At 47.0% G+C, this 67814-nt stretch overlaps 1 protein-coding gene across 1 annotated transcript; it reads right to left on the reverse strand.

The window, feature by feature from the left end:
• Positions 1–20823: 20823 nt before the first annotated feature.
• Positions 20824–48089, reverse strand: ZBTB40 (zinc finger and BTB domain containing 40; the record flags this gene model as incomplete). Its single annotated transcript, XM_084300221.1, is given in 19 exon segments — positions 20824–20935; positions 20937–20983; positions 22251–22393; positions 22857–22875; positions 22879–22976; positions 22979–23009; positions 23013–23142; positions 23144–23243; positions 28307–28475; positions 29471–29604; positions 32224–32416; positions 39086–39228; positions 39807–39987; positions 46632–46724; positions 46728–46765; positions 47386–47400; positions 47403–47446; positions 47448–47623; positions 47625–48089. Coding segments are annotated over 19 exon segments (2331 nt in total).
• Between the last annotated feature and the right edge of the window lie 19725 nt (positions 48090–67814).

The raw sequence follows: 67814 nt of genomic DNA on the forward strand, positions 1-67814 counted from the left end.
CTTGGGCCAGTTCGAACAGGACCAGATGTAAAGAATGTGCTCTACACTGCAGCCGGGGAGAACGGCCCCACCTGGAGCCTCTGGCAGAAAGAACCTGGGGAAACTCGAGGTCGGCCTCTGGGGTTTTGGAGTCGGGGATACAGAGGATCTGAGGCCCGCTATACTCCAACTGAAAAGGAGATATTGGCAGCATATGAAGGAGTTCGATCTGCTTCGGAGGTGGTCGGTACTGAAGCGCAGCTCCTCCTAGCACCCCGATTACCGGTACTAGGCTGGATGTTCAAGGGAAGGGTCCCCTCTACGCATCATGCAACTGATGCTACATGGAGCAAGTGGGTTGCACTGATTACTCAGCGGGCTCGAATAGGAAACCCCAGTCGCCCAGGAATATTGGAAGTGATCATGGACTGGCCAGAAGGCAAATACTTTGGGATATCATCAGAGGAGGAGGTGGGTCGTGCTGAAGAAGCCCCACTGTACAACCAGTTGCCAGAGAATGAAAAGAAATATGCCCTGTTCACTGATGGGTCCTGTCGTATTGTGGGGAAGCATCGGAGATGGAAGGCTGCTGTATGGAGTCCTACGCGACGAGTTGCAGAAGCTGCTGAGGGAGAAGGTGAATCGAGTCAGTTTGCAGAAGTGAAAGCCATTCAGCTGGCTTTAGACATTGCTGAACGAGAAAAATGGCCAGTTCTCTATCTCTACACCGATTCATGGATGGTAGCAAATGCCCTGTGGGGATGGTTACAGCAATGGAAGCAAAACAACTGGCAGCGTAGGGGCAAACCTATCTGGGCTGCTGCATTGTGGCAAGATATTGCTGCTCGGGTAGAGAACCTGGCTGTGAAAGTACGCCACGTAGATGCTCATGTGCCCAAGAATCGGGCTACTGAAGAACATCAAAACAACCAGCAGGTGGATCAGGCTGCTAAGATTGAAGTAGCTCAGGTGGACCTGGATTGGCAGCATAAAGGTGAATTATTTATAGCCCGATGGGCCCATGACACCTCAGGCCATCAAGGTAGAGATGCAACATACAGATGGGCTCGTGATCGAGGGGTGGACTTGACCATGGACGCTATAGCACAGGTTATTCATGACTGTGAAACATGTGCGGCAATCAAGCAAGCCAAACGGTCAAAGCCTCTTTGGTATGGAGGACGATGGCTGAAATATAAATATGGAGAGGCCTGGCAGATTGATTACATCACACTCCCTCAAACTCGCAATGGCAAGCGCCACGTACTTACAATGGTGGAAGCAACCACCGGATGGCTGGAAACATATCCTGTGCCTCATGCTACCGCCCGGAACACCATCCTGGGCCTTGAAAAGCAAGTCCTATGGCGACATGGCACCCCAGAAAGAATAGAATCAGATAATGGGACTCACTTCCGAAACAACCTTATAGACACTTGGGCCAAAGAACATGGTATTGAATGGGTGTATCACATCCCCTATCATGCACCAGCCTCCGGGGAAGTTGAACGATACAATGGCCTGTTAAAGACTACCTTGAAAGCAATGGGCGCTGGGACGTTCAAAAACTGGGATACGCATTTGGCAAAGGCCACCTGGTTAGTCAATACCAGGGGATCTACCAACCGAGCTGGACCTGCCCAATCAAACCTGTTACGTACTGTAGATGGGGATAAAGTTCCTGTAGTGCATGTAAAAAATATGCTGGGTAAAACAGTCTGGGCTACTCCTGCCTCAGGAAAAGGCAAACCTATTCGTGGAATTGTTTTCGCTCAGGGACCTGGATATACTTGGTGGGTGATGCAAAAGAACGGAGAGGTCCGGTGTGTACCTCAAGGAGATTTAATACTGGGTGAGAATAGCCCATGAACTGAATTGCACCATGTTAAATAGTATATTATACTGTATGTTATCACTACCATGATTACTATAGGTGACTAATTAGAATGTATGGAAAAGAGTGTAACCTGAGCATGACATAAATGGTATGGAATAAGGGGTGGATAGATGTCCTGGTTTCAGTTAGCACAGAATTAATTTTCTTCCTAGTAGCTGGTGGAATGCTGTGTTTTGGCTTAGAATGAGAAGAGTGCTGATAACACCCCGATGCTTTAATTGTTGCAGAGCAGTGCTTATACTAAGCCAAGGACATCTCAGCCTTTGCTCTGTCCTGCCAACGGGCAGGCTGGGGGGTGCAGTAAGAGCTGGGAGGGGACAGACCCAGGACAGGTGACCCAAACTAGCCAAAGGGGTATTCCATACCATCTGACGTCATGCTAAACAATATATAGGGGTGGCTAGCCGGGGGGAGGGGGCCGGACTGCTCGGGGTTAGGCTGGGCATCGGTCAGCGGGTGGTGAGCAATTGCATTGTGCATCACTTGTTTGTACATACTATTATTACTTTCGTATTATCCCCATTGTATCATCATTATTATTATTGTTATTATTATTTTTGTTATTTTTTTTTCCTGTCTTATTAAACTGTTTTTATCTCAACTCACGGGCTTCACTTTCCATTTCTCTCCCCCGTCCCAGAGAGGGAGGGGGGAGGGTGAGCGAACGGCTGCGTGGTGTTTAGCTGCCGGTCGGGTTAAACCACGACACCAGGAAAGGAGCTATGTCCTCCGGGAGGATTAATGGGAGTGCAGTTCAGCCTGTGCTGGGCAGAGGGAACCATGTGCTCACTTCTCTCTGCTGGGGCTCTGACATTTTGTCTGCACGGGGACGGTTGGGTCTGGCTTGACGGATGGCCTTGCAGCAAGCTCCCAAAGCTGCGTGTCTCCTCGGGCCGGATTCCTGTAACGAAGCCTGACAGCACCACTCAGACCTGCTCCCCTGCTCAGCGTTATGTTAATGAGGGGCAGGTGAAAATCCTACCTATATCTTATTTGCCCATTCCAGAGATAAACACACAGCCCATTAACAGGAGCGAGCAGAGTCTGGAAAGGTGGTGGCAGAGCCTGACGTAGTATATAAAGGACGATGCAGCACATCACGATCTGTCATGGGTATTGGGTAGCTGTTTTTATTCCAGAAGCAGATACAACCATCCAAAAAACAGAATTACCAGTCAGATATTTCCACCAGTGATTGCAGGATCTCTCTACCCATATTTTGCCCCACACTGCCCAAATCTACTACCCTTAGCCAAGTCCTTTTCCCTTGTGCTGGCAGAATGAAGCCCTCCCTCCCCTCCAGCTCCTGCTCCCGCCATCTGTAGGACCATCTTCCCCAGGTGAGCCACAAATGTGGCCTGTAACCACACGTGGCTCGTAACTCTGTCTTTGCCTGGCCAGGCAATCACATTAGTGGGGGTGCAAGGTGCTGTGGTGCCCATCAAAATGCACTGACCCCATAAAAAGATAGAGCAGTCCAGAAGGCAAGTGGACAGTAAAGCTGTAACAAGTAAGCAGCGTGGCCCCAGTGAACAATTCCCAGTCCCCACAAGCACATGAAGAACTGTGAACAAGTTTTTAAACTCCAACTAGCAGAAGAGGAGCCAACACCCACCTGTCAAAACACAGCCCAGCTCTAATGAAGAGATTCTGAGCTTTTGACTTCTGACAACATCCAGAGAGGTCACTTTAGAAATGTTGAGCTTTTTCCAAAGAGGTATTTTTGTCCAAGCCAGCTATTTCGTACTAACAGCTTGGAGAATAGCAAATCAGCATTCTCAATGAAAAAAAAAAAAAAAACAAAAAACAACAACAACAAAAAAAAAAAACCACTGTAGCCCCACTCATGCTTCTGCAGTCTTTATGCCATTGAAGACATCGAGGCCCATCAAACCTGGCAGGCACAGAGCATGAGCTGGAAGGATCCACACGTCTATTGTCCACGGTGAGATGCACTCCTGTCATGAGCACAGACACGCACTGAGCATCTCCTCCTCACCTGAATCCCTGGACACAAGATCATCTTGGTCTTCCCCCCATCCTGCACATCCATAACCCTCAGCCACCTTCATTCCCTGGCTCCCTGGGGCTGGAGGTGTCGCTGCAAGGGGCCCCAAGCCCTGTCCCTGCTGTACCTGCCTAGGAAGGAGGCCTTGGTGGCCTTTGGTGCAGCTGAAGTGTGTGTGAAGCCTGCTAATGCTGGAGTCTCGTCACAAGAGCACATCCCTCAAGCAGTGACAGGGCCGATCAATAAGGGGACTGCTCTTTAGCAGTCCCTGGCAGGGAGCAGCAGCCCTCCCGGTGCTATCTGCCAGGCAGGCAGCCGCTTGTCTGCAGGATGGATGAGGGGACAGGCTGACAACGGGGGGCTCTTCCCCTGCCACCCACACGTACAAATCGCTGCCGTGCTGCACGGCCACAGCAGGGCAGCCTGGAGATGGATGGGGACAAGGCACGGAGAGCAGGTCACGCAGCCTGAATGTGCAGCTCTGTACCCACATCTGTAAAGCTCGTGGATGTGCACGAGGACAGCAGGGCTTTGACAGGGCTCCTCTGACCCTGAGGGCCCTCTCTTGCCCCTGGGTACACTAGTGCTTGGTACCCAGCTCTTTCTTACCCAGCTACTCTGGTCAGGATCCCTGGAGCAAAGGAGAGGAAAGATTTCACATTGCTGCCAGAGGTCCCGCTGGAGTAAAACACTGAGGGCCTGCTGTGGGGCTCGTGGGGCTGGCAGCGTGCTCAGATAACCACTCATGAAGTCAAGACGAGCCAGGGAAGGCAGCCAAGGCGGTCCCAGGAGACCCCATCCCTGCTCAGGAGCAGAAGCACGTCAGAGCCTCTTTGTTGTCTGCTGACAGAGGAGGGAGAGCGCCGGGCCCTGCGGAGGAGCTGCCGCCAGCGCAGAGCCCGCGGGAGGAGGCAGAGCCCTGCAGGACCCCAGGGGTGCTGAGACCTGCCGGGGTCGTGACAGCGATGGGAGCTTGGAGGGCTGCTGTCATCGCCTGTTTAGTGCTCCAAGGACAAGCACGGTGACTGCTCTGTGCTGAGGGAAGGTGCAGCCAGCGGCCAAGTGAAAGCTGGTTCCTCGGTGCAAGAGATGGGGACGAGGTAGAGGCCAAATGAAGCAATGGGACCAGCTCTGGATGCTGGGGGAAATAGTCATGGGTGCTAAATGATAGCACACACCTCTTGTTTCAAGAAAACCTCCAACCAGCACCAAAATGCAGCAGAAAACACACTCCTGCCATAGCTGCCACCTGGTGCAGGCAGGGAGCAGCAGGGACAGCATGAAGAGGTGCCCAGAGCAGGTCCTACCTGAGAAGCAGCCTCAAATAACACCTGGGAGCTCTTTTGTGGCTCTTAACAATGATGAAATTGTTGTTAGTTAAAAAAGGTCCCTGGTCTGGGAACAAAGCACCTTTTCCATGTGTTGCAGAGGGGCCCAAGCCCCTCAAGAGCTCATACGAAGGCCCTGCTGCTGCAAACATTAGGCAGAAAGACATTAAGAGAAACCACTTAGACAGGACAGGTAAAACACATCCACATGGAAAAACCTAAAACGCGCTCTCCCCAGCACCCTCAAGCAGCTGGAAGACAAAATGGGTTGATTCTGGTGGAAAACAACTTAAAGGCAACAGAGGTCCCTGCACAATCCCAGCCAGGTGAGATGCTTTTGGACACCAGGTCCCCAGGTCTGTGCTAGAGAAACACAGTTTTCCTCCAGCCCCAGGGGAGGGACCCGGGGAGCCCTATGCCACAGGCTGCCTGATGTGGGACCCCAACACCTGCAGGGTGTCCGTGAAAGCTGGGAAAACTGAGAGCAAGGTGCAATAAGTAATTAACACTGCACCGGAGCAGAAAAGGCCAGAGCACCAGCTGCCGTGCCAGGGCTCGAGCAGGGAGCCAGACAGACCTCGGTGCCATGCAGCAGGTATCTCCCGGTGCCATGTCACCCCCCTATCATTTCCAAGAGACAAAGAGAGGAGACTGTCGCTTCCTCCTGAAAGATAAATGCCTCCAGATTGTAGCCACTCGACAGGTCCACTGAAATTCATCAGTTCTGACTTGAAATGAAAGCTGTAATAAATCTCCCTGTTGAATAGGAGATCAAAGGCAGATCATTAGAGCTCTTGGATTACCCTGTGAGAGCGCACTTCCATCAGCTGCTACGCTGCCAGGTCCCCCGTGTCCAGAGTGACCCTTTCAGTGGTACAGTTTTGACTCAAAAGAAAAGGACAATTTCCCTCTGAAGAGGCCTGGGCTGTGACCTTCTCCTCTGCTCACCTCTCCCCATCTTGCTTTCAGGGAGGTTGCTCTGCACAGCTCGTGGCCACGTCCCTGGCAGCCCCAGCACTGTGGCCCCGGTGAACACCGTGGCACGGTGCAGAGGGAACAGTGCTCCCACGGGGCAGAGGAGCTCACTGCTGGCCCAGCCCCAAGGGGCACACATTCCCCACACTGTGAGAACCTTCCATGTATTTGTCACAGGCAAGAAAAGTCTTCCCCAGGAGCTGGGGATGGTCGGTTGCCCTCTTTTGATCAAAGATAGAGTTCATGCAGACCCCAGCAATGCGTAGTGGGATTGAGTGTCTATGTTAGCCCTGGCTCTGGAGAGGTCGATAAGGACATCATGCTGATTTCCACTCTGACCAAGGTGAGTCTTAGTGAAGGGTCTGCTGACTTGTGCTCACCAGAGATCAGGAGCAATCCCTATCTATTCCTCTTCAAACATTTGCTGGTAGGGCCACAGCTTTCATGGGCAAGACGAGGAAAGCTGCCCCTCTTTCCCAAACCTGTGTGAGCTAATCCCTTCTCTCTGGGGTCCCCTGGCCTTCCTCCTCCTCTCATTTCAACCTCAGGAGTGGTCTCTGTGGTTCCATATCCAAGCTGGCATCTGCTTGTAGGTGCAGGGGATAATCACGTAGCAGGAGCAAAAGGCAAGCAGGGCGCTGGCAGTGGCATCCTGTCAGACATACAGCTGCTTGTCCATTCTTCCCAGATCCTCAGTCCTGCCAGGAATTATCCTCTCCCAGCCTAACACTGATCTGGTGAGAGTTGTTCCTGAGCCAGCTGGAGGGATGCTGGTCAACCCACCTCCCAGCACCAGGGGTGTAGTGTCCCCGTCCCTGCCTGTTTCTCCTGGCCTGTCAGTGTTTGCACAGCCTCAGCAGGCCGACGTGTGATGGATGTGGCATGAGGGACACCCCCTGTGCTCATCCCAGCCCAGGGAAGTCACGTCTCCATCACCAGGTAGCTGCCTGGAAGGAGGTGTTGAAAAAACAGCACCTGGCTCTGCAGGTGGCTGGAGTCTCAGAACTTACCAAAAGGGGAAAAAAAAATACAGCCTGGTCAGACGTACAGCAAAGGGACCGTGATCCCCAAAAAGCCACCAGCGATGGTGTGATGCTCAGATGTGAGGGGATCCCCATGCACACACACATGTGCTTCTGGGTGTACCACAACATGACAAAACCCGGTGACATTTCCAGAGCTGCGGCTCAACAGCTGGAGATGCAATTTGAAAGATCATGCAAATTATTTTATTTCTCTAATGGTGCAAGGCGAGTTGGTCTTTTCCAAAGCCCAGGGGGGCACTGATGGATTTTTACCATGACAGGCTGACAAAGACCAGCTGAAGCTCCTCACCACATGCAGGTGGGACCCACAGCTTGGCTCCAGGCGTGGGTGCTGCAGAGCCGGGCCGGGCTCACAGAGGGGTGAGGTTTATCTCCCTGCAAAATGCACTGCAGGAGACAGAGTGAATTTTATTCCTGGAGAGAGATTTTTCCGCTGCTAGGGGAACTCAGACCAGGTTTGCTGAGCTTAGCTCTGAATTGAGGGACCATAATAAGTCCATTAGCTTCAGAGGAGTTATCCCGAGCACACGATTCGACCTATGGAACCTAATCTTACAGCGGACTAAACACGGAGAGGATGTAGCTGTGGAAGTGAGCGAGAGCCTCGGTCATATTGCAGACAGGAGGACGTGGCTGTGATGTGAAAATAAGTGCTGAGGGTGGAAGCAGGCTCCCGTGGGATTTGTTTCACCATTTGAAATGCGTGGGGCTGCCAATCGAGCTTCTCACCGTGCAGCTGCCCTTCTGTCCAGGATGAGGCATCCTGCAATATCACCTGAAGGGTGTCCAGAGGCAGGGTAGATGTGACGGGGATGTCACACCGCAGGGAGAGTCCCACAGGTTGGGTTTCCTGTGATGTGGGGTACCCCAAATTTTGGAACTGGCACACCTCTAGGTTTCTTCACAATTCAGGATGCCCCCCAGCATGCAATGTCCTGCATCTGCAAGTGCTGATAGAGGATGCCCTCAGCAGTGTCGCTGATGCTTGCCTTTTATTAGGCTCCAGACCCGCAGAGAAGGGTCGGCAGCTGGAAGGGGCAGGATAGAAAGCAACAAAAAGGGCCCCGGTGCTGGGGTTGTGGTTATGAAGACACAGCCCTGCAGCCTGTAGCTGAGCCATCTCGTGGCTTGGGAAGCACAAATGGGCACAGCACCCCCAGCCCTCGTCTCACCCCGCCTTGGGCTCAGGCGGCTTCCCAGACCTTTGAGCGGAGCCTGACACTCTCACAGCTGAAACTGCTGAGTAAGATCAAACGTGAATCGGTCCCCAGGCTCCTCCAGCTGCCTGGATAATCCCCAGCCTGAAAGGGAACCTGAATCCTGAGCGGTTTCATGCGCCGGGCAGCAGAGCTGAGCCACTGAACCCTCTTTGTGCAGGGATAATGGTCGCGGCGCCTCGCCTCCCTGCACCAGCGTGGCCGAGGAGAGGAGCTCTGGAGCTGTCACCGCTCACAGCTCCAATCCAGCGTAAACCAAACTTTTTGTTTAAGGTAGTAGTTTAAAAAAAAAAAAAAAAAAAGGAAAAAGAATATGTCTTTGATCTTGAATAAAGCTTTTATCACAGAGCCTTCAGTCCCGGTGAGCAAAGGGGATTATCTTTCTTTCCCACAAAAGTTCACCTCTCGGTGCAGGTCACAGGAGGAAGATTTCGCTGGAGCTGGAGGCGTTTCTCTGGGGCATTCACCCCAAGTCCGGTGAGCAGCCGCTCCTGAGGAAAGCTTTTTATGAGCTAACCTACTGCCTCAAATCCTTCCGTCCATTTCCTTTCAGATGCAAAGGGAAAGAAAAATAAAATAAACCCTCTGAAAGAAAGAAGAGGGTGCAAACTCCCTGACAATTGCCTCCAGCCTCATTTAGCAGGAGAGATCTCAGCCCAGCATCCCGCTGCCTATCCTAATTCCCCAGGAACAGCCAGAACTCAAAGACATCACCTAGGAACACATCCTGATCCCGGTGCCAGCTCGCGGGCAGCCAGAGCAGAGGCTGAATTTAGTACTTCACAGGGCTTGGTGTGGATCTGACCAGGGGTTATCACCTTGAGCATCGCCTCTTTCCCTGCCAGGTGAACACAAAACGTGCACAGCGCCCACGCTGCGGGCAGCTGCTCTCATTACGGATGCACAGGGCTGCTTCCCGGCTTCCAAGGCAGAACCGTGTAAAGGGATTTACAGACAGAGCCTGGAAGCTCCCAGGGGCCAGCGGAGGAGGGAGCATCCCCAGCACACTGCCCCTCTGCTCTCCTGCACAGCGCTGCCAGCCTTGGCCAGGGCCATGGTCGGGACAGAAGGGTGCGGGGCCAGGGCCAAGTTCCCGGCTCCCAGGGCATTAATCAAAGTGACAAATACGCCTTGACATCAATTATGTTGCTTTCTTGTTCAGCCAAGAAGTAATTAACTTAAGTGAAGCAATTAGGTAAACTTATCAAGTGAGGTTAGCGGTACTTTAAGCAAACAGCTAATTGGGCTGTGAAGGGACCAGAGGGAGTGACGCTGGCTGTGGAGCAGGGATGAAAGGGGTCGGGGACAGGGATGGGGACAGGGACACCCCACCCAGAGGGGGATCAGGGCTGAGGTTGCCATGGCTGCCAGCTCAAGGGCAGGTCCTGCAGGAAGCACATCCAAAGTGAAGCTTCCCCTCTCCTCCCTACCTCCGAAACACCCTGCACAGCACATGCCAAGAGCGAGTCATGCCCCAGCCCCAGCCCCCTGTCCTTTCTGCTCGTCTCAGGACACAGACAAGAGGAAAAGACACAGCCTCAGGGGCCTCCTAAGAGCTGGTGGAAGGAATAAAGCGATCGATGGGGAACCCCACTGTGTACAAGAGATTCACACAAACAGGCCCTCAGAGCGTTTGCCAATAATAGCGGATGAGGCAGGGGAGGGGGACGGGCACTCAGTGCTTTCGAACTCCCTGCAGTGACAGCAATGCTGCTGGGGCTGGCAAACCTGCCCGGCCCACCTCATTCCTGCCCTCCTGCCCCCAGGGAGAAAGGTTTGGGATGGGATGCTCAGGGGATGCTCCGGGAGCTGGCACATCGTGTTGCACGGGGTGGCGTGGAGAAGAGGGAGAGGGGCTGGGGAAGGAGCTCCCGCAGCCCAGATATGCCCCCCGAGGAGCCCCTCCTCTGAGCGAGGATGAAGGGCCCATGTCATTACCAGAGCTAAAACTCTGCAAAGATGCATCAAGAATGACAGAGGGTCAGCGTGGCTGTGCCAAGCTCCAGCCCCCTGTCATGCGTGGAGATGGATGCCGTCCCCTCCAGGCCCAGTGCCACCACCTCGGGCAGAGGGTGCATCCACGAGCCAGGCTGAGTTAGAGTCACTTTTAGAAGACTTTCATACTTTTTATTTCTTTTCCTTTTTATTTTTTTTATTTTCATGGTGAATCTAGCTCATTTTCCTATCTTTCAAGCCAACGAACTACTACATTTTGAGATTTAATTTCCAGATTTCAGCAGAATACACGGCACAAGCTGCTTTTAAAGTTTGCTAAGGTGTCGAATCAAAACGCAATACTATAAATGATTAATGCACTCCTGTGTCGCAATGAAGCTGGAATATTTTAATTACTGAATAATGAAGTCAACACTCACAAATCTCAGCTGTCATTAAAGAATCTGCGTGGCTCCGTGTGCCCGGTGGGAGAGGAAATCTTGCAAACGGACAGGATTCGCTCACCAGAGGTGCAGCCAGGAGCACCACGGTGGTGGCAGGCATGAAGGTCTGGGCTTTGCAGCCCTGATTTGTGCTGGGCAGTGAGACTGCACCCCGTGTGGGATCTGTTCTTTCAGCAGGGTGACTGCTAAAGGAAATACATTCAAGCTGCCCCAGCTGGGTAGAAATAATGGTGACCTGAGCCCATTACAGATCAGACTTCCACGAACACCCAGATGAATACCATTGCCACCATGACAGCTTTCTCCAGCCCCAGTAAGGACAGACTGGAGCTACCTCGGAGCGGGAACTGCCTGTGTACGAGGCCAGATTGGAGCTGGAGAGACCCTGGAGACAGCAGCGTGGAGCAAATTGGAAAGGGCAACTCTGGAAGACGGTGAACAGAAGGCAGAAGGGTAAAGTTAAAGCAACCTTGTGTGTGCTGGGACGTGCCTGCAGGCAGCAATAGGCACCGTGTCTCCGACACAGATGGAGCATGTGGCTTGGAGTCGCAGTGACAACACCGAGGGAAGGGTGGTTTGCCCTGCTGGGGGAAAGGAGAACAGGCATCAAGCTTTATGGAATATAAATGGCTTCTTTGACGAAAGGAGAGCCTTGCAATGACAGCAGCAGGCTGGCAAACAGCCCCAGAGGAGCTGGAGGCTGCCATGGAAGCTGGACACAAAGAGAGAGGTGCTCTCTTTGTGGGAATCTTATACATGAGGAATAACTAAAAGAGTTGGAGATGCATGGCCAGGACCTCATGGGAACATGCTGGGGTGGCTTCCGTGGCTGGGGTGATGGGATGGGGGAACACAGGCTCATTAGGAAGGACAGGCAGGGGACACAAGGAGCAGGCGTCAACCTCTGTGCCAGGGAGCCCCTGGGGTGCACGGAGCTCTGCCTGGGGATGGGTGAGGGGCTGAGAGTTTTGTGTTTGGTCAGGGTTATGGTGAGAGCAGGGACAGGGGACATTATATTGAGGGTGTGCTGCAGGCCCCCCGATCAAAAAGATGAAGCAGGTGAGGCTGTCTATGGACAGATAGAAGCAGCCCACCTTCACAAGGCCTGGTCCTCATGGGAGACTTCAAGCACCCCAATATCTGACGGAAGAGGAAGTCAGACAAAACCACCATGAGGTCCACAGGGAAGGACAAGATGCTCCTGGACAAACTCAGACAGAAAAAGGAGGCCTACAGACGGTGGAAGCAAAGACACGTAGTCTAGGAGGAACACAGACATTGCCCAAGCAGACAGAGAGCAGGTTAGGAAAGCCAAAGCCCTTTTAGAATTAAATTTGGCCAGAGACATCAAGGTCAAACAGAAAGGTTTCTGTAGGAGCGTCAGTGATGAAAGGAAGACTAGGGAAATTGTGGGCCCTCTCTGGAAGGAAACGAGAGACCAGGTCACCTGGATGAGTTGAAGGCAAAGGCAGGGAAACATTCACCTAAATGCTGAGGGGGGTGCAGTGCCCTGAGAGGAATTCTTTCCCCATCAGGCTGTTACAAGAAATATTTGAGTGCCTACCACAGGATTATCACCTTTGGAGCACGAGACTAGCTGCTTCTGAAGAGAAGACCCTAGGCGAGCCAGACCAGCATGGCAAATCCTGTTTCCTCATTGATTTTCTTGAAGGACGCCCGGGAAAAAGCTGGATGTATGTATTCATTTGAGCAAGGGATATTAGAGACTCGTGCAGTGAGATTATAAGTGACACTAAAGGTTGTTCTCTCCTAAACCTCTCTTTTCAGGCGTTCACAACTTCAAAAAAAATAAAAAAAAATATTTGTGCTGGAGATGTCTTGGGCTTCAACACACGCTAAAGGTTTTGGGGGAAAACTAAACCTGAGACAAAATCTCTGTGGATATGTTCTGCATTATTTGAGCTTACCAAAAAAATAAAACAAAACAACAACAACAACAAAAAAAAAGCAGAAAAGCAGGGAGAAAGCACTCCCTGGTAATCGTTTGTCATAATCCTCTTCTTCTATCGTGCTGCCCACCTTGAGGACACCTCATCTGCAGCACGAAAGGAAGCAGAAAGGCAATGGTAGGGAGTGAAACCAGACAAATTCAAGCACTTGGACATGCAGGGAGAGATCATTGCCGGGGGAAAGGCAGGGAGAAAAAAGGGCTCTTCAACTCCTGGCATTCACGGGCCCACACAGATGCCCCTGGACTGGCCACGCAGGCTGCACAAAGGGCCAACCCCACAGAGGGGCTCTGGAGGAGGCACAGAGGCTCCTGGAGGTCTCAGAACACTGCAGAGGACAACACCTGAGTCCTAAGGGCCCAGCCAACGTCTCCCTGGGCTCAGGTCCTACAGCCCCTGCTGACGCCCATCCCCAAGTGGGTGTTCAGCTCCCCGACCTGCAGCCACTGATCCCAGCTGCTTACAGCTTCTTCCTGCTTCCCATCCAGGAGATGGGCTGCTTTCGCGTTTAAACCAACACCAATTTGTCCCTCCAGCCTCCAGGACTGAGTGACCTGCCTCGGGGGAAGTGATTATGGCCTGATAGGAGCCCGGCCTGCTGCTCCTCACCGGGCTCCGCTGCCCGCTCCCCGTGAGCAGTGTGAGCAGATCCATAGGAAATGGCTGAGGACATGGAAAAGGAAACCGTGTTGGATCACTTTGGCAAGGTGAGCTCGTGTCTGTAATGAGGGGCAGAGCCATGGTGGGGGAAAACAGCCAAGAAGCCACCAGGAAGGCGGCAGCCCCGTGGCTGCATCCTGCACCTACCTGGCCACGCAGGGACACGACTGCCAAATGGGAGAGTGCAGGACCCTCATCCACCTTGTTGCTTCCCAGAGCTGCTCCAAGATGCTCAAAATAATATCTCAGGCGTCTGCAATCCTCCAGGTGCTGAATCATCTGTCTGCAGTGCTTGCATTAGGCATGCAGGAGAGGTAGAGTTGTTTGCGGCGAGAAGTGGGGAGGGCGGCAGGGGTGGGAGGCGAGTGCCGACACACGACCAACAAGAAGTGTCAGCAGCAAGGCTCTCGTTGTGAGACTGCCCCGCTGGCCTTTCAAGGACTGAGGGGAGAAGGGGACAGAGCCTGCCAAAGCTTGGCAGTCGTGTGCGTATCCTAAAGGGATACGGGCAAAAGAAAGCTTGGATGCTCAGCAGGGCTGACAGTTTGGTTTCTTCAGCCTGTAAGGAAGTCAGTGTGAACCCCAAAAACAAGTCCTACCTGTCCTCATCCTTCTGTACTGCTGAAGCAGACCCAAGCCAATTACACAAAGCTGCTGGTATCCTACAACCCATCACCCGGTCCCCAGTGCCATCAGCTGCACTGCGCTGCTGTTCTCTGCTAAAAAGGAAAAGCCCTCTCCTACCACTGAGGAGAAATGGATGAGTGAGAATGGTTTATTTATTTGGACTTCCAATAAGATTTTGACAGCATCCTGCACCGGGGGATATGAAATCATACAACCCACTCTGGTTATGCACAAGGACACCAGAACTTTTGTGTGTTTAATAGGTCTACTGAGATGTGGCAGATAGCAGAGGATTATCTGGGTTAGTCGATGAGAGAGGCTGTGAGGAGCTGCAGAGGGATTTCACTGCTAACAGAAACCGGTTTCACTGCAAGGGAAACGTGGTGTTGATAAATGGAAGTTCATGCATGCCACAGGGATCGTCTGACCTACTCCTGTGTATCACCGAACTCTCTATAATCCATAACCATGCTGGAAGAAGCCCTACCTGTCACTGGACAGCTCAGTCACAGCAGCTGCTGAATGCTCAGGGACAAAACAAACACCATAAGGTTTGATGTGCAATGGGATAAATGAATGTAGTATTATTACTGCATTAAGTATCAGCTGATGGAGCCCCTCTCCAAATTCTCTCTTGATGTGGCCTCCGGACTGGAAAAAAGAGCAAGCAGCACAAATTGGGTCCAGAGAACTGTCCGCACATTTTTAATTGTCAAAGGGTCCTTCCAGATATCCCACCTACCTTCCACCTGGCACACAGCCTTCCCTCCAACCCTTCCAGAAGGCCAGAACAGGAGTTATTTACCAGCAACCAGAGACCTTCCAGCTGTGCACCTGGGTGTAGTCTCTCCAGACAGCAAAACCCTGCATGGGGCTGAGTGTGTACCACAGACCCACCCCAACCAACCCTCCCCAGTCACAAGAGACTCTGGGCTCAGTGGGAAAAGGTCAGGGAAGCACAGAGCACACATCCTGCCTGGACTAGGCTTCCCATATGCTGCAGGGCTCTAGGTATTCCTGACCCAGCCGATGACACAAATACTGTCCAGTAAACTTGACCCCCAGCTCCCCAAAAACAAGATAGGGGATAGGGATCGACTGCTCCTGTTAGACTTGAAAAGGTCACTGCCTAGGTTGCCCTCGGTGCTGGGCATCTCAAGGATGTTCAAGAGGGGAAGGGACATAACACAAACCCAAGCACCTGTGCCCTGTGCAGATGTACCTTTACTGACACTGATGCCCCTCAGTGCTTTTGCTGGGCTACAGGTCATGTTCCCCTGGCACAGGGAGGTGAAGGCTTCCGCCTGGTCACTCCTCAGCCATGCCCAGCAGCTAGAGCTCCTTTGCTCTCAGACAATAAGGCAGCCCTTGATTTCTGCTTGTTGTTGTTGTCTGCACCGTCTCCAGTTTGTTGTTTGCTTGTCATACGCTGCTGTGGGTGAGCAGCTGTACAGGAATGACATCCAGTCGCAGCGCTGCTCAGAGCAGGGGGCAGGAGTAAACACCTCCGTCTTCTGCCAAAAGCAGCTACTAATGCCCCCAGATGTCACTCACAGCTCCACGCCCCTCCTGTGATGACCAACAGTCCTCAGGATGCTTTCAGACATCACTTTCCTGACTGCAGTCCCCTCCCGTCTCCGTGCAGCCAGCTTCATCTCTTCCCAGACACACAGCCTGACATTTAGCGATGCTGAGATGCGCACAGCTCGACTGCGCCCACATGCTAGGCAATTTGGATCCCCACTGCTCCTTATTGCTCCTCCAGCCTCTGTCTCATCTGCTCACTTTTTCAGCAAGGACTTTGTGTTTCCTTGCAGGTCACAGAGAAACAGGTGCCGTCGTGCGGCTCATGGGTGCTTCCCGGCCCTGCTCCCGTTTGTGGATAAGTTAAATATAGCAACTTAACAGCAGGCTCTACACAACAGCCGTGTGCCTCGTATTAAATGGATTAAGAGATAGCTCACTTTATCAGGTTTGTTTAAATATGATTAGAAACCTGGACAGATTTCCTGCTTCGAGTAATCACAAATGGGGCTGGGAAGGCAAAGAGAAAGCTTCTGTTTGCACTCCCATCATGTGCTGAAGACTGGCTGGAGAACTGATAAAAGGAATTCCTGTTTTAACAGAGGAAATTAGGACGCACTGCAACTTACCGCACCATAGAGCAGACTGTGTTGAGGGATTAGATGCATTAACTGGTGCTGGAGAGGCGACGGAGCCCTCTCCATTAGCCAGCCAACCCTTGCCATTACCAAAGGTTGCTGAGCCCATCTCCTGGGGAAGCGCTTTGGCTCCTGCTTTCTGCAGCAAACCACGGATATTCAGGAGAGGGAATTCCCTCGGGCTGCTGGAGCATCTTGTCTTTGCCCTGTGAATTGCAGCTCAGCATTTGCTGAGCTGGAACCTGTTAAAAATACTGTTTTCCCTTTTCAGCTTTGAATTCGTCGGGGGGACACGCTGGCAGCCCGCCAGGCTGATAATGAAATCTGCCAAAACATCAGCATCAGCTGCAGTGCGGGGACTGGCAGGGCCTGCCTGCCGAGCAGGGCCAGCTGCAGGAGAGACAACCCGTGCCGAAGGCTTTCAGCCTGCTGCTGCCCTCTCCCTTCTCCTCTCCCCTGGGACACTGCCTGGGGTTGGAGAGGCTTCAGCGACGTCCAAGCAGGCTTCCTAAAAGCACAGTGCTCACTCCTTGCCCCCACCACCTCCATCCCTTGCTCCCAGGCAGGGCAGTGGTATCGTTGTACATAATCATAGGTGGGTTGGATTAAAAGAAAATAATAATAATCCCAGAATACAGAATTTGCACGTGCTGTGTTAAGATAACACAGTGAGGCTGCACGTTACACTTTGCATTGAGAAACACCGAGTGAGGGCTGCAAAGGACCCTGCTGTACACCGTGACACCCTGCCCTGTTCCCAAGGTTCCTCCCTGAACAGGACAGACACTGGGGCAGAATGAAAGCTGCACAGAAAACAGACATTTCCAAACAGGCACAAGCTTCACCCTGCACCCTAAGTGGCACTAATTAACACAAGGAGACACACAAGCCCACCTCTCCCAGACATGAACCAGCTGGTAACTGATCCGGTTCAGGAGCCAGCTTCCTCCATGGGACGTTACCCTGCAGGTTTCTGTCACAAGCACTCTGCCTTTTTTTCCAAAAGCAGCTGGCACCTGCAAGAGTAGGACACAGCAAGGGACAGGACAGTCTCATGCTCCAGCCTGAACTGGCAATAGGTTCTCTCCTTCCTGACAGAGAATGGCACAAGTCAGTGCGTGAGATCCCACATGGGTCACCCAGCACCCGTGAGATCTGCAAAAATTATATTGTTCAAAATGGGGATTTTGCCTTGCAATCAGCTGATTCAGATGACACACGGAACGAGGCACTTCATTCCCTAAGTTTTATTCTTACATAGAGAAAAGGGTATGCAGCATTAGGAGAAATCAGCAGTGACTGGTACCTTTGGCACTGCGCATACCAAATCAAGGCTGTGCCCTGGGAAATGTGCAGGACAAAGACGTCACTAACACTGCACTTTGCTCTGACACATGTATTTCACCAACCAAGAAGAAACTGGAAAGGGAAGAGGATCTGTCTTATCTTCTTGTAATGACAGAGCAGTGTCTGATGGTGTCCTTTACAGCTCTCCCTCAGTGTGTACTGCTAGCAGGACTCTGCTGGGGACACAGCCACCCAGGCTCTTGCAGGCAGATGTGCTGTGCCACTTCAGTTCCCTGGATGCCCCACAGGGCACTGGAGCTGCACTGCACCTCAGCTGGTGTCCCCAACCAGCACCAGGCCACCCACGGGTGCACAGCTCCTGAGGATTGGTGCAGGCAGCTCTCAGATCTGGGCCTCAGACAGGAGAGATGGCCCTAAAACGGGAGACGTGAGCCTGAACAGCGCCCAGTGTGTGATTTTTGTTGCCTTACACGTCACCATGGCAAGGCTTGGTCAACAGGGACCAAACAAATCAAAACCAAAGTGTTCCACGTGCATGCTCTTCCCTAGCCAAGCTCCCTGTGCCTTATTAAGAGGGCTATAAAAAAGGTAACTTCCCACTAAGCCCTGCTAAACCTTTACTCTTCCTCCTTCATTTTTCAGCCACAAAAGAAGATCAACTGCATCAAGTGCTCTCTGCAAATGTTGGCTCCCAAATGAGGGCCAGGACATCTGCAAAGCAATGACAGGGTCTGCTGTGAGCTCCCACCTATTTTCCATCCTCTGGGGAGGAATAAAGATACCCTACAGTTCTGTGGGTTAAGCATCCTCACTGTCACACCAATAGCACATGCACCAGCAAAGGCTTGAGGAAAATAAGGTCACTGCAGCCACCAGGATAGTGCAGACAGCATACCATGGGATGGCCAGGCACAAGACAAGTTCTTGCAGTGGCAAGGTCAAGAAGACAAGCAGTGTGCAGGCAAGGGGAGACCGATGAGGAAAGAGTGAAGGACTGGACACTGGAGCTCAGTGCTACAGGTTGTAGCCTGGGAAATCCACCTCCTGCTCCACAGAGCACTCACAGGACCCGTGCAAGATTTCTGTAGCTGCAAGTCCCCATGGAGCCAGAAAATGGGAATCAGCTCCCACCTCTCCAACCTGTGGGGCAAAATCCATCACATATCTTCCACACACACTTCTAGGCATGCTTGTCTGTGCTGTCTTTGTCTCTGTGCTCAGCCTGAGCACCGTGCACAGCTCTTCCTACATCCCTGTGTCTAGATGGATGCGTGATGCTCTCCAGCAGCCTCCTCCCTGCTCTGCTGCAGGGAGTGGGGGCTTCCCAGGCTTTTTCATCGCTTCACCTCAGCATCACCTGTATTTTGCTCTCTCCACAGGTGGGCACAGCCCAGGTTCAGGCTCTCCTTTAAGCAGTGATGTCCGGGGCTTGGTGCTGTGCTCTGCAGCCTGGCACCAGCTCAAGGTCTCTCCCTGCCTGCCAGCCCAGGGGCTGGGGCTGGCCCTCAGAGGCTCAGAGGAGCAGACGCACCTGGCCACTGGCACTACTCAAGACCTCGAGCACCATCTCCTGGTCACTCCTGGTTTCAGTGGCATGTTACCTTAACGCTTCCTCCATTTCACTGTCACTGCAAAGCCCTGGGGACAAACCATGCACACAGCTGAGGGAGAGAAAGGCTGCAGCACTTCGCAACATTTCAGCAGGGTCATATGGCTGCTGGCTCCCAAAAACCTGAAAAAAAAAAAGATGTAAAGTTAGCTCCAACAAGCCATGGTGCAGTCCCCATGGCAGGGGCACTCCTTGCTGTTCACTCCTACTCTTCAGGCTGTAACAGGACCAACAAACTGCCTTGCTGGCACAAAAGCTCCTGCTTGTCCAGCTCTGCCTGGTGGCTGCGAGCAGCCAGCAGAAGATGCTGCTGGAGAAAACTCCAACCTGTTCATCTCCTGCACCCCTGGGGCTCTGGGCTGCGTGAGAAACCAGACATTGCTCCCTGCAGGGTCTCGGGGTGCAAGATGTGGCAGGGATCACTGCCCAGTATGTAAATATTGCAATGGCAGAGTTCAACCTTTTGGCGTTAGGGAAAGGAAGATAAATGCTATCAGTCCCCTCTGAGCCACAGGAACCCTGCATCTATCTAATTGCACTTCATAATGGATTCAGCAAACCATTAATTATCAGATTATATTTTAGGAAACTGCAGATAAAAAGGCTTTATAAAATTTATTCTTAAAGGGCCCAGTGTGCTGCAACGAATTTGTTGCATCATCCTGGCACCAAAGAGGCAAGCTTTACTTCAGGTATCCAAATGCATTTTACAAAGCAATGTCCTGCTTTGTAAATGTTTTACAAAGCAAAACAAGGGGCCCTGGCTTACAGGCACAGCTCCTTCTTCCTTGGATGTGGCAGCTTTGTCACCTCCTCCCTGAATTAGGGAAAGGGTGGAAGGTCTCAGGGCTGTTGTCTGCTCAGAAAGAGGATGTGGTTGCCCAGCCCATGCTCTGACCCTTCTTTGTAACGCACAGTCACCTCCAAAGTGTGGATGAGATTAGACCTGCACTGCACAAGGTATTACCTAAATGGCTGCAGAGCCATTTAACCCAATTCCCAAAGAAGACTCCACTCGAGTAGAAAAGCCCAAACATCACCTCTGCACTAGGGGACTTTTTACAGCTGGCTCAGTGGCAGCAAGATGGTAAAGGGGAGAGAAACAGACAAAACAAAGCAGCCTTTCCTCACCCTGCAGAGTAACAGGCATCTGTGAGAATATCACTGATTCAGCCATAAAATCTCATTCTCTTCCACCCTAAATTCTCAGGACAGCTTTTTCTTTGGTCTCACAAGCCCACCCTACCTCAACTTCATTCTAGGCTGCACTGGTCTCCTCCTTTCCACCCTGCTCAGGGCAGAGGAAGACCACACACGAAGAAAACCCATGTTACATCTTCCTTCCTACTGCTTTATTTCTCATGAGCTGGGAGAGATGACTGGTCCCACTCACCCAAGCCAGCAGCTGCTGACTGCAGGGCCAGTGAGACTTCCCAGGTCCTTATGAAGGTCTACAGACCTCTCCTGTCCTTGGCCATGCTGTGCTTGCTACATGCCATCCAGACTTGCTTTTCCACAGAAACCATGAATCTCCCAGCTAGAGCACCATGACTAGGTATGACTCCTGAACTAGTCCAGTGGATACCAGGTGCCACACATGGGCACCTACTGCTCACTTTCCTTTGGTTCCTTCACAAATCAGACATCAAACAAGTCCTCCATAGTCGCTGTCACCAGCTCCGAGCCAGCTTGCCTCACCTGGGATTCGGGCAATGTCACAAAGACTTGGGAGACAGCAACCTGGGCTTCCAAAAGAGATGATGTGTTCTGCTGCTCCTTCCCCTGATGTCTGAATCACCTGTATAGGAGATGAAATGGAGTGAGACGTTTACAGCATCACTTTCTTTGCAGTCACTTTGCTGCACACATCTTTCCTTCTTTCCTGGCCCTGTTCCGGCAATAACATTTAGCTTCACACCAGAGGACTGCAATTACAATAGGCGTGAGACTAATGGCAAACTCTAAGCTAAACACACTAATGATGCAAAAGAGAAAACAGAAGAACAATTTAAATATTTCTCTCCACAAAATTGCTATAATTTAGCTCCACAAGCAGTCATAGACAATAAACACACTATGATTACACACTAGAGGAGTGCCAGCCCAGGGGATCTTACACACTAGGCTCCTTCATCCAAGGAGCTATTCTCCACTGATGGCTGAGGTTTTAAGAGAAAGAGTCTGGGTTCAGGCCTAGCATTTGGCCTCCAACAAAACAGCTATCATCTCATGGGGTGTGTCATCTGGCTTTTAACAGCCTCTGAGTAACCAGGCACCTCTGCACACAGTCAGTCCCTCTCCCTCAGCTCCCAAAAACCAGTTTATGAATGTGAGTTGCAGCCTGTGAAGAAGAAAGCATGGAGGTAAAGGAAGGGACACTGATGGCTGGCATTCAGCTGGGTTGGAGTCTTTGCCCTTCCCCACACAGACTGCAAGGGCTGCAGCATCTGCATCAAGCTGCTTGCCTTCAGTACAGAGCACTCAAACCCTAAAGCACTCTGGGCTTAGGGGTTTATGTACTGGTTCCTTCTAAGAAGGTGGAGTCAGGAAGCAAAAGTGGTGACAGGAACCACAGCGGATTTGGGGAAGAACAAGAGGGTTGGAAGGGGTGGAGGGATGAATCCAGGGGGATGCAGCACAGAGCAGTCCTTACCTGCACAATCTGGGCTGTGGTGGCTCAGGCCTCTGTGGTTTGGTGCTGTAGGTAGGATTATTCCAAAGGAAATGTCGGAGTGGCTTCCAACACGCCACAGGCCACTGTGAATCCACCATGGGAACCTGTAAACGAGTGGGGTATCAGGGAGAAGGGACTCTCATGATGCAGTGAGTCCCTGCTGGGTTTCAGCCCTGCACATCCTGGCCATTTGCAGCTCCCAGTGCCCTTGGGCTGACCCTGACCCTTGCACCCCAAGCTCAGAGCCCCCAGGTTCGCTACTCGTACTGCTCAGCCTCTTTCTGCATCCCAGGGGCCCTGCAGCACCACGTCAGCACTGAGCACTTCAAGCAGACAGAGAGCACCGTCACCTGTGGGCTCTGTGGGGAACTCTTCACCTCCCAGGGTGAACTGGAGGGATATTACAGTGCTGAGCATCCCAAGGTGGCCACAGGTGGTTCTTCAGGGTGGAATTGGAAGCAAACTTGGCCCCACACTCCTCGCAGGAGAAGGGCTTTTTGTCAAAATGCTCCATCAGCTTGTGGTACTGCATCCCTGGGGACATCACGGCAGCACCAGTGCCCAGCACAGGAACCCAGGGACAGCTTCTGACAGCCAGGTGCCTCCCGCAGCTTCATCCCAGCCCACCTGGGCACCACGAGCTGGCCACAAGGAGGGCAAAGAGACACAACGCCTCTTACTGGTCCTGCTGTGCCAGCCACAGAACTGGAACAGCTCGGTTATTTTTGGAGGCTTTTAAATTTGCCAGTAGCCCCACTTTTCCTTGATGAGCCAAGTGGAAAACCAATTAGGGAAGAACTAATCAGAAAGTAGTTGTGCTCAGTGGGGCAGGAGAAACAAGCTGAGCTGCATTTCCCTCACATGGCACTCTCAGAGCTGCAGGGAGGAAATTTCAGACTATCACTTTATTATGTTGTCCAGCCTTCTTCACAGCATGTGCACAGGGCCCTAGGACAAGCCCCCCTTTTCCCACCCTGCTATCTATCACCAACCCTACCTGAGGCATGAGCAAACTCTCAGGCATAGATGCCACATGCCACAGGGAGACACCTCTTCTTCTTCTTGGCCATCCCCACCGCTCCATGGACCTCCAGCTGATGTTTCTCCAGTTCTTTGTAGATTTGACTTCAGTGCACCCCTTACATTGGATTTACTTTCCCCTGGCCACCCAACAACGTTTCATGTGCACCTTTAGGCAGCAGTAGAAGTGGAAGCTCTTATCACAAGCTTTGCAGATAAAACTCCTCTTGGAAGAAGCTTTCCCTTGTGGTTCCTTCGGTTCCTGCCCCGTCCTCTTCTTTGTCCAGAGCTTCAGCTTGGGACTCACTGTTCACCTTCCACTTCCTGATCTCAGCTTCCTCTCTATTTCCTTCCATCAAGAGCCCTGTGTACAAAACAACTCCTGTTTCAGTGGTGACCAGCAGGACTGAACACCAGCCCCCTGGTTCCTCATCTCCTGAATTCTCCCATGCAGGGAGTCACCCCTGCACAGCAGGAATGGGCATGAATCAGTGGACACACTGAGACACCACAATGGTGGCACATGGCTCTGCACAAAAGCAGTTGTGGCAATGCATGGTACAAGGCACAAAGAAGCAGTCCTTTAACTTTTCCACCCACACGTACCAGGGGCTGGGTTAGGTGACAAGAGAAACATCCAGATTTTCCAAAGAGCTTGCTCCTCACTTGGTGACGACTGGAACAATTGTTGCTTCTACGAGTCTGCCTCTTGCTCAAGCGTGTGAAGTTATGGCTGCGCTTAAATGTTTGAACATCTGAGCCTCAGGGATGATGCTGTCTCACTAATTCTGCCATTGAGAGTGGATATCCAGCTATTAATTACAAGAAACCTCAGGAACACTTCCCAAACACAAACTCTTTGAAAGACAACACAATCTTGCTACAACCTTTTTGAGTCTTCTGGTTAGGGCCCTGAGGTATTTTAAATCACTCATTACATTCACTTCTTACAAACTCTAATGCTTTTCTGAGTCCCTGTAACACCGTCATCTCAAAAAGCAAAAGCTGGAAAACTCACCTAGGATCTCGGTCTACAGAAAAGACCCACAGGGAATACACATATGGAAGAAATCAAAATACAAACAGATATATCTGGCTTCTTTGTTATAATGAGAACCATGCATTGTGTGGCCATGGAAACCACTGCAGACTTCTTTTGCCAATGCACAGGAAATTCATCCTGTATTTGAAAAGCTTCATTTCTGCCTTCCTCACTACGGGAAGAGCTCAGACAAGTTTTCTCCCTGCATGGTGATACCGCCCCGAATTTCCAAGCAGCTAGAAGCTAGTTGACATAATTCCAATGCACACTGACTCAGAAATCTGAAGATGTCAAGCGGTGACCCACCAACCCCTGACTATATCAAGGGAGAAAAACAGACCATAAGATTGTTTTCCAGTTTGCCCCCCTCTGTCAAAACAGCACTACGCACCCTTCACCTCTAAGGTCTCTTCCCACATTCCTGTGACCCACTGTCAGTTTCTCTGATCTAGGCAAACAAGAATCTGTAAACCTCCCAGAAACGTTGAATGTTGAAAAGAGATGAATGTATGTGAAGATATGAGCTTTAAGGAAACCAGAACTGGATATGTCTAGAAGTGCTACAGCAGCAGGAGCTTAACTTGTGTCCGGCTGAAGCAAATAAAAGTTGTGCCACAGAGTGCAGTGGGCTACAAGCCAGCCCCTGGCCCTCCTGCTCTTATGCCTGTGATGCACCATTCAGGATTACAAGGGATGTCAGCACGGTAAAGCTGTCAGAAGCACCTCACGACAAGTGACTTCAGAGTCACACCAATCTTCAAGACACCCTCTTACCTGTTAGGGGGCATGACCTTAGAGGAATGTAGATTTCCAGAACCAAAACTGCCTTGGTCATGCCCCTGGCTGACCTTCCGGGGAGCCCACAGATCCTGAGGGTCTGTGTACATCAGCAATGCCTGAGACAGGAACTGCTGACTGTGCACTTCACTGGGACTCAGGCACTTTGTTTCTCTGTGTTCTCTGGTGGCAAAGACATCCAGCACTGGAAGCAAAATCCTGCTGTTAATTATGGTGTATTTCACAGTGAGTTCTCTTTCTCTTTCATAAGTGGTCTGCTGAGTTTGTCATCCTGGTGGATACTGGAGTATGTGACTCCAGAAGCAGAGACCCCCTTGATGTATGACCAGTCTCTTCTACTTCTTAGCTTAAGCTGGAAGAAAACCCTGCCTACATTTTTGCATCTATCCCCTGTCAGGAAGCACATGAAGGTCAAATGTTTGCCGACATGCATGGAGCCATGGACAAAAGTTATACAGGAAAGAACGGAATTTTACTTGCAGACCCTCCAATTTAAAAATTGTAATGGCTGACTCAGGCCTAAGTTAAATGCCAACTGCCTTTCTTAAACGCAGCATTATGCAGACAAAAACCCTCTTGTCTGGAGTTCTTGACACATCTCTGAGATCTGAAAATTACGCATATTTTGACAAACCAGATCTCCCAAGAAGTGACTCTACAGAGACCTGGAAAGCAGCTAGCTAGTGAAGAGATTGTGGAGTTGGCTGGCACAGACAAACCTTGTCCTTTTAAGCACCAGCTGCCAATAGTAAAAGCAACCCAGCTACAGAAGGGACCTGAGGAAAAAACAACAGACTTCATATTGTACCTCCATCAGAGAAGCCAAGCCATTATTTTGATGATGCTGAGTGTGGCATCAAAGGATGAAGCTTCCTCCACAGGAAGTCCTGGTGCTTGTCAAGTGGTTCAGCTCACCTACATTAGGTATCAGAAATATATTTTCTTTCTCTCTGTGATAGAGATGTAAAAAAAAACCATAGCTTTCAAATGGAAATGCAAACTGCATGTGTCTCCATGGGGCACATATGTTCTTCAGAAATGTGAGATTTCCTCCGTTTTTAGTGCAAGCTCACATCTCTCAAACATGAGGCTCTCAGTTATCATTCACATTTCATGCTATGAGCCACATGGTTGTTGATCCATAACTGCAATCCGCAACATTCAGGGCTGGTAAGCTGTGATAGCAGAGTTAAGGAGACCAGTAGAAAAACTAAGATAAGGAAGTTCATTGTAAAGATCCATAGAATGCCAAAGAAAGACTGGTAACTGGCAATTCTTCTCTGATTGATTCATACAAAAACGTTTTTACCAAATAAATACCATTTTTCCAGGGCTCTTGTTTTTCATGTTGCTTCTTGCCTGATTTTGTCTCAACTTTGGCTTGAAGCCCTGCAAAGACTCTTAGTAACAGCAGTCTGCTCTCTTTGATATCAGGGCCAGAGAAACAGGCATCTGCCAGAGCGCTTCAGCTGACTCGCTCTGCAAGGTATCAAACAGCTAAGGTGGTCTGCACGTTCAAAGATACATGCAATTTTTGTTGGCTTACACACTCTAGAATGTTAGGAGGAAATTCTTCACTCAGAGGGTGTGAGGCACTGCACAGGTTACCCAGAGAGGCTGTGGATGCCCCATCCCTGGAGTTGTTCAGGACAAGGTTGGAGAAGGTTCTGGGCAACCTGATCTGGTGGGTGGCATCCCTGCCCGTGGCAGGGGGGTTGGAACTGGGTGATCTTTAAGGTTCCTTCCAACCCGAACCATTCTGTAATTCTATGATCTCATGGTTAGACAGGGTCAAGAGAAGTGAAGCAGGTGACCAGAGCTTCAGTGGGGAACAGAGAAGGAATGGCAAATAAGAAGGAACCAGCTTTACTCTGGAAACCTTCATCAGAGCCATGACCAGGCAAAAAAGCCACACGGATTGGCAGCAGCTCTTTACATTATAAGGGGGAACATTATAAGACATTTTAAGAGGGAACCTAAGTTTGAACTGAGCACAAATAATGGATCTACAGTATAGGACATCTCTCAGGGGACCATTACGGCTAAGGAAGTCAACACATAGGAAGAACTTCAGGAAGATGAGCAGAGCGTGTGACCTTCTGAGCCCTATGGCTGGAGCAGTAAGCCCAGTCCTTGATTTCTTCTATGCATGCACTGCTCTGAGCCACCTAATCCCACCTACCACTCTTCAATCCCCTACCACCTTTCCCTATTGCTCAAGAATGAGACAAGCTAATGAATGGCACCTCTCTCTCTACCCCTTCCTGGCAGAGAGAGAACATTTCCTTTGCTTGTTACTGACAAACATAAAAAAAAAAAAAGGCAAGTGTCAAAGCCAGGAGGCTTATGTTCATCCATAAAGACCAATCATGGCTCTGACTTAAATTGTCAAACCAACCAATTAAATTTCCTACCCCTAAAAAAAAAAAATAAGACTAATAAAAGCCATTTACTCTAACTAGCAAGCAGTCTGTGAGTGTTCCCAGCCTGCACTGTTAGCTATGCAGCTCTAACACCACAAGTAAATAGGGATGGACTGAACTGAACGTGTCTGCGTTTGGATAAAAAGCACACCGTGCACATCCATCAGACTACGCAGCTGAAAAAATCCATACGTGGACAAACTGGGAAATATGATGGCATAAAAACATGTGAGAAAACAGAATAAGCAAGTCACAGTTGCATTCAAGAGAATGCAAACCTGCAGTTACTTTTCTAGTTCTCTTATCTTTTCCATTAAAGCACCAAATCCTCTTAAGCATTCTTCCTTCAAATGACGGATGCAGAGGCACAATTCAGCTGAGCCGGAAAGCATCCCACAGCTCAGGGCAGGGTCTCACACATGGTTATTGCTATGTATTTGTTTCTGGAGTTCAGGAAATTACCTTTGCCAAACTGGTACAGTATGTAACATTTCCCTACTGCTGTGGGACTCTCCTAGGGGATCATTTGCTTCGCAAAGTGTATATATAGCAAAACCAAATTAAGGCATGGTGAGACAATTAACTCAGAAAATAGTCTGGGGCTACAAACTGCACCATCACTGTCATCCTTTCACAAGATAAGTGCACTCAGATGTGAGCTTTTCACAATCGGCCTGTGAAGTACTCACACATACACAAAGTCAACAGATTATAATGGAAGTCCAAATTCATATAGATCCAACAGTATGCAACAAGGAGAATCAAAGAAACCCCACAGGTATGGATAAAAATTCTGAGAAATAGCCTAACATAGATACAAGCAATGTAAATGAGTTGCTTAAATGTCTCCAGAGCAAAGGCTAGCATGGAGAACTGCAAGCACACCTAAGGAATACCAGTATGGGGTCAGTCAGTCTCCACAACTCTCAGAAGCAGACACGTTTGTCTGATGCACTTTAGCAGCAGGAGAAATTTGCACTCCAAGGTGTTTATCCAGAGATCACCCCTGGGAATTCTCCTGCAAGTACAACCCCAACATTAAGAGCAGTTCTGTGAAACAATCAACCACCAGGATATTGAGGTCCGCTACAACTCAAACTACCCAAAACTCCCAGTTCTGGGTGTGAATGACCACAGAAGGACGAAAGCCTGTGCATTTCTTACCCACATGCCCTGGCTCCTGCATCACTGGCTGCAGGTCTGGGAAATACACGTGGACATTGCACAGCAGCTGACAGATCTTGATGGCCTGGACAGTCTTCTCCTGTGCTGTACTCAGAGCTGACTTCAAGGAGGCCTCAGAACTTTCCTTCTGAGCAGAAATACTCAGTAGCTACAGAAGTAAGAAGAAGAAAACATCACATGGCAGAAATTTTGGGCTGTCAAGGGATGGATGGTCTGGGAGCAAGGGCATGTTCACTTTTTCTGTTTCATCTTTTCTGCTGGGAACCTGCTCTGAGAAACCAGCAAAAAAAATCTTTCCAAACAAGTCTTTACCCTTCCACTGATACATGTGCATGAGCTAAAAGAATTTCAGGACTAAACCAAGTTCCAATAAATTCATTCTCAGACTTTCTGAATTGGTATCAGCTTACTTAAAACTACTTCTCCATGGAAATAGAGTTTACAAGTTTACCCAACTTGTAAATCTGTCTTTCATACACAACTTTCCCTGGGCTTTTCTCTTGCTTCCAAATCCAAATCTTCTTCAGCCAGCCACTGCAAGGAGAGCCAAAGTGAGAATCTGTGTATGCCACTATGCACCTTACACTTCCAGATCTCCAACAGCAGCTAAACAGGACAGGAATGTGCAACTGCAGATTGCTTCATGGAAAAAGTTCACAGCTACTTACTAATGAACAGAGACCATTTGTTTTGTCAGAGGGCAAACAGGCAAGGCACGATTGTGATACAGAATCACAGCATCCTCAGTGCATTTTCTAGGAGTATTTCATTATCATGTTAGATAAAGTCCTCAGACAACTGACTCAAAGGGAAACCCTTTCAATCCACTGGCAGTTCTGCTTTCTCTAAGATTTCAACACCCATCCAGAACAGAACCGAATTTTCTGTATCTGCATATCTGCATTTTTACCAACTGAAAAGCTTACTGGCAATTTATTTCACCTAGAACCTCCTGCAGATTTATATAAAACACGCAGTATGCTCTCACTTCTGCAGAGGGATGCCTCCAACTTTGAATGCCTTGCCTGACCTAAGTAACATCCCCTGATTTCAGTGCATGCTAGGGCTTGTCCAGATTCTGAGCACCAAATTGTGCTGGCTTCAAAAGGCAGCTGGGGTACACACTGCATCATTCCCTCATACCTCTTTTACTGCTTCTGTGAATCCTGCTTCCCCTGGAGCCAAGCCCTCCAGGTCTGCTCTCTGCCTAATGGTCTCCAAGATCAACTTGCTGCGCCGCAGGATGATCTCAGTGGCTGTGCTTTCACTGGTGGCCACTGAAGAGGAAAATAAAAAATAAAGTTATTTACAAATACAAAACCCAAGGAGAACCTAAAGGCCTAACACCCATAACAACAGAATCAAGAACTGAGTGGGCTGAGTCATCATTGGTGCAAATGTTAAGGGAAATCAAACCAGACTTGTGACTGTACAGTGGCAGTAACGCCTTCTTCTCCCCCTTACACTAAAAAAATGCAAATTCAACCTCATTCCTTCCTCTCACACCTAATTCCAAGCTGAATCTGCTGAGGCTTGACCTGATGAATCTGAGATACAATGACTCTAGAGTAAAACCACAACCTTTTATAGATACCACAGTATGAGAATACAACAGAATAATTCAATAAAGAAAAAAAAGAAAAATAAAAAAAAAAAAAAAGCACAATCCTTACTCAGGGCAATGAAGAGATTTGGGGAAAATACACTGTGTACCAAAAATAATTGTACTTGTCCCCAAAAATGATTGTACTTGTCCCCAGACTAATTTATAAATAAAGCTGGAAATTGCCAAGTAGATGAACCTGATTTTTTTTTCCACTGCTAGAGTTACAAACTTGGAGAAGATGCATAGTGATATTTTCATAGGAGAATCCAAAATAAAAAACTATAGTTCATCCAAGACATCTGTGCATATTTTTTGTTTGCATGCTTACATCCTCTAATCATTTTGGTTCAGTTTCAAACAGAAAGATCAATTACTCACAAGGCACTACTTGGGAGGAAAGCAGTGAAAAACACACAGCTTGGTGAAAAGAAAATACAGTCCTTGGGACCTAGGAGACACACAGTGTCATGTAGGAAGAGAAAGCTCTCCAAGGTGGTGAAGGAGGCAGTGGAGACTGTGGAATAATCAAGGGATGATTTTGAGCTAGTATGAAAAACTCCTTGGAAAAAGACTTACTGGAGACATCTTGGTGAAGATGAGGGAAACTCATCGAGCACTTTAGCACTGTAAGGTTTAGGTATGACTTGTATATGCCCCATATGGATCAGGGAGTGGTTTACAAATAAAAATATTTTTCCCCTTATCCTATCAAAATGTTTCTGATTTTATTACACAGACTTGAGTTGTCACAAATGCATTCCCCGCATCCCACCATCATACCAAGGTGAGCTCCATAACCAGAGCATATTCCCCACCACTCCTGTCTCTTAGCACTACATTACAGGACAGGCAAGGGCTACCACTAGCAGCTCAAATCGTTCCCTCCCTCTTCATTTTCTTGATAAGAAATATTTGTACTTCTGTTTGTTCAAGCTGCAATTTGAGGAGATTCAACTCTATGTAATTAAGCAATGCTCCTCCTCGGAATGGGTATTACCACTAGATAATTAACCATGTTGGGAGTCTGGTGTTTCAAGAAAGCAATCATGCTTAACAAATGACAAAGCAAACTGCCTGTCGGGAATGTTTGCTACAGAAGAAGTTATCAGCATTATGAGTGCAGTTTTGCTTTCTATTAAACAATCATTTACATTTCACTGCATATTGATTTAGCTTTTAATTTTCAAGTCACTTAAGAGCCAGGGAAATTTGCCACTCTATCTGAATTGCTCAGACTTGTGCCTAAATCCACCCCAACTCGGAAGGCTGTTCCACCAACTGAAAGCTGAGGACTCCACGTCCCAGTACGACCATAGGCAGGCAAAAAAAACAACAAAAAAAAACACCAGAAATAAGAAGGGGACTAGCTGTCCATTGCAATGATGTCTACTGGGGACACCAAGTATGGGACACCCATCAGCACAGTCTACTCCAGCCAGGAGACCACAAGTTAATAATCATGGTCTGCAGAAACACTACCTGGATCTAGGGGAGGACCAAAGCCCAGCTAAGTTTCCCTGGCACTGAGTAGATTAAAACCTCAGAACCGCATGGTCACTTTTAATGTGAATGGAAATTACAAGGCAAGAGGCTAATTGAGCAAAAATACCGCTCTAGTAATTCCCACAGGAGGGCAAAATGGTGATGATAAGATAGCCCTCAGAAACTACGTTCATATGTCAAATATAAGATCTGGAAAAAGCCCACAATCTCTGCGAACCAAAAAGAAATTCACAAAGACAGCAGCCAGGTAAGTCATTGTCTACATTCAATGTCAAGACATCTGTGAGTTTGGGGAAGTTTTAGATATTTGCTTTCAAAGCCAGCCAACATACATACCATGAGTTAATGTCACCAATGGATCAGAGTTTGGCAAAGATGCTTTCCCCTGTGAAGAGTTTATTATGTGAAAATTGTTCTGTCCATTATGGAGAATCATGCTGCTGCATTTAAGTGACTCAAACATGGAAAGTAACTTGACACTAGCAGGAGGAGTTCTCCTGTTTTCCAGACATGATAGCCTAGTTTCAGCATCAAACTCAAGGAAGGAGAGCAACAGGCTTCTGCCCAACATCGCTCATTTCATTGCAAAGCAGCAGGCTTCTTTTTGGCATAGTCCTCTCACCCCAGTGCTCCAAATCAGTTTTTATTTGAATAAAATGGCCATCTCATTCCCTGATACAAAATTAAGGTTATAAGAACGCACGGAAGTTCATAAAAAGCAACCAGACTTCCTCTCAATTCCCTCAACCAAGCCCCCATATATCTGAACGTAGTGCACCCATCATACCTTTGTCATCAGAGACATTTGCTGCTACCACCAAGTTGTCTAGCAGAAGGTGGAGACCAGGGAATGATGCCTTCACAACCCCCAGAAGTCTGACCAAACTTTCAGCTTTCAAGGTTTTCTCTTTTTCCAGCTTCTTGAGCAGATTTTTGATGGCTTCCCTCTGAGAGCTGCCTTCACAGCAATCCAAAACTGCCTGTGACAAAGAAACAGACAAGAAACTGCGAGTGCTTCCTACAAACTCCTAGACCTGGATAGCTCTAATGAAACAGGGACAGTATCACAGTGCTAAGAACAGCAGCAAATCCATATTCACTGCTTCCTTTAATTTGATTAACTGGGAAATGTTATGGGGTGCTAGTTACAGGAGAATTTAAACACATCCCAGAGTATAAGAACATGAACCAGCAGTGTGCCAAGGAAGCCCAATGGCATCCTGCATCAGAAATAGCATGGTCAGGGGGACTAGGGAAGTGGATGTGGCATTTAGGGATGTGGCTGATGGTTGGAGTTGATCTTAAGGGTCTCTTCCAACCTACATGAGTCTATGATTCTAAGCAATTATCCCCTTGTACAGGGAACTGGTAAGACTGTGCCCTGTATACTGTGTTCAGCTTTGGGCCCTTCTCTACAAGGACATCAAGTTGCTCGAGTGTGCGCAAAGAAGAGCAACAAAGCTTGCAAAGGGACTAAAGAACAAGAGATAAGAGGGGTGGCTGAGTGCACCACGGTTGTTTAGTCTGGAGGAGACTGAGGGGAGACCTTATCGCCCTCTACAACTACCCAAAAGGAGGTTGTAGTGAGGAGAGTGTTAGTCTCTTTCCTCAGTGGACATGAGGAAATGGTCTCAAGTTGCATGAGGGGAGGTTTAGATTAGCTATTACGAATAATTTCTTCATGGGAGGGTGGTCAAACATTGGGGCAGGCTGCCCAAGGAAGTGGTGGAGTCCCCATCCCTGGAGGTATTTAAGAGACATGGGGAGGTGGCACTAAGGGATGTGATATAGTGATAGGACTTGGTTGCTCAGGTTGATGGTTGGACTTGATCAATGAGCAATAAGACAAGAGGAATTGGCCTCAAATTGCACCAGGGAGGTTTAGATTGGATATTAGGAAACATTTCTTCACTAAAAGGGTTGTGAGACATTAGAACAGGCTGCCAGGGAAGTGGTTGAGTCACCATCCCTGGAGGTATTCAGAAGATGCATAGATGTGGTGCTTAGGGACACGGTCTCATGGTAGACTTGGCAGTGCTGGGTTAACAATGGGACTTTATGATCTAAGAGGTCTGACCTAAATGAGTCTATGGTTCTATGATCTTGAAGGTCTTTTCCAACCCAGATGACTTTATGATTTGAAACCTTGAAAACTATCTGGGTGGTTTCTTACACCAGCTCTTGCTCTTGCAAGTTGTTAACAAACAAAAATATTTCAAGGACAGAGTTCAAAACAATTTTTCATCTAATGTTCTTAGCAAATACTTTTTAAATTGGCAGTCTCTTTTCCCTCATTTCCCCCATTTCTTCTGTTTGTCACTTGAAGATGAGATGAAAAAAAAGATGACTCATTAAATAAACACTCTATTAATTGAATGATTATTTCTATGATGAGGCCACATGAGACATCTTATGTGTGAGACATAATCAGGGTAGCTTGGAAAAGCTCTAGTATGCCACTGTAACACCTCTCCAGCTCAGCCAGTACAGACAGATTCGTGGGGAATGAGAGGGGATCACAGAAGTGTGTACACACACACACAGACTCCTGCACAGGGGTCCTACTAAATTCGAGCTCAAGGTTCCTACAAGGGAAAGCCATCTCCCAAATACATGTTGACCTACTCTCTGTGTTCCTAAGCATTTATAATGTAGAACTGGAAGGAACTGGGTAGGTTACCAGTCCATCTCACTGCTGTCATAAACACTACATTATACAATCCCATAAATAAAATTATTAAGATCTATCCTAAAACTAGTTATCCATTTTGCTCACTTTCCTCTGGTTGGAAAGCTCTTCTACAGTCTCATTCCCCTGTTGATTCTTCTAATTTTCAGCTTAAATTTATTCATGGCCAGTGTATACCCACTAGTTCATGTGCCAACGCTATCTTTTAGCTTAAAAAGCTCTTCTAAACTCTGTATTTACTCTATTCCTCCTCTCCAATTTCTTTATAAGAGCATGATCATATTCCTTCTCAGTCTTCAGTATACTTGTCTAAATAAAGCAGCTTCTCTTGTAGAATAGCTTCTCCACTCCCCTGATCTTAACAACTGCAGAACTGCCTCTACTTCAGTACAAATTCATCCTTTTTGGACACGACTAGAACTGCACACAGTATTTCAGACAAGGTACTACTCTTACCTCTTGTTACTGAACTTTATACGACTGCATCATTCAATTTTCACTACTTACATCCCCGTACAGACAATTCTTCTCCCACTTGCAGATCCTCCTCTGTGTAGGCAAAAGTTCCCAGTTTTGCTCATCAGCAAGTCCTCCTAGCATGGTTTGATATTTGTGTCAACAACATTAGTGATACAATTAATTGAGTACCAAGAAAGCCACTGGTAACCTTGCTTCAACATGTCAGTCCTGCCTTCAGCACAACCTGTAGTTATTTTCCAATCAGCTACATCCTCTTTTTAGGATCATCATTTCCTTTAGTTTAACAATTTTCCCACATGAAATTCAAATGCTTTGCTCAAGTCTAGATTGAGGCAGAAAACCCCATTTTTATCTCATCAAATAAAGATTCCAGGTCAGGCAGAAACAATTTACTTGAACACCTTTGCTTCATTTTATCCCATTTCTTTACTTACATGCAGTGCTTCAATTACATATGCCTTCCAGCCTTTTCCAGTGCATATTCCTGTGCAGCCATAGCTCTGGTTGCCTGATCACTGCTTCCCACTCCTACACACATGTCCTAGTTTTAGCCCCTTTGTAGGGACTACTCCCAGCTTGAAAAATGCATCCATAAACCTTGCTCTCATAACTATGTGTGTGAGCTCCCCCACTCTGCTGGATGATGAGCCAGAATCCCCTTTGCTCTCAGAGTTGGGGTTTCACTTCAGGAAATTTCTATTCTTGTATCTCTTCACCAAAGCTCTCCTGGATTTGTCCTTTGGCTTAGCCATGAGTTTGTGGGTCATCTCCTCTCATTATCCTTTTTCTTTACTTGATCAAACGTTTGTTACTTATCTCAGTATACACTGTGATTCCCAACAGTCTGACATGCTGCAAGCCTCTCTAATTACATACATTTTCAGACCTCTAAAGTAAATTTCTTTGTCTGTCTGCTGTTTGAGCCATTCCTGGCAGGTTCTTTACTTGGCCTAATATTCCTCTTCAAGTTATACATTCACTCAGGTCTGCAACCTCTCATACAAATTCTCCTCTCTTGTTGGGGATGCAAACTTCAGACAGTTCTCATACCTTTAACATAAAAGAAAAGAACCCAACAGCTCCTCCTGAGCTCTTATGAGCAGCTGAACTCATTAATTAGTTTCTCTCATTTCGAAAAATCTGTCCTTTTATAGCCAGAACTCTGTTAGTGAACTTGTTGGTATATCCTTCCGTCTAATTCACACTAAGCTGACTTTTGGTCTCTCAGTCTGAAGTCATCTTTTAAGAGAACACAGGAGGGGTACAAGAATAGCATCCTTTTGGAGAGCACATACTGGAACCTGTTGCTGCTCCCTGGCAGGTATCTGCACTGCACTTCAACCAGCCTGTTCTGGGGTTATGTGGTAGGGTTTTGGTAGTGGGGGCTGCAGGGGTGGCCTTTGTAACCCATGTTAGATAAGGGCCAGTTTCAGATAGCTAAAAAAAAAAAAACTACTGCACAAAAGCAGCTGGGAGAGCCAAGAGTGAGAACCAGCCCTGCAGCGCCCAAGGTCAATGCATATCCCAGGCAGAGAATATCTTGTGCAGATATTCTTGCTTGTGTGGTCTTTAACACTTGTCCTAGCTCCAAGGCAGTTTGATTTGGGCACCAAGTTGTGTAGGCAGTGGAGCTAAAGGGGAGGTAAACAGGAACAACATAAAAGGCCAAGAGGGAAGAGCAGCAGGAGCTCACGCAGGGGAGCTGGAGAGGAGTAGAGTGATGGAGGGATGTTGCGAGAAGTAAGCAGGAGCCAGGTGTGCAAAGCAGGAAGAGGAAGGTGGGGTGAGGCAGGCTGGAAACCGTGGCAGCAAGGTCTGCAGTCACCTGAGAGCCCTGCCTTACCACAACCAGATGAGAAGGGGGAATGCCAACACTTCAATGAGGTGAGATATCAACATATAGACCAGACGGCTACCAGCTGGTAAAATGCCCAGTCCCTTCTCGAAGAGGTCTGGACAGAAGGAAAAGATGGGTGGTGTTTTTTTTACAGCCACTCTACTGCTCCAGGTTCAGGGCTGCACCATGGACTGGTGACTTTGAACTATGTGACAACCTAAGCCAAGGGACGCCATGCACAAGGGATTATCCCTCCCTTCCATTTCATCCAAATGTGTTTTTCTTTTCTTAAGATTTTGCACCCAAGCCATACCCCAGATCCTCCACTCTACATCCTCTCAAACACTAAAAAAGACACAAAGTTAAGCACTCAACAAATGGAATTGCTAGACAAAAAGTTCTCTACAAAACCTGAGAGTTGCAAAGGGGCTTCACTTCACCATGTAGTGTTTTTTGAGCAAAAAAAAAACAGACTTGCTCCATGCACAGCTTGGAATAGGCAGAGAACGATCCTAGTTGTCTAGAAAAAAAGGGTATTACATGTAGGACTCATGTTTCTCTTGATGAATAAATGTGTCACTAATGAGGCAGTAACTGCAAGAAGAAAAATAAAAGTCTCATCTTTATGAAACCTTGGAGAACTAGATCGTATCCCTGCCAGCCCAGAGCTCTTGTGTGATTCTGCAGGAATCGGGTAAGATGAAACCTTCAGAGGTGGCAGCTGAATTCCATGTAAGTTTTCCCAGTGCCACACCTAAGACACCAGAGATCTCAAGCGCACATATGCCACAGTTCCACCGTTGTAATCAAGTTAACTTTGAAATAATTATGCACATTTCCACTTGTCTAGGGAAAAAAAAAAAAACACAGCACAAACAAATAAAGCAGACCTTAAAAAATAAATAAATAAATAAAAGACAAAAGAACCCCTAGGACCCCTGTTCCTCACTTCAGTCTACACTTGGCAATTTGCACCTGACTTTCCTGTGCTTCACCTCCCAGTGCAGCTAAAACAAGGGCAAAAAGGGAACCCATAGAGAAGAAGAGAATTTTGTATTCAGAGCAGGGTTTGGAGGCTCTGCAGCAAACAGTCTGGGAGCAGGCAGCAACTGAAGAGGATAAAAGAAATATTGAATAACACTACCCCTTCACCAAGGCAGAAGTCCTGTGAACACCAGAGCGTATGATCACGCAATTAAATACCGGATCCTATGCCCAAGGGTCAGAACTATGACAGCAGAATGGTTTTTGTTGTGTTTTTTTTTTCCCACATGGGAAGGGAGGTAAAAAATGGCTGTGTTTTAACTACCTGAATTTATGAAGGCCACATACACAAAAAAAAAAAAAAAAAAAAAGAGTGCAGGGAAAAGGTGCAGCTTTTAAAAGCAAAGGCTGGATTCCGATGTGAACAGGGGTGTGAGAAAAATTCTAAAGTCCCCACTTTTGATGCAGTTTTTATGGCTGGGAGCTCAGCACCCTTGCAGACCTCTGCTGACAGCCACAACAACCCTGGCATATTCCAAGTCCTTTGCTGCACTCACACCTCTCTCCCTCTTCTCACATCCCCTCCCAGGCTCAGACGTGCTGCTTTCAGAGGAGAAAATTCATCAGCTGCTACTCACCCCCTAGCCCACGAGGACAAGGTGGATGCTCTGCTAGCAGCACTTTCTCTGGCCCTCCTGCAATCAGCTGTAGCTATATCCAAGGCTGCCCTGTGCTGGAAACCTTGTCAGGGATTGCGTGCAAGGGAGCAAGACAGAAACTGAGGCATTTACAAGATGAGCAAGGGTTTTCAAGCAGCATGTCGTGGCTCCGGTCAGGCTCACTCAGACAGAAAGCAGACATCATTCATGTCACTGAGCACAACAGTGCTTTCCAATCCCTATAATCCTATGTCAGGGGAACTAACTGATGTGACAAACTAGGACAGGAGGGCTGCAAGCTATGTGCTGAACGCAGCACGCCAGGACACCTGCAAGTTTCAGCTGTACTGGCAGGGTACAGCCAGCTCGCCTCAAAACAAAAAAAAAGAAAGCAGGTTTTACACTACTTTTTTTTTTTTTCTCCTCTTCATGGCTTCTTCAAATCAACATACATAATGCAACTGCTTACAGGAAAGCAATAGTCCTCCACACCAACTGCTGCATTCAAGACATCAAACAATAAGCAAATAAATAAATAAAAATCAGTCAATGGGTCTGCTACACTTGCAGGCAACTGTGTGCCCAGAGTTAAAGAAAACAGATGCTGGGAGAGCCAGCTGAAAGATAACTGAGTACACAAGGATGTGATGACATGCAGGCAGCACAGGGCTGTAACGGTTCTGCTGAAAACAAACTGCACTGCAGAGTCTTCTAGTGGCTCACAAAAAGGTATCTAAATAGACTGAGAAACACTGGGTGCCTCCTCTGCCCCAGTTGCAGCTTTTGGGGACAATCTGCATACTGGCCAGTTCACCCTGAGGCACCCTTCCCAGTTCAGCTCTCATTATTCCCACAGCTCACAAGCAGTCCATGCTGTGCAAAGGGAAATCACCCTGTGAGGCTAGCCCCTCGCTTGGCAAACCACGTGGAAAGACAGTGCCTTGCAGACACACACGTACACCCCTCGCCCACAGAGCTTTCCTTCTCACGGATTTGTTACCCGCTTCTCCGAGGCGGTCAGGAATCCCTCTTCTGCTGCCTCCAGGAACTCTATGATGGGGCTCAGCTGTGTCACGCTCTGGATCAGCTCCTCCCTGCATCCCAGCAAACGAGCAGTCAGCATCTCTCCCTCTTTCGTGCTCTCTGGGGGGAAAGGGATTCAGAAGCACAAGAGAAGAAACAAGTCAGTCTGAAGGAACTGACAGGCTCCTGAAGCGAGTGAGACTTTGTGAAAGATCTAAGTGAATAGCAAAGCTCATCCCAAGCACAAGCAGCAGAGAAAAACCACTTTATGATTCTCTTTAAACTCTGTGAAAGGAAAACGTCTCATTTATCTAACAGAGCACAAAGCCATAAAGCAAGCTGGAGGTTAACACCAGGTTTGCAAGGCCACTACTTTGTGTCAGACTCCACTAAGAAAGGAGCTTTCAATCCTGAGGCTCAGCTGTGCTCTGGCCCACGTTGGCTGTGCAGCCATCGATCCAAACCTCCAGGCAGCAACGGGGAGAGCCCTGCACTGCCTGCAACCTGCTGCTGTGGAACAGAAACACGCCAGGATCGTAGCCAGCACACAATAAGCCTCCTGTATCTGAGTAAGGATACAAGGATTGAACAAATGCTGGAGCACTGCAGCCTGCCAGGGGGACGTGACCAGGTTGCTGAAGGTGCTTTGTCTGTGTGGTTACCCACTCATTTTGCCAGAACTGTGCCCAGTTCTCTACCTGTTTGCTGCAGGGCTTCTCCACCGTCCTGTTCCCTCTCCAGCAAGGCTGCTCTCAGCTTGGGATTCACATCTTGAAACAGCTTCGGTGAGGACACAAGGGTCTGTGCATCCTTCACTTTGTCCAACAGCTTTGTGAGCACTGACTGTTCCCCTGCCTCTGCCAGACAGGCAACCAGAGCATACAAGAGAACAGGCAAAGCTCAGGGAAGGTTTAACAGCACAGCCAACTGCCTGATACAAGCAAAAAAGCAGAATTCTGGGGGTTTCCTTGAGGAGAGGAAAAAAAATAAAACATAGAAACCCACATACACATGCACATCAACAGAAGTTGAGCTCGCTGAGGCCCTGCCTGCAATGAATTCAGCCCCAGGAGATGTCTGGGCTGTGGCCACCAGCCCCAGCAAGGAGGGCAACAAGCCCTGCCTGCCAGCTCTTCTCCTTGCAGTGAGTCCTGCCGATGGGAGCTGGTGAATGGCCCCGTTCCAGCCCCAAACAATCCTCTTCAGACCAGGGCTCTCCTAACAGCAAAATGCCAATAGCTAGCTGACCTTTTAAGATTGTAAACACTTATTTAAGAAGCCCAAGACTAGAGGAGGGAATACAAGATATCAGTGCAGAACAAGGAGAGCACTTGCATAGAGAGCAGAGAACATTTTAGGTGGGACTTTTAGGAATTCCCATCCCCAAATCACAATGGAGTCGTATCTCCTAGCTTTGGGCACATGCTTTGGAGATAAGGCACACAAGTGCTGTCTGTTGTGGGCTCTCAGCACACCTGGTTATCAAGCTCAGAGCTCCAAAATCCACTCCAGTGACCCAAAAGAGCAACCAGAGGCAAACAAGCCTGTGCAGTTATGGAAATAAAAGGAAAAGAAATAAGCTGGAACTCTTGCTCCCATTTCCCTGGAGCCCTTTAACGCTGTAAATACTGCCCCTAAAGACACACGCTCCCCAGCTCTCCACAAGAGATGCCAGCCTTTCAGAGCAGGCATCCTTTATTAGAGACTCCAGGGATGCTATAAAAGCACCTTTGAAGTGGAGAGCTTAGCCCAGCTCCTGAGATAACGGCCATTTTCTGCTGTCATTGTCATTTTTATTTCTATGATAAAAAGACTGAATGTAACTGCTTGAGGCCACACCAGGGGGATGCTGGACTTGCTTTTCCTAGCAGGTGTAAATGCTCATATTTTAGGGCAGCGTGACAGTGCAATGACCTATTGCAAGGAGCGTCCACAGAGGGGGAGCTGCAGGAGTCCCAGTTCTTACCCACTAATGGCATTTTTCCTGCCAAACAGAGAGACGTAGACATGAAGGGCTCTGTTATAAATGAAATAAATAAAAAAAAAAAAAAAAAGAGAGAGAGAGAGATGCAGCAGATGTGCTGAAGAACAAGCTGAAAGGTATTTTTTAATCCAAGCATCGATTTTTAATAAGACTTGATAACCAGATCGTGTTTGTTCTCAAGGTTTGCATGTCTGGCCCCTACCAGATGAGGCTGATCCTGCAAAATATCTCGAGGCTCACCTTCCTAAAGGTGCTCAGCACCTTGCCATATGCATGTTTTTAATATGTATGAAAAGTAACTTGCATTGTTGTTATTTATTTATTTATTTATTTTTAATTAAAATCAGCACAGCATTACTACCTAGAGATCCACTTAACATCCCTTCCTCGGTGCATGGTTTTCGTTAATGGAAATGAGTTTTCAGAAACTGAAAGGCTCTGCTATTTATAGTCTGCTTCTGGAAGACCTTTCCTCAGACACGTTGCTCAGTGGGAGCAACAGCCTTTTAGCATTGTTTTGAAGGAGTGCACGGTGCATTTTAGACTTACTTTGAAGCAAAAACAGCTCCCAAAGAACCTGGAAGAACTGGAGAAATAGTGCTATGAAGCTGGAATCCCAGCTTCCATTCAGTGGTAAGGTGCCCACGTGTCGTAGCCTCATCTATCAGGCTTTCACTGCATGGGACACTTGCAAAACCCTTCACGGCCAAATCGGCACAAAGCAGCATGCAGTCAGCTTCCAGACTGGGGCAAGAGACAGGCTGAGGGCAATTTCCCTGGGGGCAGGGAAACCAAGTCACTAAGAACTGACTTCAGCTTGAGTTGTACCACCAAATGGCACCAAAGTCCACTGAGAAGTTCATCCCTGACTGCGGGTGTCAGTCGTGGTGCCTGCAATGCCCCAGCTGCTCACAGCCCTACCAGTAGTACCTCAACGATCACACACCATGAAAATGTCCCCCCAGTTCATCTTAAACCTCCCCAGTTCCACAGCAGCCCTGGGGTAAGAAACACCACAGAAGATATGTCCCCTATCTCCATATCAACTTCCACATTTGGGGGATTTCTTTCCTAATACCTTCAGGTCCTACGCTGCTACATCCCCTCATCCTGCTGCAGGATCTCTTGCTCTTCCCCATTTCTCCTTCATGCTTCAAATTCTTGTGCTTCTTCTAACATTCCCTGGAGTAAACCAGGTGGGAAAGTGGTGAATATCCCACGTGCAATGACCCATAACTGAGCCTGCAGATTTCACACAGGGATGTGGGGAGAGAGGCAGAGCAGCAGGCGGTGCAACCGCAAATCCAGCTGGCCGCTAATCCACAGCCTCACCTTTTTCCTGTAGGTGGATTTTCACATCTCATCCGTGCTTCTGCTCCCACTGTGAGACATGCCTCAGGTGCAAGAGATCTCTGCAAAAAGCCACTTGACTACTGCTGAGTGATCTCCCTTAAGCAGCAGCTTCAGCACTAATGCAAGCACCTAGAAGTGGTGGGAGGGTTCTTCAAGAGACGGGCTGGAAAGCCAGGAGGCTTAGGGTGGCAGTCGAACCTTGCTTTAAACCCTTCCCTCATAATCCCAGACACACTCAGCTCCAAGACTCACCCCTGAGCACGGTAAATTCTGTGTCAATAACTCAGCCCTAGCTCCCTTCCCTGAGGAAAGCTGCACAATCCATGGCCAGCTGCAAAGTCTCCAACTGCAGGCAGCCAGTTCAGAGATGTAACAACCAGGCCTCTGCGAATGCAGGTTGGTTTAGGTTTTTGTTTGTTTGTTTTTACAGTGTACTTTTTGATGTGCATAACATAAAGAAAATATAAAAAAGCCATCAGAAAACCACAGCCCAGCACAGACAAAGCCAATGCCTGCAATACCAATGGCATGAACAGCAGTGTCCAGCTCACATCTGGCCCACAGAAAAGCTCCTCGACTACAACTGAGCCATGAAGTCAACCAGTTACCACTGGTACAATACATTATATGTATGATATACCATTGGCATACAGTAATCAGGGGAAAACTATGTTCCCACTGCTAGTTCAGCTCGCTGAAATGTTTTGTCTGTGGTTCCTCCCCCACCAAACCTGCATTTGTAAGTGACCTACGAGGGAGACTCCAACATCAGGAAGGTGCCATGGAGGATGCTGGCTCCTGCTTGCTGTGCACAAGAATTAAAGCTCAGCCAAAACTTCCATGCAAGAAGACCAGAGCAATGAAAAAGTTTCTGCAGCTTTGCCACCAGGAAAACAGGCAAACCTGCAAGCTCGTGCTCCTAATCAGGATGCAGAAGGTAACAGCAAACCTTTTTCCGCCGCATCCAGAAATTCCTGCAGCTGCAAATGAAGGACAGCGATAATTGGACAGGCCCATATGCAGTGGAAATGATCCACAAGCACAGTGACATTTATTCTGCACTAGAGAATCAACGCTCCCCCACTTCATCTGAAACCAGTAGAAGAGGGAACAAATGAGCTGTGCAATAATTTGAATTGAGTTTCTCTAAGAGAGCACAGGAAGATAAGAGTTGACACCAGCAAAGCTCTTCTACGCTTCCCCAAATTACTGCAATTTCAGTCTTGTTCTCATTTCCAAGCAGGTTTCATCCAGGCCAGAACCAAATTAGATAGGAATAGTTTATGTGAGTTACACAGAGAGACTTCAAAACAAAAACAACACCCCAAAAACACATCATCTTAAATAGAAAACCAACTTATAAGGGTACATCTGCATTTTTCAGCCCAGGGAGCAGAAGGTAGCAACAATCTTAGAGAAAAGTAAAAATTCTGACAAAAGCAAGGCAAAAAATCCTGCAACTTAAACTTCTGCTGGAGGTACCTGGAAATAAGGCAGCAATGCTGAAAGGAAGCACAGCACAACCCCATAAAACATAGGGCAAACATGAGCAAAGGAACAGAAACAGGGAGATGTCTAAAGCAAACTCTCACTGAAACCTAAGGAGCTTAAAGCCAGACCAGCCTCTGCTCTAAAAGCAGCTGATAAAACCCCCACCAACACTCCCGAGCCCCAGTGCTGTGCGTCAAAAACCCAATACTGCTTGCATATAGGGACAATACACCCAGAAAGGACTCGTGAGCAGGAGGACAGGCACGAGGGATGGGAACTCTCCTCTGCAGCACGGCAAGCACTCCCTACCAGACTGCTCAGCATGAAGAAAAGGCAGCTCCTCGCACTGCGTGGTTACATCTACAGACATCTCACTGGCTTCCAAATTGACTTTACTTATCCTGAGGCACCCAAGAGACTTCAAGCAAGTGACTGGTAAAATAATATGAAAAGGAAACAACAACAACAAGAGAGGAAAAAAAACAATGATTTCCTACCACTGACACAATTTCAGCCCTAATTACACATCCCGAGCTGGGCTCTTCTGAGCTGAACTTACACTTTAAGCATCAAATATACCACTGTGTGGTGGCCCCCAAAAAAACACAGGGCCCTTAGGGGTAAAAGCAACACCCTCTGCTGAAAACAGAGCCCAGCCCGGTGCCAGCACCGACAGATCCTGCTTATCCCAGCAGGAGCTCAGAGAGCAACGGAATAGGCTGAGCTGAGAGTTTTTGCCTAAGCCCTTACTTACACTGAGCTGCATCCCCCCTCCCCACTGCCTTTGGGGCTGACACTTTTCATGCTTGTTGCAGCTGAGAAGTGATTTTTCTGCAAGGCTTAAAGAAAATCCATTTCTCATTTATTCAGCATTTATTTACAGCTACAGAAAAATTGTCCAGGTGCCATTCTGCAGTCAGATACCCAGACTGTCTCTGAGCTCTGCAGCTTCCCCCATTTGGGCCTTACAGCTCATTTGGGAGCAAAACGGGCAGGGCATATGGCATATAAGGGCCCACCAACCTCATCTGCCAGGCCTGAAGAAACTCAAAACATTATAGTTACTGCAAAGCAACAGAAAATGGGGCTCCTAAGCCATTACAGAAGTAAGGCAGTGTACTTGCCTACCTGCAGCAAGGGGTGTTAGCAGGTGAGGGGGACACACTGGCACAGGATGCCCCCTGGCAGCGCCTGTCCGTGCCCTGTGAGTACAGCACCCCCTTTGCAGTGCTGCTCCAGTCAAGCTTCAATTACCAATGGGTAAAACCTTAAACCTGACATCATTTTCTAATCTGGAAGATGAACAAACACACAGAAATGTAATCTTTCTGCAGGCACGCAGAGAGCAACACACTCAAAGGTGCTCGTCAGCCTGACCAGGCTTGCAGCTGCAACTATGAATTAGTACCTACATCTACCTCCTGAAGCTCCAGCATTTTTAAATTGAACACCATCAAAGGGGTCAGCCACTAAGAGAACGCAGACTTTCCTCCCGTGAACATTCAAAGGCTCATCAGAAAATAAATCTGTATTCCTCAAAGGAATTCTCCTACCTGCTGTCATACTTTTTTTTTTCTTTTTTTTTTTTTTTCTAGTAAAGATGTTGACTTTGGTTTTCAAAAGCAGAAAGCTGTCTTGGCCAAAACATCCCATGTCATGTAGACATGCTGGTACTGCTGGGCCCTGGTAACTAAAACCCAGACAGCTTCTCTCCCAGTGAGCTTGTAAAACCTACAGGTCTCTGCCCTCTAATCTGGGGAACATGAGTTCTCGACGTCAAAAGTCAGGCTAACCACAGAGTCTCCAAAATGTTGGCAACAAAACTGCCATGCTCTTAGTTCATTACATACAGAAAAGCTACAGAGGGCAATTCATGCAGCCAGGCAACCTAGCCTGAAAACATCTCCATCAGAAGCAGCCCAGGTGAGCTCAGCAAATGCTTCACAGCTGCGGCTCTTCCCCAGACACTGTGCTCAAGCTGTGCCCCTCAATCAGCTCCTGCATGGCCACTACACAAATACAGGAACTTCAGTAGTGCCACTGCAGATGAAACCTGCTGCTTCTTTGGTGGCTTTGAGCTACCATGATGGCTGGCATCTGTTGTTCAGAGCCCACGATATCCTCCGGTGTTAACCAAGCCCTAGATTTAACTATCTTCCAACACCAACCTGAGCATCATTCACCTGCAATGACTGCTTTTAAAATGGCACGCCACCAGGAGAAGCGTCATGGGACAGCAGGCCAACACGCCACACATCTGTCCCCACCTGTGACACTCCTGGTGAACAGCCTGCAAAGCAAAGCAGAGCAGATGTTCCACAGCAAGCCTCCACCAAGGGCTCAGGAAGTCTGTTTGGGGATCTCATGTGTCAGTCATTGCCCTGTTGATACAGTTCCCTAAGCAAATGCCATAAACAGGAGTGCCAGAGCTCTCCTACCAGGCACTGAAGATGTCTTCAGGGCAGGACACCTTACCTACTTACTTACCTCCTTACCTACACGCAGGAGCAGCTTGCTCTTACAGATGCTTCTCAAGGGTGTTGTTCAGGTGAGCATGATTTGCCCTTCAAACAACAAAGCACCAGAGCCCCAGTTTCCCCATGAAAAGATTTCCTAAACAGGGCCCAAACTATTCTAGCCCTCAGCAGGGTGGAGAAGAAAAGACTTGTATTATTTTTCCAATAAACACACCTACCTCCCTTTGAGAGGCATCAATTTCTCTGCACTCTTCTAGTCTTCTCAGCACAGCCTGGGCATTAGAATGGGCCTCAGAGAAAACACTTTCGTATCAGAGAAAGAAATCCAGTTTACAGCTTTTGCTCTCTGCTGCTGTGTGAGAGAAACAAGATGAGTTATTTGCTAATTGAAGGGATTCACAAAAAGCATGATGTGATTGAAAAGCATCAGTTTGTAACCAGCACATTGGCTGTAATATGAAAACTGTGACTCACAAATCCCTTCTAAAGATATCACGCAGCCTGGAGGAAAAACCAACAGTTTATTTAACACTAGTTATAAATGGAACATTTATTTTAAATCCATTGCAGCCTCTGTTTTCCTCCCATGCTGAACACAAGTTTAAAAGATAAGGTGGTATTAGCAGGCAACCCTGTGCACTTACTGTTACAAAGATTGTGTTACCACCCCATGTTCTGCACTAACACAGATCCCACTGTACATCAGATGCAATCACATGCATGGATAGAAAAGTTTTGCTCACTACAGCTCTGGTAAAGCACTAAGAGAGAAACAATCACGAAGGCCTAAGGAACATGCCAGAGGAAAAAAGTCCCTACAGAACAGGGGTACACACCAATGCTGCTACCAACCCAGGGTAAACTAGAATGAAGAAATGCAGAGAAAAAGATCCTGCATACCAAGAAAGTGTAATGCAACTGGGTTGTAAATCATTAAGAGGCAGCGCTGTGCCCAGACCTGTAACGTCTCACCTAAATCATTCTTCATGTCTTCTCCAGAGGCTCAGCAGGCTCCTCTTCGGCACAGACACAGATGAGAGCCTGACTCTGCCCTGAAGGACCCAGAGCTGCTCAGCATCATGTCCTGTGGAACCCAGGTGTGATTTGTGGTAAGCTCCTGGTCAGGAAGAGAAACGTCTCCCTCCATTTCTGCTTCTACAGAGCCAGGAGAAGGGGACACTCTCTGAGGGTTCAGGGTATCTGTTTTTTTCTTCTGCAGGAGTTTTTTCAGACTGGGGCAGATTATCAGCTTCAGTGCTGTTTCCAGATGACTCTGCTGTCTGACTGGAGTCCTCTCTCACTATCTGATCCTGACTTGAGCAGCTGAGGAGGTCTCTAAGGAGGTTTTTGCAACTAACAGCCACATCAAACATCTGCAGACAGTCTGACACAGAGATGACTTTGGTGAAGTTGTGTTTCCCCATCAGGAGTTTGCCAGTGTACATCATCTCCAGCAACAGCACAAACTCCTGAGGTGTCACCACAGAAGCATCAATGGAGATAGTGCCTGTGCTATCCAACAAGGATTTAAAAAGCAGACTGGCAGCCGCCAAAACAATCTTGTGCGCTCTAAAATGAACAGTCCCAATGAAGACGGTGCAATCACAGAACTGCTGCTCCTTGCAGAGTGTGTACAGCTGCTGCAGCAACTGCTTGCTGTAACTGGGAAGCTCCATGGCTCTAGGATCTAGTGGCCTCCTTTTGCCTTGGTCTCCACGCTGCTTTCACAAGGTCCAGCTAAAGAAAAAACAAAGGATCCTATTAGCAAAAGGGAGCAAAAATCATTTTTCAGTTTACACCCCCTAGTAGTTTATTACACTGCGGTTTAGTGGTTACAGCAAGAAGAGGCTCCATTCTTAACTGAGACTCCCCAAATTCAGCATCTTACCCAAAAAGAAAAAAAAAGCTGCAGAGTCCAGACACTGTTCAAACATAAATATTTCAGCAAGAGCTTAGGTGTGAAAGTTAAGTCCCAGGAGTTACAAAAAGGAGAGAAGAAACTCCCAGACATGACTCCTACCACAGAGCTCTAAGATGTGTGAATGCTCTTCAGATCAGGCACTGCAGTGCCACACACTGTCTGCACCCAAGAATTAGATGAACCAATGCAGGAAGACCTGCTCAGACTATCTATCAAATGCAGAGGAGAATGTGAAGTGTTGGTTTTGACTTACAAAGCACTAAGCAGTTTGGGAGCAGTTAAGTTTCTCCCCACATCACTGCTACAATCAGCAGGAGCATCTGAGCAGTGAAGGCAGGTGACTGCTTGCAGCTTGGGCTTGTCAGCACCTCCCTTCCTGGCACACCACAATCCTAATACGTTGATTTATCAGGGACATGACATGGTCCACGTCTTCCCCCCAGGCTTTTTCTCGGGTTCCCAGAGAGCAGAGCTCAGCTCCTACCCCTCCACTCCCCTCATGAGGGAGCTGCAGGCTGCCATGAGGCCTCCCCTTGGCCTTCTCTGTTCTGGGCTGAACAAACCTGGGGACCTCAGCCGCTCCTCATATATCTCCCAATCTAGACCCTTAACCATCTTTGTAGCCTCCTGTGGATGCTTTTTAATAGTTTATTGTACTTTTTATACTGTGGTGCCCCAAACCATATACAGTACTGGTGTGTCCCACACCAGCGCAGATCTCTCAACCAGATGGTAGGCATCTGACCTCTCGGCTGCTATGCAAGGATTAATTCTTGGGCAGAGAGAGTCAACACTGGATGAATCCCCCAGAAGACAAATGTTTAAAACAATAGGAGGCCCCCAAAATAGGTTATCCCCATATTTTTCTTCCTCTGCTTCTTTTTGAGCTGCAAGGCTTCCAAATCACTCCAGACTCCTGAAGAAGAACTGACATCTGAAGACAGCTCTGGGAACCTGTGAAGCAGCCCTTTGCCTGAGCTGGTACAGGCCGGCACAGGCTGCCACCACCTCCAGCAACCACTGCCAGGAGCAAGCCCTACACTGCTCTGCAAGTGCTGCCACAAAGGATCTTCAAGCATGGTTTTAGCATTTGCAGGGAGTGCCAGAGAGCAGGCCATGTACAGCACTGAGAGGCAGAAGTCCACAGGCCAAATCTCATCTACTAGAGCATCTCTTTCTTCTTCTTTTTTTTTTTTTTTTCTTCTTCTTTTTTCCATGTTGCTGTAGGGAGAAGTGATAAGACATCTGCCAGCAGAATTTTTATCAGCAGGGTATCTAGAGTTTTTGTCTATGCTAGACAAGATAAAGATGTTACTGTCTTGTCTATACATTAGGATGCCTAACACCGGTGCTGGCAATGATGCTGAAACAGAACAGCATGAGTGCTAGAGGAAGAGCACCTGGATAAATACCATTTACATGACCTTCATCTGCTTAACATCTTTGCACCTAGCTTCCTACTCTCTCATAGAGAACAGAAATAACATTGCCTATCACCAGGGCGTGAGCTTTAATGAGCCGAAGCGCATATACCACCCTTAAGCACTGCCTCGCACAGAAGCAAGCTAATAACACCCAGCTTGCACCAAATTCCTGGGGGCAGGAAAGCAGACACTGGGCACAGGTTGACTTGGCAGCTCACTCCCACAAGGCACTGTCCACTTTGGAGTTCAGACTTTGTTGGAAACAGGACCTCTTGCCCACATGCAGGCAGGACTCAAGCTGTCCTAGCGCATGGCGCTGCCTACTGCATCTGTGGAAAGGCAGAAGGAACCAGAAGACATCGCTTTTACAAAAACTACAGATGGCTGAGTAATCTGACGGGTGGATACCACCCATCCATGACAGCAACTCCGTCTCAGCCAAAAGCTCCCCCATGTTTTAAATGCCGAGTGCAATGCACCTTCCTTTTCAATCATCAGAAATTCAGGCTAAAATGCCAAATGGTTTTGGCCTCACCTCAAAACAGAGTCATCATGTTCTCCATATGAATACCACTGAGTAGGAGCACAAGGTAGGTGGGTCCTTCTCCTGAAGGTAGGGAAACCTAAGCAGTCACTGATACCCCATCCTCCTGCTTCCCAGGACCCAGCACTCTGCTTCTCCAGGAACATCATTACCAAAGGCCGTCTGGTCTGTGGCTCATCAGCGCTACTTTGCAAGTCTCAGATCCAGCCCCTCACATAGGACTGGCCACCTGCACCTAGAGCCTATTAAACACACAGGCTCTGTTATCCTCCCACACTGTTGTAAATCACAGGCAACCAAGTTGATGTCAGCTGAGTTGCTACTGAATGTGGGAGAAGAAAGAGACCCATTTCGTTTGCCAGGCTTAGTGTAATAGCAATTTTAGTCCGCCCACTCCTTGCCTGGAGTTAAAGGACTTCCAGTATCTGAGATGAAATCAGGTCTGCTGGTTAAGTGATAATAGCTGTGGATCTTCCTACAAAAGGACAAGCAAGAAACATCAGTGCCCTGGAAGAAGAGATGTCTGCTCACTTTGCCATGAATAGCCTTATGCATAAAAGCTATCACTTCCACAGTTGTAAGCTGGAAGAAGCAGCAGCACCGTCTGCTCACTCTGTTCCTGGCAAGAATATTGAAGATATATTTGCCCATGACAACGCAAAACAGTAAAGCCCTAAGCAGCCTAAAATCACCTCCCCTTCTTTATTATAGCAATTAAGAGCAACAGAAAATGTGTTTTCTGTTTCTAATTCTAAGCAATTAGACTAGATATATTTGTTAAAATACATTTTATTTCCTTCATTATAGGGACACAAGGATCCCCTATTGCCAACGAGAATAAACATTTTCTTAACGGGGGGTGATTGCCAAGACCACTGTCAAGGCAACTGCCTGCCACTTATAATAGTTTTCAAGCTTTTATTCAAAGCTTGGGACCAGAAAGGACCACCACCAGCAATCTGCCTTCTCATCTGTCACTGCCTCCTAGAGTTCTGAGCTTAATACCTTGGCTCTGGCTAAAACTTCTCTTCCTGAAAGGTGCCCAGTCATGGTAAGAACTGATGCTTAGGGTGAGAACCCTCCACTGCCATACTAAGTTATCCTAACTGTTGAAATACACGCCTCATTTTTTACCTGAATTTGTCTGGCTTCATCTCCCAGCTGTCTTCTAGCTGACTTTTGGGAGATATGCCTGCAGAGCTGGGCTGAACTAGGAGTCTCTCTGAGAGCAGATAACTGATACTTCAATAGTGATGAGTGCTTACAGAGTGCAAGCTATCTGCCTCTGCCAGCTCTGCTGGGGAGAAAAAGCCATTTGTCACTTTTTCAGCCTAAAACTGCTTTTCCGCATCCTCTTTGAGCCAGGCTCAAAGATAAGACCACTGCTTTTGTTGTTGTTGCTGCTTTGTTTTTCCTTTCTGAATTTTAAAGTTACTGTCCCAGCCAAGGGCTGCTAGCTTCTCCAGGGGAATGCAGAAAAAAAATAATAATCATGTGATATTAGGTGGAAAAGTATGTGATAGAGGACAGTCAAAAATATATATATATTTGAAGCCGGTTAGTCTCCAATAAATTAAGTAAAATCTCTTGGAAGCATCCATTATATACAATATATATCTAGTCGCAGTGTTTTATGCTATAATATTGCTGTGGTTTAGTTTTGGCAGTGCCACACAGTCACTTGCTCACTCTCCCAAGGTGGGATGGAGAAAAAAATTGGAGAGGTAAAAGTGCTAGAACTCATGGGTAGAGATAAAGACAGTTTACTAGGTAAAGTAAAAGCCATACATTCAAGCAAAGCAAAACAAGGATTCATTCTGTACTTCCCATCAGCAGACAGATGTTTGGCCATTTTCAGGAAAGCAGGGCTCATCACACATAATGGGTTCTTGGGAAGATAGATGCCATCACACTGAACATTCCCCCTTTCTTCTTCTTCACCACAGCTTTTACTGCTGAGCATACCATAAGGTATGGAATATGTCTTTGGTCAGTCTGAGACTGCTGTCCTGGCTGAGTCCCCTCCCAGCTTCTTGTGCACCCCCAGCCTCCCTACTGTGTCAGGACAGTACGAAAAGCAGAGAAGTCCTTGGCTGTTTCCAAAGACTGTTCTGCAACAACGAAAAACATTGGTGTGTTATCACCACTATTTTCATAAAAAATCAAAAGTACGACATTGTGTCAGCCTCTATGATGAACATTTAACTGTGTCCCAGCCAAAATCATGACAAATACCAATTTTGGAGGTAGAAAAATTAGACTGACTTTTAGGCCTGTGATTTTCCATCTTCCCACTCAACAGCACTCTCAAGACTTTTTTTTCCTGTTATATTTAATACATTACCCCAAATCCCCTTGCTTATGTTATCGTGCAGGCTTCTTATTGCTAATTTCATTTACTAAAGACAGGGAGAACCATCATTTTACCAGCACAATTTTAATGCATACAGAAGTATAATATATAGCTTTTATTTGCTTTCCAACTTTAAGCTCTGTCTTTTGATGATTTTTCAGTTGAGGAATATTTCCCTTTACAGTCTCTCCTAGGAAATAGCTGCTTAGAGTCACCTTAACCTTTCGCAGGGAGTTTTGAGCAGATTTCCCACAAATGAGAGGATAAGACTTCCCTCTTGTGGCTAACCAAGAAATAGGTAGGAAAATAAAAAATAAAAAGTTTGGTGAAAAAGAGTTTGCTGCTGTCCTTATTTCAGCCAATTGTTTTTTTCTTCATTTTCTCATCTCTTCTTAAAACACACCAAAAAGCAGCTGCCCCTTTCTGCATATACATTTGCCTAGCAGTCCCTTAACTTTTAATACACTTTATCATCATTGAACTTTATGGATTTGAACCTCCAGATCTTCTCTAAATCCTTGTGTTTGCACGTAGACGACCAGGACTGACATACTCATATCGGTACACCAGCTGCACATGAGTCAGCAATGTTACTGCAAGGTGCAAATGCCAGGAAGAGTTGGGGATGTGAAGAACCATGGCCTGCAGAGCACATGAATTAACTTTTACTTTCATTTATCCTGTTAAGAGAACTGCCTTTCAGAGAAGATATGGGCCGGATAGTACAACTCCAGTGGGAATCATGTGTCGAATCCAGTGGGAATCATGTAGTTCACACAGTGATGTGAACTACGCTGGATTCATATGGGCACATCCTCCCTATCTTCTGCAAGATACCATGCACCCTGCTAACACTTGCTAACAATTTCTATTCCTGCCCTTCAATTTCTAATTCGGCAGACCAAGTAATTAAGACACAGTAATAGCACTGCACATTTCTAAAGGTGATCTCCAGAGTTAGACTGGTGGGTCTGTGTGTCTGGTTATCTGGTTCCATGGTGGTGTTTAACCTCACAGCACAGTTTCCTTCCTTATTTTTTCCTTTCTTCAGATGATTCTGTCATGCACATGGACTTTCTTATTCTCTAGGCTCATGTGATTATTAGAGGCTAACTGTACTTTTCTGACAAGCTGCGTCTGAGCTGTAAGTTTCTAGAGATGCTGAAGAAGTGTAATCTAGGTGCACGCTTAAGAGGGATGATGATATTCATGGTTTGCTGACTGCTGTAGCCATGTCCAGGTCACCTGGCAGAGCTTTCTGGAGGCATCTTCTGGTATACCCAAAGCACAGTGCTGGTGCACATTTGAAAGATGATGCAGGAGTTATATGCAGAGCTTTGTTGGACAATAAATGTCAATTTCTCAGGCCTGATTCCCAGAGTATTGCAGGAATTGATATGTTGTTAGTATGGAAAAGGTGGAAGACTTGTAGGAAAGAAAGAAAGTGGCTTATGCCCCAAGAGCTTGAATACTGCCTGACTAGGTGCAGCAGCCCTTGTCCACACTGTACCATAAAGCTTACTCATACAGTAAATGAGAGCATTTTGTTATGCCGCTTTATCTGGCCTTTTGCCAGGTTTGACCTTCAAGTGATTAGCCAGCCTCAGGAAACAGGATCTTCAATTACTCCTATTTCACACTGTGCAAACATTATTCCTGCCATAAATTCTTTTAGGCAGGGTTTATATCTCCTAGATTTTATTTAATCCCAAACATGTTGATACTTATCAAACAAAGGCTAACTTTGCTGTGTTTAAGCATTAATCTGTCTAGTTTCTTTTCAAACCCAGCTATCGCCTGACATCCTGTACTCACAGATAGCACATGCTGTATACTTCCTTGGCAATACTCTGGTCCCCAAGTGATTTACCTGCTGTTTTGGTATCTGCACCCACCTTCCATGTCAAAGGCCTTGCAGAAGTCTAGGTAGATGACATTGGTTGGTCTTCCTATGTCAACTGATGCAGTCACTCCATCCTAGAAGTCCACCAGATTGGTCAGGCATGATTTGCCCTTGGTGAAGGTGATCTGTTGTCTCACATCAACTTCTGGTCTTGTATGTGCCTTGACTTTACTTCCAGGAGGAGCTGCTCTGTGAACTTCCCAAGCACAGAGGCAAGGCTTACCAGTCTGTAGTTCCTTGTGTGCTCATTTCTACCTTTTTAAAAGTGGGAGTGATGTTTCCCTCTTTCCAGTCACTAGGGACTTCACCTGACTGACAGGACTTTTCAAATAGGTTGGAGGGAGGCTTGGCAACTCCATCAGGCTATTCCCTCGGGACCCTGGCATACACATCACTGGTCCCCATAGACTGTATATATATATGCATAAATATGTATCTGTATATATATTCATACACATGTGTGCACATATATACAGTGTGGGTTCTCCGAGTAGCCATTGTTATATAATCAGTCTTCTCAGTAGCTCTCCCTGAATACCAAGTTTCCCCAGTTGCCAGTGCTAGAACATAGAAGCCCACAGGGCCACAATCCCAATCCACAGACCTAACAAAGACCTAAACAGACCCCTGTACATACCTAAGCAGATATACACACACACACACATTGTCTCCACACACAGGCACATGCATACAGACAGATCTCTCTGTTGACTGACCACCTGCACAACCAGGCCTCATGGTCCCTCCAGCAGGAGGCCTGAAATCCCCCGGTGCCTCTGTCAGCCAAATCCTCCTGGTGCCTCAACCCCAGAGACAGATACATGCAGACTCCTGCCTCTCAAGCCTCTTAAGCTGCTTGCCAGCTACTCTGGCTCGATAACTCTAGCGATCACACACTCGCATACCCACACTGCTGCAGCGGCTGGAGCCCCCATGGGCCCCCAGTCCAAATCCAGCAGCTGTCACAGAGACCATGAACAAACATGCACACAGAATAAACAGCTCCTGAATCACGAAAAGTGGTAGAAATGGAGTTTAATAAGAAGACAAGGCAGGCTGTGCTGATCAGGGCATGGCACATACTGACCAGTATTCTGTTTACATATGGCCAGTCCCTCTTATCTGTTTATCCATCTCGTTTCCAAAGTTTATCCTTCTCCAAACCCCATTGAGCCCTATATTTCCCCATCTTTGGTTCCTATAGTAAGTTTCATGAGATCCTGAAATTCAATTCCCTTGCACCCCATGATGTGTCCCATACCCTAAGCAAAGATAGGAAGGGAGAGAGAAGAGAGGGTGAAGATCATGATATGTTTCACATTCGGACCATGGTGCTGAAGCTCTCCTGAGACAGCCCTGTGAGAAACCAGGACATAGAATCTTTTCCCTGCCTTCTTATGGTTTCCCCACCTGCCATTGCATGTCTGTGCTCCTGTGTGTCCTGTGTTGGAGCATGAATAGCTGAACCTTTTGTGGGTTGCCCACCTCCCTGTAATGGGCCTGGGAGTATCAGGGGCTGGATATTATTCTGGTTCTCCCACTTGCCATTGTTTCTCTGTCCTATGTTGTGTGTATGGAGGCAAGATCTTTATAACATAAACCAACAGTCTCTACTATCTCAGGTGTCACATACCCAGGAAAACATATTAGGAACACAGATGCATAGTGTAGCATTTACATATATTTTTTTCCCAAACAAAACAAACAAAAAATGTTCCTGAAAAATATTAACTTATTTTTACATAATGTTGAAATTTCAACATGGGATCTGCCTTTGGATCTAGCTGCTTGCCCATGTTCTCCATCTCCCATTAGCAAAATGCTTTTGTCTGTGTTAAGACTGTATGCATAATTTATTGAGTGTTATAGGCAAATGTTAAAATAAATTTGCATCCAATACTTACTTTCTCTCTCTCGGCAGTCATTAGCTCATTCTCTTTATCAAGTCACCTGTCAAAGAGGGGATCTACCACTAGACATCAAGAGAATCAGTTGTCTGGACTAAATGAACTGAATCACAATTAAATACAGGTGCCTAGATGTTAGGAGACACCAGTTGCGTTTTGGATATTGTTTAAAGCAGATGAATGCCAAAAGGAGTACCAGGAATCAGTATATCTCCTCATCCACTGGAACAAGGAAAGAGAAAAGTTGCTGAGCTGATCAAATAGTATCTCACAATGACTAGACAGAAAACAAACAAAAAATGCCTATGTCATCAATTCTGATTCCCATGTCTGGTAGTGAAAATATTCCAGCAAGAGGAAAAGTACACTGAATGTGTCTATCAAGTTATTAGGAAAAAAAAAAAAAAAAAGCAAGATATATACCTACAACTAGATAAGCTACAGAAAAGAGCAAGAGCTAAGGCTCTTTCTGTCTTAGACCCTAGGCTGTTTTCTTCTTTTTTTTTTTTTTCCTTTTTTTTTTTTTTTTTGGAATCCATGGCAGTCATACAAGATATTTAATGTAAATACTCTTTTTTATGTCATTGGTTTTATAGGTTTTTATTGCTTGCAAACCAAACCACGTCATCATCGGTGCTTTCTTTGACCTTTGCTGTAGTTAAAATATTACCCAAAGGACAGTCACACCTTTGTGTGTTCAGTGTTTGCTGAACATTCATTTTGGATCCTTTCATTTGTGTGATTAGTAGGAGTGTGAGCACTATCCAGGGATAAGACCAATACCACCAAAATTGCTTGCAATTGTTTTGCACTTCTCGTGACCACAGGTGTTTAGATCTTGCTTAGCTAGCACATAACTAGCCACGCGTGCTAGCACACCAAAGTCAGTGAATGGACTGAACACTCCAGCTGCTTTACAAGCAGAATCAAACCAACATCATTCACTAGTGGTGATGGGGGCTTACACTTTTGTAGGTTATATATGGATATCATTAGGTGAAGCAGAAAATAGAGTCGATCCCACAAAATATAAGATAATGCAAGGTGGACACATCTGGACATGAAAATTTACAGTCCGTTTGAAGACTGCTGTTGTGACATAATGTGGTAGCCAGGCAGATATTTTGGATTTCAGGATAAAAAATACTCCTGAAATGGAAGACAATGAGTACTTCATCCTGTACAAGAAAATGTAACAGGCCTTCATTACACAGAAAAAGGCTTGGCTGGTTCCTGGAAACCTGTCCCTTGAGAAGCAAAGGACTCTTTCTAGGATTAGTTCCTGATCAATGCTTTTGTGTCTCAGCTGGTGGGAAAAACATGGACAGAGAACAGATAACTCACAGGTTCCTGGCCTGTATTACCCAAGAAAGTAGAAACAAATAGGTAAGAAATGTGCTTCATAGTAAGAACACAGATTTTAAAGATTTATGTGCAGAGTTACATGTAGCTAGCGGAGAAGTGCTGGCTGATGTTCTTCTGGAGAAAAAGGCTTTTACAATTCAAAATGTGAGTAACCTGTGCTGAAGACTGTATTAAGACACAATTCTTAAGTCAAAGTGGTAGAGATTGGTAACCTGTTAGTTAGGAGCTAAAGTGTACTGGTTGACAGCAGGCTCAAAGTCAGCAGTGTGTCCTGGCAGCCAAGAGGGCAAACCACCCTTTGGGGTGCGTTAAACACAGCATAGCCAGTTGATCAAAAGAGGTGATTCTCCTATATTTAGTTCTGGTGGGGCTTGAATATTGTCTGCAGTTCTGCACTTCACAATATAAAAAGGATTTTAAGGTACTTGAAAGTATCCAGAGGAGGCCAACAAAGCTGGTAAAAGGGCTAGAAGGGGAGGCATAGGACACTTGTTTAGTTTGGAGAAAAGGAGGCCAAGAGGTGACTTTATGACTCTCTACAACCTCTTGAGGTGGGGAAATGGAGAAAGAGGTGCTGGTCTTTTCTTCTTGGTCACCAATGGTAGGACACAAAGCTGCACCAGAGGAGGTTCTAAATATTAAAAAACATTTCTCTACCATGAGGGTGGACAAACACTAGAACTGGCTTCCTGGAGGACTGGGTGATGCCTGATGCTCTTTAGTGTCCAAGAGGCATTTGGATAATGTCCTTAATAATATGATTTAAGCTTTGTTTAGCTCTGAAGTGGTCAGGCAGTTGGACTAGATGATCTTTGAAGATTCCTTCAAAGGGGGATTAACCTATTCTATTCTATTCTATTCTATTCTATTCTATTCTATTCTATTCTATTCTATTCTATTCTATTCTATTCTATTCATAGTAGGGTTAAAAACTGTTAGGTTTGGTCCGATGTGAAACAGGCCTTCTTGTCAGACTAGCAAACTCTGACCTTTCAGTGATACATATTGCTAGCTCAGCAATATGGCACCAGGCCACAAGTCATCCAGCATGAGACAATGCTGCCATCAGCATGGCATGCATTGGCCACATGGCTATGTGTGATTGCAGCAGCCTGTCAAGGATTGCCGAGTGCTCCCTGGGGGCTGGAGCTGCCAATCGTGCAATGCCCTGGGTTTGGGAGCATGCAGGGGCAAAACGTATTAACAGAGCAAGTCGCTCTGCATCGCTGAGGCAAGAGCATCAACTGAGGTCAATGTTGCCTCTGCAGGAATGCCTGCAAGATGTTGAGACCTACTGCACTGACGGGATGCTGACTATGACCTGGCTACGTATCTATGACATTGACGGTTCGGAAAGGCATCGTGCTCGTTGGTACACTTGTCATCACCCTGGGGTCAGTATGTTAACAAGCTCACTCATTAGTAAATTCCTTGTCTTTTTTATTGTTGCTCAAGTGTGTGTGTATGAGTGCATTTGACATCCCCAAATAGCTCACTTGCTTTATATATGTATATATGTATGTGTGCGTGTGTGTGTGTGTGTATAGTTCTTGTCTAATCCTTGTTGGGCTGAACCAATCAGTTTCAGCCCCTGGAATCTAACTAGAAGCTGCACCAGAGGAGGTTCTAAATATTAGGAAAAAATTATTTACCCTGAGGGTGGGCAAACACTAGAACTGACTTTCTAGAGAAGTTGGTGATGCCCAATGTTCGTCGGTGTCCAAGAGGCATTTGGATAATGTCCTTAATAATATGCTTTACGTTTTGTTTAGCCCTAAAGTGGTCAGGCAGTTGGACTAGATGATCTTTGAAGGTTCCTTCAAAGGGGGATGAACTATTCTATTCTTTCTGTTCTATTCATTTTAGAAAAGCTCCCAGTGTCTGTCAAGAGCCAGATGCTGATGCTTGGCCTGAGATAATTGACTGTTTCAGTGTCAGGTGCTTTGCACAGGTCACCTGTGATTTTCAGTTCCTGGTGTGCTTTCCCTCATCAGCAAAAGAAATTGGGCAAGACCACTACAGCCCAACATTTGACTCAGCTGAGCATAAGGCTTCTAATTTTATTTGTGATATTTCTTTCTGTTTGACAACTACAAAATCAGCTATACCTATGTCATGAACATGAAAAACAGACATCAATCCTCTAGGACAGGTACTGTGTATGAACTTCATTTTTCTGCCTCCAAACTATCTCATGTTCTCCAAGTAATTTTTTTTTTTTTTTTGTAGTTAACCTGTACCTTGACTACAGAAAACACCAAACTGGGCAGAAGCATTGGTCTGACACAGGGTAGGAACGCCCTGCAGAGGGACCTGGGCAGGATGGGTCGATGGGACGAGGTTCAGCATGCCCAAGTGCTGGGTCCTGCACTTGGGGCACAGCAACCCCATGCAGCGCAACAGGCTTGGGGCAGAGTGGCTGGAAAGCTGTGCAGAGGAAAAGTATCATAGAATCACATAATGGTTTGGATTGGAAGGGACCTCAAAGATCATCCAGTCCCAACCCCCCTGCCATAGTCAGGGATGCCACCCACTAGATCAGGTTGCTCAGGACCTCATCTAACCTGGTCTGGAATGCCTCCACAGATGGGGCATCCACAGCCTCTCTGGGCAGCCTGTGACAGTGCCTCACCACCCTCTGAGTGAAGAATTTCCTCCTAGCCTCTAATCTAAATCTCCCCTCATTTAATTTAAAACCATTCACCCTTGATCTGTCATTATCCAATTGAGGAAAGAGTCGTACTCAATCTTTTTTTATAAGCCCCCTTGAAGTACTGAAAGGTTGCAATGAGGTAACCCCGGAGCCTCCCCTTCTGTAGGTTTAACAGCCCCAGCTCCCTCAACCTTTCTTCACAGGAGAGAAACTCCAGCCCCTTAATTATCTTTGTGGTCTTTCTCTGGACCTGCTCTTAGAAATCAACCTCCTTCTTGTGCTGGGGCCCCCAGACCTCGACACAATACTCCAAGTGGGGCCTCACAAGGGCAGAGCAGAGGTGAACAATCCCATCCCTCGACCTGCTGGCCATTCCTCTTTCAAGGCAGCCCTAAACCAGGTTCAGCACCTTGCGCTTTGACTTCTTAAGCTTGTCCAGGTCCCTTGGGATGGCATCCCTTCCTTCTGTTGTATCAACCACACCACTCAGCTTGGTGTCATCTGCAAACTTGCTGTGGGTGCACTCAGTCTTGCTGGAAACTGAGAGTGTTGGTCAATGTTGGCCTGAACATGAGCCAGCAGTGTGCCCAGATGGCCAAAAAGGCCAACAGCATCCTGGCTGGTATCAGGAATAGTGTAACCAGCAGGACCAGGGCGGTGATCATCCCCCTGTGCTCTGCTCTGCTGAGGCCACACCTTGAGTGCTGTGTTCAGCTTTGGGCCCCTCACTACAAGGACATCAGGGCCCTGGAGCGTGTCCAGAGAAGGGCTACGAGGCCAGTGAAGGGCCTGGAGCACAAGTCCTGTGAGAAGTGGCTGAGGGAACTGGGATTGTTTGGTCTGGAGAAGAGGAGGTTCAGGGGGGACCTTATTGCTCTCTGCAACTGCCTGAAAGGAAGCTGTGGGGAGCTGGGGGTCAGCCTCTTCTCACAGGTAACCAGTGATAGGACCAGAGGGAATGGCCTCAAGTTGTGCCAGGGGAGGTTTAGGTTGGAAATGAGGAGACATTTCCGCTCAGAAAGAGCAGTCAGACACTGGAATGGGTAGCCCAGGGAGGTGGTGGAGTCACCATCCCTGGGGGTGTTCAAGGAAAGGTTGGACATGGTGCTTGGGGACAGGGTTTGGTGGGTGACATTGGTGGTAGGGGGATGGCGGGACCAGATGATGTTGGAGGCCTTTTCCAACCTTAATAATTCTATGGTTCTGTTCTACGATTCTATGGCTTAATGTGACCTTCACTAAACCCATTTTGATGTTTTAAATCACTTTGATTTAAATCACCTTTGAAAACATCTAAGGCTAATTCTCTATGTAAAGTACAATTTCTCTGTGTTCTCTATACGAAGTTCACTTTGGTTATGCTTGCATGTAAATCTGATGCTGACAAGCACGGAAATCTGGAGATTGCTGCTGTCCTATACTCTTCAGAATGCCTACTGGCAGTGTAATTCAGCTGACTGACATCTATTTGTCATTGATGACACGCTGAAATGCATAATAAATTATCGAATACGTTCAAAAAGGAAAAAGGACAAAATATATGTGATCATCTAAAATGATTTAAATCGTATTACATCAATACTCATTTTAAATTATTCTTCTAAAAGTCCAGTCTGCAGAAGACTAAACACTTCTGCGGGTGAATGAGCAGACCTTTGAAGTCTGTTTCTCGTCTATGAGGTGCTCCTTGAACTTACTGTTATGATTTAATGGCAACTAAATCAGCAACGTTGGCAATAAAGTGAGATTTATAGCTAAATCACATATCCTTCTGATTCACAGTCTTCCTTCATAATTCTGATTAAACCCTGCCAAGTCTATGCAGGCTGAATTCACAGGTAGAGGTCCTTGCTGGACTTTAAAGAGTTTAATACTGCATAGAATACCCCAGTGACCCAGTCTGTGCTGTGGTTAAAGCCGAGAGGTGAACAGCATGAAGTAGCTTGCAAATACTACATAGATACCTTGGGGGATTTGTTCACGGAGCTCCTACATGATTTCTTACCTCATTCTGTCCTTTGCCTTCTTGTTACATGTTGTCCGCCTACAGCAGAGTAGAAATATGTTTTTGTGTTTGATTTTTAACAGGAGCCCAGGAGTTGATATTCTGTAAAACGTGTGAGATAAGGGGAGAAAGATATCAGCAACAGTCTGACAGCTATGCTGTCATTAGTAATTAAACATTAATGGAAAATTCTTGCAGAAGCTACCATTCACTCATACAGAAGAGCCTGGAGATGCCAGAGTTAGCCTTGCTGGACTGCACTGGGTATATACTGATGATTTGATTCCTCAGCTGCCGAGGGTGATAAAACAGTTGTGTAAGGAATAGGCAGATCTCTGTAATTTATGCCAAATCCTAGCTGTTACTGAACAAAAAGAGGAAGATGGAGAAGGGCGCATGCTCCTGTTATCTAGACAGTATACATGTGATGCTATGGAGAAATACCTGGGGACAAATACCAGTTATCAGCTGCAGACTTTGAAATCCGTTCTTAATCTCCCTATGTGACCTTTTGGCCTTTAAAAAAAAAAAAAAAAACTTGTGCAAAAGTTAACATACAATATGACTCTCTTATTATGTTTATGTAATACAGGCATAATTGTTTAACAAATTATTTGAAATTAAATTTCAAAATGTTTCTATTGCAACTGGCTTTAGTAGATTTCAGAGAAGTGTTTCATTCATGTCTCGCATTCCCTTCCCTGAAGAGCTGATATTTATTACAGTAATTTGAGCATTCGGTCAGGAACATTTCAAAAAGTCACTCATTCAGCCAGACAAAAGGCGTTGAAAAGGGTTCCCAGTTCCCACAGTGAAGGAATTTTATATTGAGTTAGTTTTTACATTTTTACATGTTTAATCACTTTGTTAATCTATTCCCCAAGGCTAAGTACAAACAAAATCATTAAATATTCACAATCATTACAATCACAAACATAACTACGATTTAACAAATACCACATTTTTACTAGATGGCATCTGTCTTCCTTGCAAGGATTTGCAGAGGATGATGAACATGTTATGAGAAACAACTAAGGAAGTTCCTCTGAGTGAATTTCCATGCTGCCAAGGTCAGAATCAATGGACAATGCTATATTACACCCTTTTACAATCCCTTCCCAGGTTTGCTTCAAAAATGCAGACAACACAGAGGAAGGAAGTACACTGGATACAAACTACAGTGAGAAAAAATTTCAGTAATCATTCCCGGTCTTCATTCACTTATCCAACGAAGCATAATACCGGTCAAGAAGTGCCTCAAACAGATATAGGTGTGCAGTGCGTCGCTGAAATATTTGAGAACACGGTTACAATGGGATGATGTTTGTTAATAATGCACTGTATAAACTGTGACTGTTTATGATACCAAACGTGAAGGAGGCAGAGGTGAGTGAGAATTATGACTGTGATGTTTTGTTTATATGTTTATAAACTATGACCTTGACTTTCAAGTAATACTTTGTTGAAACTCTCAGAGTCTACCACACCCTTCAGGCTGCATTCTTTGCCTCTCTCAGAGTCTCTGCACATGACCTGATATTGAGTTGACCTTAGTCTTCAAAAGTGCTTATTTGGAAGAGTGTAAAATGTAGCCATAGGTCACAGTCAAGGTGTAATGACGGGCAATCCTGCTCAGTAAGGTATACATTTATTTTTTCATATATTTAACTCAATATTATAGCATTTTGCACCAATTATAGGCAAAATGGAAGGTTGAGCACAGTAGCATGAGAAGGTTGGTTTTATAACAACATAAGATGAACGCAATGTGACTTTAACAGAAGAAACTTCATTGTATGCATGCCCTCTGTGACAGGTGACTAGATGAAGAGAATGAGCTAATGACTGCCTTGAGAGAGAAAGCATTAGATGCAAATTTATTTTAACATTTGCCTATAACACTGAATAAATTATGCATAGAGTCCTAACAGAGACAAAAGCATTTTGCCAATGGGAGATGGAGAACATGGGCATGCAGCTAGGTCCAAAGGCAGATCCCATTTTGAAATTTCAACATTATGTAAAAATAAGTTAATTAATATTTTTCAGGATCATTTCTTTTTTGGCTGAAAAAAAAAGGGGGAGGGGGGGAGGGGAAGAAGAAGAAGAAAGAAATGTAAATGCTACACTCTGCATCCATGTTCCTAATATGTTTTCCTGGGTATGTAACACCTGAGATAGTAGAGACCATTGGTTTATTTTATAAAGATCTTGTCTCCATACACACAACATAGGACAGAGAAACAAGGGCAGGTGGAAAAAATATCCCTTTGACCACTCACACTCCATTTTAAGAGTGTTCACTCATAGCCAGAGACAGCCTTCTTCAGAACCAATTACCAGCATCATGCTGTGAGATCTGCTTCTTGCCTGTGTATCACAATCCTTTATGAAGCAGGGAAGCATCCCTTTAGCTCTGTTCACAAACACGAAGGCTCTGTTCACAAATATGAAGGACATTTAGCTCCAGGCACAGTCTGTAGTCCAGATCTCCAAAGGTTAAAAAGTCACATTAACCCATGAAATCCATATTTTTGGATGTAGAAGCAAAAGTGACTGGTTTTCACAGACTGTGTGTAGTCAGAGTAGCCATCTGCTGAATCTACGTGGTCAACAGTCTCAAGTGGTCAAAGAGTCCCTTCAGAATCTTCCTGTGGGACGATTTATGGGCCCGTTTGAGTATTAATTTCCATACCTACCTGACATGTGTAGGGCTAGCTTGTATCCAGTACACTAAAGTCTTTACAAAGCAGATACACTTTGGGACATGATAAAAAGTATGCCTCCTTGCCAGTGTGTACTCCTCCGGGTAGTGTGCTTGTTCCTGTGTAGCCCTCACCAGAAAACAAGTGAACTTCTTTAACATGATCCTAGACGTGGTACATGCTAGATGCCTGGGTTACCTGGGTACAATGATATCTGGACCATCATGAGCTCAGTAACTTTTATAACACTGCAAATAACAGGCAGGAAAAGAAGGAAACATGCAGCCCATAAAAGATCGCAGGTGGCAGTCCTGACTTCTTCAAAGAGAATGATGTGTTATAAAGCTTAGTCTATCTTGCCTCTTAGAAAAACACAGGACTGATTGTCAGAAACAAAGAAGAACTCTCAGAGATGTTTCTGGCTCACTGTAACAGGCAGGATCTGCTATATGTCATGCAATTATCTTCTGAACTCTTCAATACAGCCAAAGTAAATAACTGGATGAAGAACACAAACTACCTTCTGATAAGGAAATGATAGGAATGTACATGACAAGAGCAGGTGTAGAGTCCTGCCCCTGGGAAGGAACAACCGCATCTATCAGTACAGGCTGGGGGCTGACCTGCTGGAGTGGAGCTCTGCGGAGAAGGACCTGGGGGTCCTGGTGGACGACAGGTTGGCCGTGAGGCAGCAGTGTGCCCTGGTGGCCAAGAAGGCCAACGGGATCCTGGTGGGCATTAAAAGGAGCGTGGCCAGCAGGTCAAGGGAGGGGATCCTCCCCCTCTGCTCTGCCCTGGCCAGGCCTCACCTGGAGCTCTGTGTCCAGTTCTGGGCTCCCTGGCACAAAACAGACAGGGATCTGCTGGAAAGAGGCCAGCGGAGGGCCACAAAGATGATACAGGGCCTGGAGCATCTCCCCTGTGAGGAGAGGCTGAGAGACCTGGGGCTGTTCAGCCTGGAGAAGAGAAGGCTGAGGGGGGATCTCAGCAATGTGTATAAATACCTGAGGGGTGGGAGACAGAGGGATTTGGCCAACCTCTTTTCAGTGGGCTGTGGGGACAGGACAAGGGGCCATGGCCACAAAATGGAGCCCAGGCAGTTCCGCACCAACATACAAAATAATTTCTCCACGGTGAGGGTGACGGAGCACTGGGACAGGCTGCCCAGGGAGGCTGTGGGGTCTCCTTCTCTGGAGATATTCAAGGCCCCTCTGGACCTGGGCAACCTGCTCTAGGGAACGTGCTTTGGCAGGGGGCTTGGACCTGATGGTCTCTTGAGGCCCCTTCCAACCCCACAGTTCTGTGATGCTGTGATGGCATGGTGAACATGGGGTAAGCAGGAGCTGACCAAACAAGTGAAGATCTTTATGAATCTCTGTGAGCTACCTGAGAAATGTTAAGCTGTTGGCTAACCAGCTCTCAAAATTTGCACTGCGGTATTCTGTGACCTTGATCTTGAAGAGGTTTAAGTATCTTCAAAAGCAAAAGTCAAAGGCTGAGTGAATTTTCTCAAGACACTCACCTGTGTAATCCTTGCCACTAAGGAGGGTAAAAGCATTTTTGGCTGCATGAGGCAAAGAATTGCCAGCACATCAAGATGGGTGATTCTTCCACCCTACTCAGCGTTGGTGAGGCTGCACATGGTGTGCTGTGGCCAGTGCTGTGCTGTGCTCCCCAGTACAAGAGACACATGGGCATACTGGAAAGGGTCTAGCGTAGGGCCACAAAGATGATCACAAACCGGAGCATCTCTCCTATGAGGAGGCAGAGATCTGGGACTGTTCAGCCTGGAGAAGAGGAGGGGCTCTGGGGGATCTCATTAATGCGTAAATAACTGAAGGGAGGATGCAAAGACAGAGCCAGACTCTTTTCAGTGGTGGTCAGTGACAGGCCAAGAGGCAGTGGACACAAAATCAAACATGGGAGCTTTGCATGAACATCACAAAGCACTTCTTTACTGTGTGGGTGACGGAACACTTGCACGGGCTGCCCAGAGATGTTATTGAGTTTCCCTCCTTGGCAACTTTCAGAAGATGCCTGGATGTGGTCCTGTGCACCTGGTTCTATGTGACGTTGCTTGACTGGGGGAGACTGGCAGTGTTGGACCCTTCTAACCCCAAACGTTCTGTGATTCTGTGTTATCAGTTTAGCAAGTCAGCTTGGGGTTTCTGCACAAGCTTGAAGCTTCCAGGATGTTTCCCACAGGTGACAGTGGATCAGTGGCTAGGCAGGGAGCCCACCCTGATGAAAGCTCTCCTCTGCTCTGAATATACTGAGCTACTCCCTACAGCCCCGATTCCCAGGTTCTGTTGGGAAATGCAGTCCTCAAGATTTAGTCTGCAGTAGACTTCTACAAGGTACTATAAAACTGAAGCTTTCAGTCCCACTCCTGCCACTTCTTTCTTGGTTTCCTTTGTTGTTTCTTTTTGTGTGTGTGTGTCCCTACTTCTCCCATAGATACAACCTTAAACTGTACAATCTTCCTGTTATTAGAAATCTCATAAAGCAAATACAAAATGGAGATTTGGTTCCCTTCTTTAACCCTCTCTTACACGAGAGAGAAGGAAGTAGACAGACTACCAAAGAAGATAAATAAATAAATAAATAAATAGAGTAAAATA

The sequence above is a fragment of the Netta rufina genome, assembly GCF_964035555.1.
Source record: "Netta rufina genome assembly, chromosome: 22".
Taxonomy (NCBI): Eukaryota; Metazoa; Chordata; class Aves; order Anseriformes; family Anatidae; genus Netta; species Netta rufina.